Raw genomic sequence first — 72,089 nt, 5'->3', positions numbered from 1 at the left:
CGTCTAGTCAGACGTCTCATCGCGTCCAAGCGGTGTATCTATCGGATTCTGCAAAAAAAGACAATAAGACAGCTTTCAATGAGTATAAACATATAACGACATTTATAAAACAATACAAAAAATAAAAAAGAGTAAACCCTAATACTAACCATGCCACCGCGAGAACTGAGAATGTCCATCAAGGCGTTTAAGCCCTTCCTGCCTGCGTACTCGCGCTCGTACGGTGTGGGATCACGTCCGGTCATCGACCACTGTCAAAACATACAAAGATTTCATTATGTTAGAATTAAAAAACTCATAAACCCTAAACTATCAAACATAAAGAGCAATGTGAAAACACTTACAAAATCGGCCTCAAATGATGCCCATCTACCGCTCCCCAAGTGGTGAGAGCTCCCTGCCTCTACTCGCGCTCTGGCTGCATCCTTTTGTTGCTTCCACTTGTCGGGATTCTCGCGCGCTGCTTTCTTCGCATTCTTCCAATCTTCTTTGGCCAGCCAATCTGGCCTGTTCCACCCATTCTTGATTGCTTTTTGCACTTCGAAACGCTTGTGTTTGCAGTATTCGCGCATTCGAATCTTCATCAGGTCTTCATTGAAGTATGCTGATGACTCTGTTTTTTAAATCACTTGGTACTTCACTCCATTTGTTTAGTATGTAGTGTCTAAACAGCTGAGAGCAAAGACCACGCATGCGCGAGATCACCTTCTTGCCGTCATCATCCATGATGATGCCACCGCTGAAGTCGATGGAGTAAGACAAGCCCTCTGGCCGGTGACGCGTGAACCTGGGTGTCCCGGTAGGGGTCTCTAGCGGCGTGTCGATGGGGGTACGGACGTCAGGTGTCTCCACCGGCGTCTGGGCCCCGAAGCGAGGAGTGTCGAGTGGGGTGGCTCCTGGCGGAGTAGGTAGAGGTGTGTAGCTTCTAGGAAAATTCAGCCGTGCAAAACCTGGCGTAGATGGCGATGTTGTGGCTCGTGTGGGGGCGGGCAAAGAAGGGGAGGGTAAAGAGCCTCGTCGAACACGAGGCGGTGTGGAGGCATCGGTGGTGGAATCCCCACAACAACCGCCACCGCCACCACTAGAGCGTCGGTGTCTAGACGAGTGTGAAGCTCGTCTCGTTGACGCCGAAGCTTCGGAGCGCGCCGAATGCTCCGAGAGAGAGGGAGATGCGGATGGAGTAGGAACGCGCGATGATGCGCCAGAGCGATGACGCTCCACGTACCACTGTCTCTGCTGCGGTGACAAAGAAGAAAGAAACTCCTCATCATCCATACCTGCATTAAACACACGAATATTTAAACTTAATATTGAATGAATAAATTAGACAATGACGCAAAGACCATTAAATACAATGACGTAATGACGCATTTAAATACAATGACGCAATGAATTGAGTGATAGAAGAGGCAAGTCGAAAACTCAGAATTTTCAATGAAAAGATGTGAGCGTGAGTAGAAAAGAGCGTTATACACCATGGAAGGTACTTAGAGAGCCAGAGCTTTTACAACACGGAGAGAAATTGTTCAAATACAATATTTGTGGCTTTAAGAGATCTCTCTCTCATCCTCGCATAACTCAGCATAACTTCCTATATCTATATAGAGCTCTCCGTTTAAACACATATCCTCTGTTTCATTTTGTAGCTCCTCTGCATGCACCCCATATAGAGTAGTAGCATCTTGATGCTCGTCTGGCACCACCGCAGCGGCTTCTGATTGAGCATCTTCTCTGATATCCTCCATTGATGCCGTTGTGATTGGCACATGGTAGCCTTCATAGGTCCTTGCACTACGAGGGGCTACCTCTATGATGTACCACCAGTTTGATGTAGACTTTGTAGGATGAAATATTACCTGCCAGAGCCACATAACTTACATGAGAGCTTTCAAGCACATAACTTGTAAAAGAGGGATGTTAACTATTTACAAACTTACTTGTTCACAATGCTCGGGTAGTACGAAAGTGTCTCTTAGGTCAGTCCATTTCTTAGTAGAATCCACCTCAAGAAAACCAGACTCTCCTCTACGCACAGTAGCGTTGCGACCCACCATGATTATCTTGAACCATTGCACGTCGAACAAGTCGACAAAAAATCCTCTGTAATCGATCCTCAAAATCTCTTGCAGCGTGCCGAAGTAAGTGAGTTCCGCCACCACAGGATCTGCATCAGAGGAACGTCGTCCACTAGACTGTTCAAATTTTGCCATGATTCCACAATCTTGAGTAAAATGCTTTTTGTCGATTCGTTCCACCCTAAAATGTCGACCTTTACACCATGCTGCTGTGTATGACTTATACTACAACGAACAAAGATTATGAGTGGCCATTCAAATGTTTATAAATAAAGTCACTTGCTAGTCGTACATTGTAAACTTACCTTGGTCGCGCAACCCCGAGAGTACTCCCACTCTTCTTCAGTCACCTCGTCACCGCATTGTTGTGATCTTTTCAGTTGGTTGTGCAACCATCTTAAGCTCATGAAGGTTGGTAGGCTCTCCAGAACCGCTGGATAGTGCATCGGTGGTCGTCTTCCCCGTCTCCACTCGATTCGTGCCCTTCGTCGCTCTTGCTTTGCATCCTCATATTGTGAAATCCACTTTTGCATCGATCAGTGGATTGTGAAGCATGCAAAATCGGTTGATTTTAGCCTCTAGATCTTCCGTCATCTTCTTCTCAACACCGAGATTGCACATGACAATCCCAGATATGCGCTCATCATCTATGGTTCGCCATAGCGTGTCCCGGGATTTATCAAATCCGTCTAGCCACTCTCCAATGTACACTAGGGACTCTGATACCAACCAACCTTCTGCCATGCTACCCTCCGGACGTGCCTTTTGACGCACATATCCCTTAAGCGTTTTCATGAAACGTTCTAAGAAGAACATCCATCTGGAATGAACTGTGCCAGCTATTTCCACCTCATCAACTATGTGAACAAGAAGATGCACCTGAATGGTTAGGATTGTAGTAGGAAAATGTTTCTCAAACATGCACACAAGCTCCGCAGCATTTAGTTTGGCGAATGGTATGGAGTCTACGTTGATCTCCTTTTGTGAGATCCATTGGACCAGCTTTGCAAGTTTGTAGATTGTGTTACGGATGTCGAGAGACAAACATCCCTCAATGGCAACCGATAAAATAAACTGTAAAGTATGTGCAGCAATGATATTAAAGTCCACATTTTATGCAATGATATTAAAGTCCACTATGAACGTACCTGACACATTTTATGCCAATCGTGTGACTTCAAACTGGTAAGCTTTCCTTCTTTAGTAAAACACGTTCGGAGCGAGTGCATTACACCAGTGGGGGTCCGCAAAGATCGAATGGTCTCTTTTACTTTGCGTTCTTGGGCTCCTGTGAAAATCCATGGTGCTTTAGGGAGTTTTATCGATCCATCAGACGCTGTTTGCGGCCAATATTGCTCCATACGATCCACATTTCTAAGGTCAACTCTGGCTCCCAAAGTATCTTTCTTGCCGGTCAGATGGTCCCATAGTAGATTACCCACATTCTTGAATATGTGCATTGGATCGAGCAAGTGATTGATCATGAGTCGGGGCCAGTATGGTAACTTGTACCATAGAGATAGTCTCTTCATCCCTGGAGGCAATCCGTCATCGCACATCTCCTTCTGCTCTAACCATGCTTGTGCAGACATCCTTGGTGGCTCTCTTCCCAAAAAGCCGTCGCGTAATACATGATTCTCTGGAAGATACGCTTGATGACCTTCGTAGATTTGCTTCTTCAGTGAGGGTGCCCTACGTGCATTCAGTCTAGGTCCACATGTGACACATGCTCTGTATCCGCTTGTTTGAAGCCCTACATGTATACACATGATAATAGATCAACTATGGGAAAAAACAAGATTTACAGTGTCTGAGTGAGGAGTGTCAATAGATCACCTGAGCATTCTGTTAGCCCGGGATAGTCATGCATGGTCCACATTAGAATGCCTCTGATCAAAGCATTCCGTCGTCCTGTGTGTCGGCTCATATCCACCACCTCTATGCCAATCCAGAATTGTTGTAGCTCTTCCAATAGTGGACGAAGATACACATCCATATTCCCCACTTTATATCGCCCTGGCACAATCAAGCTTAGCCATAGGTGCCCCTTCTTCGTAGTCAACCACGGGGGAATGTTGTAGTTGACGATGACAACGGGCCATACACTGTAAGATGTTATGCCATCCATAGCCAGGCCTAAGCGCAAATGGATTTACGCCATCCATAGCCAGGCCTAAGCGCAAATTTCGAGCTTCCCTGGCAAAATCCGACCATGTTCCATCTATATGTTTCCACGCTACGCAATCTGCAGGAATTCGTAGCACACCATCCGAAGATTTATTCTCCTCATGCCATGATGCTAGGGCGGCCATGGACTTACATTCGAAGAAATGCTTGATACGAGGAAGCCGAGGGAAATGTCGCAAAACCTTTTGTGGAATTTTTGTCCCGTGGAGATCTACTCGATATCTTTCGGAATCACATTTCGGACACTTCTACATGTCTATGTATTCCCCTCTGAAAAGAATGCAGTCATTAGGACAAGCGTGGATAGAATTGTAATCCATCCCCAAGTTTCGCAAAATCTTTCTTGCTTCATGTTGGGAATCTGGCATCACATTGTCAGCTGGTAGTATGTGCTCTTTCAGCAATCTACACAACATAAAAATATGATACAGTCGTGTAAAAATCTATCAGATCATTATACATTTAGAGTTTTATTAAAGTAAACTAATTGTAATAGATCACCTGAAAAGCGTTGTGACGCTAGTGTCACTCCATCCAAACTTTGCCTGCATGTTGAGAAGAACCAGGAGTGCTTTCAATCTAGACATACGTGCTCCATTATACAATGGCGTATCGGCTTCACTTTTCATATCATCATAGATAAGCCTTTCTGAATCCATGATCGTCTCGATCATTTCATCAATCTCGGGCTCAAACATTGCCTCGTTGGGAATGTGCTCTGCATGATCATCCCCCGAGCTGTCAGAGGCTACATCTTGTGGCCTCACATATGCTGCTTGACCAAAGCGCCTGCGAACACGTCTATTGGGTTGCAAGATTGCTGCTTGTTGGCCAGCGTCAGAGTCCAACGAGTTATAATTGGCAACAACTCGATCTATAATAGATGGATCGAACTCGCCAAATTCACGAACGTGCTGCAAAGAAACACGTCTTGTCCGTCGCACAGCATGCTTGCATTGATTACAAGGACATAAGACCCTCGTTGAGAGATAGGTGTTTCGGTTGGACGGTCCCACATCCTCGTCACTACTCATAATGAGGATAAAAAACTTATAACCTGGACAATAAATTTAATATTCTATTGGCATTCTTCGTCTTATCTCTCTCTCTCTCTCTTTCTCTCTCTCTACCTCACATTCTCTAGTCATGTCCAATCCCCGCACACCTCGGTCTAGAGGTGCACGGAGATCAGAACCACCGGGTTATAATCTCGTCTTTATTGGTCAATACCTATATTTGTGGGTACAAGAAATCTACACACCCACATCTACATGATACTGCATGTAGTGGACAAAACCCCTTTGCCTATTCTCTAGCTGTAGCACTTCACTGCATCTTAACATCTTTTCACAGTAGATCTTTTCACTATTTGTCTAACTCTAACCGTAAGTAATTCTTGCGTGGACTCGATCTAACGTAAATAAGCGTAAATCTAAATAAACGTAAATCTAACTAAAAATAAACCTAAATCTAATTTAACGTAAGTCTACATCTAACCCAATCTTTAACGTCTTTTGGGATAGTTTTCTACGACGTTAAAACTCTCTTCTTCTTGTGTGTGTGTGTGTGTGTGTGTGTGGGTAAACCTAAATAAACCTAAGTATAATCTAATATAACATAAATCTAAATCTAACGTAAATTATGTTATATTAAAAACAAAGAACTAAACTAACAGGGATTATAAGAACCTTAAAACTGATTTAACACATAATTTTTCACATAACTTGGCAAGAGTTGGCATTCTCATCACTAAAGATGTGAGAGTTAACTTCCGGCGGTGACGCTGCCTCATCTCCATCCACATCTGACGACAGCAATTGGCCCTTTAGACTGTTCTTGCTCTTATTACTAACTTTGAAGTTGCTGTTGAATGACTAGAGGTTGTCTAGATGGTCATTGTGTCGGGGATGTAGTGACTCTTGCCGCCCTGAAGATCCAACTTCTTCCCTATCTTCTGAAGATATTTCACCAGTACTTTTGGATCGACGGAGCCCACCATGAGTGAAGGCAGCAATACCCTATATTCCATTGAGGGCTTTCTTCACCCGCTTCATGCAGGCATCGCAGTCTATGGAGACCTAAATCTAATCTAATATAACGTAAATCTAAATCTAGCGTAAATAAACGTAAATCTAGTTAAAAATAAACATAAATCTAATTTAATGTAAGTCTACATATAACCTAATCTTTAACGTCTTTTAAGATAGTTTCCTACGACGTTATAACTCTCTTCTTCTTGTGTGTGTGCGTGTGTGTGGATGTGTGTGCCAATAAAAAGAGATAAATGGTATAACCTTTCTATCACCCATGCCAAGTATGATAGATTGATTATGCCATTTCCCTCTTGAATAATAGGTCTTCAGTTCAACTCCTCGTCGGCTAGATCTTTAGGTTTTTTAATTTTAATTAGTTTCCTACGACGTTAAATTAGTTTCTCTCTCTTTCTCTCTCAATGTGTGTGCGTTTTTTTGGATCGTATGCATGTTTTCTCTCTTTTCCTCTCTCAATGTGTGTGTTTTTTGTTTATGCATGTTCTCTCTCTCTTTTCCTCTCTCAATGCGTGCGTTTTTTGTTTATGCATGCTCTCTCTCTTTTTTTCTCTCTCAACGTGTGTGCATTCTTTGTTTATGTATGTGTGTGTGCGTTTTTGTTTTTGTTTGTACTCTCTCTCTCTCTCTCTCTCTCTCTCTCTCTCTCTCTCAAAAACACTATGTGTGTGTGTGAGAGAGAGAGAGAGGGAGAGAGAAAGAGGGGAAGGGAACATGAGAATGAGGAGAGGGAAGGAGCATACCTGGCTCTCCTTCCTCTCCTCGTGTGTGTGTGTGTGTGTGTGTGTGGAGAAGAAAAAGAGAGAGAGAGAGAGAGAGAGTGAGGGAGAGCGTTACCTGCTCCTTGCTTGAGGGCGCCGAAAAACTCAGATCTGAGATCTGAGTTTTTGGGCGCGCTCGGTTATTTTTTTAGCACAGCCGGCATCGCTATGAGCGTCGCAAATTTACAAAGAAATTTGCGACGCTCATAGCGACGCTTATAGTGACGCCGGGAAATTTTTTTTTGAGCGTCGCTGTGTGAGCGTCGCTAATATGAATAGCCTCTTGTAGTGCAAGAGCGTAGCCTTGCGCTCTGATACCACTGCTACAAACGAAAGACGTAGCGTCCCTGCAAAATACCTCAAATAGCATGATAGAAACAACAAAGCACCGCAAAATATGCATACCTGGCAAATCCTGTGATCATATAATCAAATCGTACACGAACAGAGAGAAAAAGAGAGCGAGAGAGCACCTGCAGGCGCGCCTCCTAGAGTGGAGTGCTACGCCAACACGTCGAGAGAGGAGAGAGGAGAGGAGAGAAGAGCAACGCAAACACTAGGTGCAATCTCCCCTTGTGCAAGAGTGACCATTTCCCTCTTGCACGTATTTGTTTTATAGATTTCTTGAATGGTCAAATGTGAGTACAAACTGGCCTGCCGGTCATAAAAGGCCAAAGCTCATAAAAGAGCACTTGAATAATAAAATGTACTTAATATACAGATCCATTCGCATAGGCCAAGCTGGGTCTAGCCTTTTCCACCTGTCAGCTGCAATAAATAATAAAATGTCAATTCTATAACAGGAGATGTGTCCCCCTGTTTTTCCTAACATTAGGGAAGGATATGAGAATTACACACAAAACCTCTCCTCATACCCCTGCAATGGCTGCATCAATCTCCATGGAGCCCACATCTGCTTAACTAGAGCAATAACAAAAGCAACAATCTTGACTTTCTCGTGAACATCTGTGATTATATTCCTCCTTCCATCAATCTCCAAAGCTTTGCACACTCAGCTTTCACCTTCGGCCCCTCGAATGTCATTCCTCTCTTTGACTGCAACGCCACACAAATCAAGTCCTTTCCTAATTACAAACACTTCAATATAGATACAAGTGCCTACAAGTCTTTTGTACAAGAGTGCAAAAAAAGCATCAAATGTTCAAGCTGTAATTGCTATCAATACACAATACGAAACCCTAGCAAGGAGCTTTTGCTTCCCTAGGTAATGAGAAGCGAGGGCTGCAAGCAAGCTATGTTCTTTGTTACTTCAAACCCTTCTCTTCCCTTCTTGACCTTGCAACATGGCCTGATTCCCTTGCATTGGAATTCACTAGGCAGTCTGCAACAATGTGCAAATTGTTCATCTATCAATAGATCGAGTAGATATGATAGCCTCAGCATCTTTCAATGTTTCTGTCAGAATTATTCTGAAGACGAAACTACTTCATGATAAGGTAATCAAGGTTTAAAAACTCCTTCATATCGGCAGTTAAGATCCCTGACGGCGAGGGGGTTGGGCTGATGCTCAAGCGAGGAGGTGATCCTCATGCACCGGTGTAGTGGGTCTTCGTGGCAGGATGCAGTGAAGAATAGAAGCTGGGTGACAAGACTTGGACTCGGTCCACTGCGAGTCCAGGAGCATAAAAATGCCCGGCGAGACTGGCAACTCCTCTTCATAGCCAGCGGTGTAAATCTCCGCCGTTCTACCTGAAGTGCAGCTCCTTCCCTCCACACAACAGAGCTCTCTCTCCTAGCTCTCAGCTCTCACACACACACACACATACCCACGTACACACACACACACACACACACACACACATAGACATTAAGCTCGTAAGGCACAGAAGAGAGCTACCCACAATACTACACACAATTCATCTCCTGCCTAGTTCTCTGTGCTTGCCCTCCAGCTATTTGTAGATGGTGGTCGATAACATGGATGCACTCCATCTTGCAATTTTCAGCTGCATTATAATATAGCTGCCCAGCTATATATTCATGTTAGCGGCAGGCGCAGATATCGGCCCTGCAGGACCAACTCTTGCTTCCCATGAACAAGCATGGTGGTCTCTCTCATTGCCACTCTAGCATGGCTGCCACCGCTAGAGTCTTCCAAAGCAGCAATGTTGGTGATGACGATGGTGTTGATTTGGGTCTGTACAATGATGATATATAGGGCAGCGTCGGGGGTAATGCTTGGGGCCGCCTGTCTGGAGCTTCTTTCTCTTCAATACCGGGGCCAAGAGGGTGGCATGTGATAGGGAGCTTGCTCGAGATGGGGGGCCTAGTTGCTCATGTGCGTCTTGCAGAGCTTGCCTCTGCGTGTTCTTCTCGCTCTCTCATGGCCTTTTAGCTTGGGCAATACCCGAGTCATCCTCTCCAGCGTCCCTGACGTCGCCAAAGAAATTCTCAACAGCTCCACCTTCGCTGACCGCTCCATTAAAGCTTCTGCTCGCCAGCTCCCTTTGGCACCCACTGGTGCAACCTACGCCGCATCGCTGCCACTCACCTCTTCATGAACTTGAGCAGCTACAATTTAGCAAAAGAGCCTCTCCCCCATTGAGCCTGTCTGAACTCGACCTTAAGCTAGAGTCACACGTGGTCAGTGCCCATGCGTGATGTGTCTCGATGTGTCCAGGTCCAAAAAAATGCCCGGCGACTGGCAACTCCTCTTCATAGCCAGCGGTCTAAATCTCCACCGTTCTACTTGAAGTGCAGCTCCTTCCCTCCACACAACAGCTCTCTCTCTCTTAGCTCTCAGCTCCCCCCCACACACACACATACCCACATACACACACACACACACACACAGAAATTAAGCTCGTAAGACACATAAGAGAGCTACCCACAATACTAGTTCTCTGTGCTTATAAGTTCATCTCCTCCCTAGTTCTCTGTGCTTGCCCTCCAGCTATTTGTAGATGGTGGTCAATAACATGGATGCACTCCATCTCGCAATTTTCAGCTGCATTATATAGCTGCCCAACTATATATTCATGTTAGCGGCAGGCGCAGATATCGGCCCTGTAGGACCAACTCTTGCTTCCCATGAACAAGCATGGTGGTCTCTCTCATTGCGCCTCTAGCATCGCTGCCACCGCTAGAGTCTTCCAAAGCAGCAATGTTGGTTATGACGATGGTACGTGTTGATTTGGGTCTGTACAATGATGATATATTGGGCAGCATCGCCTGTCTGGAGCTTCTTCCTCTTCAATACTGGGGCCAAGAGGGTGGCCTACGATAGGGAGCTTGGTCGAGATGGGGGCCCCTGCTCATGTGCGTCTTGTAGAGCTTGCCTCTGCGTGTTCTGCTTGCTCTCTCATGGCCTTTAGCTTGGGTGATACCCAAGTCATCCTCTCCAGCGTCCCAGACGGCTCCGCCTTTGCTGACCTCCCCATTATAAAGCTTTTGCTCGCCAGCTCCTCTTCGATCGCGCCATTGACTTCGCCCCCGTCGGCACCACTGGTGCAACCTACGCCGCATCGCTGCCACTCACCTCTTCATGAACGTGAGCACCTACAATTTAACAAAAGAGCCTCTCTCCCACCGCGCCTGTCTGAACTCGACCTTGGGCTAGAGTCACACGTGGTCAGTGCCCATGCGTGATGTGTCTTGATGTGTCCGAGATGGCCTTCCGAGCCCTGCCTGCACAGAGAGCCCCCTCAGCCACAAGCAGCGGTGAACTTGCGAGCGATGTTCGACTAAGAGCTAGGCCAAGACTAATCAACGAGCTTCTTTCTGCATTCGATGAGTGGAGGTTGGGTACTACCCGCCAGATGAAATTGCTTTCTATGCATCCATGACTTGGCATGCCAGGCTTGCAGATTGGAGGGAAGGCCAATGCCCTATGCGACATGAAAAATAAGGGCGGTCTTCGTGATTGGGCCAATTCAACTAAACTCAGATTTGTGTGACACGGGCCTAAGCATTGGGGCAGGCGGCCACCTTTTTCTCTCTAACCCGCCAATCAGGTGTCACACCCACGGGTGCCCTTGTCACATTGGGTTGCTACCCATGGTTGCATGGCTGAGCTGGCTCTCCACCTCAGCAGCCAACTTTTCCATGAAGTGTGCCAGCCTCCTTTGCCTGCCCAACCTCAGCTCCAACACTAAATCTGCAATCTGATTCGTTGCGCATCACCTTTTCCAGGTCCTAAGACTCCCCCAATGTGACACCATTCCGAACAGTGGCTGGAAGCCAGCCAGCACCCAGTCATGCACGACCATGGTGGTCAGGGGCCATCCACCTCAGTAAGGACGCGCGGCCCAGTCTGACAGGGGCCTTAGTAAGGAAGGATTTGGACCCACCACACTACAATATGTGCAACCATCAAAATGAGTGTCCAAACTAGTGTGCCTTGATTGGTTTCATAGGGGTTTTTAAGTGTACCTTGAAACTAATTCTAAGAGTGGAGTGTTAGTGTACCTTGATTTTCGTATTGTTGCTTGTGCTCAAGGCAATGTGGCCTAGCTTCTTGAAGCTGCATCAAAACCTCGACGACCTCGCCACAAGATTGAAATTAGGAGTAAGTTGATGTTTTAAGCAAAAGTAGTTACGGAATAACAATTTGTAAATGCATTATAGAGATGCATTATGTGCATAGGATGCTTGTGCCCAAAAAAAAAACACCATACGTGAGTATGGTGGGGAGGTGGCACCATCCTCACCCAATTTTTATAAACCGTAGGGAACGTGCCCTTCCCTCGTATACTTGTTTTCTTCTCCAGTGTTGGAGAGGGATGTATACTTCTACTCCAGTGTTGGAGTTACCTTTTTGTTTCAAGTATTGGAGTTGCACAAGAAGAAGTCATTACCTTTAAGTTGTCATGGACTTATGTTGACTCTGGCTTGACTCCAGTGATGGAGATAGGACATTTGGTCAGAAGCACCTCTCAAGCCATATATTTGACCTTGCGCTTCAGACAAATATAGCCGGACAACAATGTTATCTCATTATCAATAGGCAGTGCTATCATCTTCATCACCTCCTCTAACTAGGACCAAACTGAGAGTGGGGAGGTGGCTTACCATCATTGAGGTGAAAGGAGAGTTCGTCTACAACAAAGTAAGTAACGCTTAACAAAGCGGTGCTACCTCTCCCTGGTGTCGTTATCTTCTTCTGAAAATTGCATGATACATCCCAAGAGATCAAACTTAGACAAGGTAACTTTGTAGGTAATTTTCCATAACAACCAATAGTGCGGTGTCATCTAGTGTAGTAGTCATCTATGACACCATGGGCTCCACATCCAAGTCATAGTAGGGAGTCAATGTATGTGTTACTAGAGCAACTGCAATGTTGTCACAAGTTCACACCAGTGAGTATTGGAGGCAATAACATTACTAAATGAGCCTATAATATCGTCCACCCACATCGCATTTTAAAGTGCAACCTTTCAAGTGGGTCTACTGCAAGATTAATTTTGTTGGCTACTGCATGCATTCAGTGTTTGTTCCCTGGCCTAGCTTCCTCCGTGTAGACCATCAATTATGAGATCTTGCCAATTTCTATAAAAGTAGACTTGCCAATTTCAGTGGACTTCTTTTCACCTACCTCTATTCCCAAAGTCCTTACACCTAATTCCCACATGGACCCCTTCCACCTATGTTAGTCTCAACGTGTGTTTATTCCCACAAACCCATAATTCACATGTGATGGATAATCCTCACTCCCTCAACTTGTACATAAATCCCATTAGCTGCCCTCATTTGTAACAAGTTGTTCTTTCTCCATTCAAGTGCAATCTATTGTCATTGCTCTATTTCTATCTTGCACTTTCTTATGTCTTGACATTAGCATATTAATTAACAGTGATATTAATCACATTTAACTCAATATCTAAGTTCTCACATGGTATCAAAGCGATAGAATCTAAGATTAGTTTTTCTAATTAGCGCTAAGAGTATTCCATCTCTCTAGCCCATACTCAAAGCCTCACTCTCCATTCTTTTCAAGAAATTCGGAACCTCGAAAGATGGCCGAGTTAGCTTGTTCATCTTCTGCATACACCTACAAGCACTGCTACATTATCAACAAGCTTAACGGCACAAACTACCAAGTGTGGAAGATTCGGATGGATTCTACCTCACACAGCTGCAACTTTGGGACGTCACGTCAGGAGTCGAAGAGCAACCTGACCACCCCGAAGACGAAGATTCAACATACTTCAATGACACCTGCAATACTTGGTATAATAGAAACAATAGTGTCAAGATGGAGCTCATTCTCCATTGCCAAGATCGACAAGTCCAAATGGTGAAAAAGCTAACTACTGCTAGCGCCATTTGGAAGTTTTTTGAGAACAACTATGAGCACACTGACCTCGTCTACCAAGTTTCCCTGATCAAGAAATTGGTAAACACTACCATGCAAGAGGGTTAGTCATCCTCCAAGTTTTTAGAGATGTGGCAAATAATTCTAGATGAAGTACTTATCTCAGGGCTTGCCATCCCTGAAGAGCTTCAAAGTATGCTCTTATTGGCTTCTTTCCCTACATCATGGAGAGCCTTTATCACTACACAAGCCACCATGGCTAACTTGCAGCTACAAAATCTTGTAGCCAAGATCCATCAGGAGGAAACGCTTCGCAACCACACTAGCAGCTCGCAGAAGTCCACAACACTCTTCACTGTGACAAGAAACTCACGCCCTTACAATGTCAAGAAGCTTCAACATTCGGGCCCTCCTTGACAACACGATAATTCTGGAAGAAAGTCGCAATTTCAAAGCCACCATAGTCACCAAAATTCAAAGCAATGTGCCAACTGTCATCACATTGGAAACCTCAAAGGACTGTCGACAGCCACACAATCAATGTAATCGTCCTATCTCTCTCCCTAATCTATATCCTTCTTACCCTCAAGGGGGGACATGCCATCGCCAGCCATCTCCTTTTATTTATGGTCAAGCTCATTATGCTGACATGTCTACTTATGATAGCCCATCTTATCCTTTGCAATTACACGCCTCCCATTATATGACATATCACCTACATTGTCTATCCAACATCACTTATCTAGAACACCCTCTAGAAGTATACCTCGGTGATAACAGCATCCAGCTCACCACAACCTATGGAGATGCTGTCATTAACCTACCTAATGGCCTACACACCACTATTTCTCACGTATATTATGTCCCTGGTCTCAAGAAAAATCTCATCTCTGTCAGCGAGCTAACCGACAACGGCATCATCATCAAATTCATGCGAGAACGCTGCCACATTTTGGCACTAAACAAAGATGGTCTGTATGTCACACTTTTGGTCCCCAAAACTTGGCGTCTTTATCCATAAGGTGACTCATCGCCTGCACATGCATCTGCATCATCCATAAAAACACAAGAAAACACACTCAAATGGCATAATAGACTAGGACATATTTCTCAACATGTTTTGCACCAACTCACTCATCGCTAACTTGCACTAGGTCTTCCCAAGCACCTCACTCACATAACACTTTGTGAGGGTTGCATTCTTGCTAAAGCACATCATGTCCCATTCCCCACTTCATCATCACGAGCCACTGCACCTCTCGACTTCATCCACTCTGATGTTTGTGGCCCATTGCCCGTCAACTCCCTCACTGGCAATAAGTATATGCTTACTTTTATAGATGATTTCTCAAAATACACGCCTACTTACTACATGGCCGAGAAATTTTCAATCTTCTCTCATTTTTGCACATTGAAGGCTTTAGTTGAGACTAAACATGGCTGCCACATTAAAACTCTCCACATAGATCATGGTGGGGAATACACTTTTCATGCATTCAAAGATTTTTGTCTTTCTGCTGGTATTCGACATGAATTCTCCATCACCGACCACCCATAACAAAACGGTCATGCCGATCGTAAGAATCGCACACTATTTGAAGTTTCTCATGCCATGCTACTTCAAGTTAGCCTCCCAGACACCTATTGGGATGAAACTACCGCCACTGCGTGCTACATTCAAAACCGCATTCCATCCACCCACAATCCTACTACTACACCCTACACCCTCTGGCACGCTCACCCACCTCATCTTGGCCACCTTCGCATCTTTGGAAGCATTGCATACCCACTTGTGACACAACCATTATCAAAACTATGACCACGTGCTCAACGCACAACTTTTCTCGGCTATGGTGATCACTTTGACATCAAGGCATACCACCTCTATATCCCAGACCATCACAAGTTTTTCTTTGCCTGCACCGTCTTCTTTGATGAAGAATTCATCATCTCATGCAAATTTTCTCCACCATTGCACCCTACATTCTCATCACCACTCTACTCTTCTCATCAATCTTTGTTGACGGCCTCACCCACACACACCCGTGCAAATTTCCCACCCTTCTGGGCACAATCTTCAGCCTCCCTTCACCATCCAAAGGCCTTTCCTCATCGCCCATCTACCTCCTTGTGTCCCGCATTCTCATGCACAACCAATCGGGAACACTCTTGCACCACCTCTTGCACCCATCTCCTCACAGTTGACACCATCACCAACACCGTACATCCCGACTGCCGCTACTTCCATCACACTGCAGACACTCAGTGCTCCACCTCATGAGCTCCCATCACCTTTGCTACGGTCTCACCTTCACAATTTCCATCTTTTTTCCGCAACTTCCACAAAGCCTTGCCAGTTACTCCCATCCGAGCAGATAGCGACGAATTCGAGCCCCATAGCTCTACTTCTGCCACCTTGCCATCGCAACACACTTTGGCTATACACTTAGACTAAGCCGCCTCTAGCTCGCATGGCCGCACCCGCTCTCTTCATGAGATCTATGAAGCCACCAATTTCTCTACTGTCCTCAGTGACGAAATGATTCTTGAACATCCACCACAGCCTCTTGAAGATGCCCTTCACCTCTCTGTTCAGGATGCCCTTGCTTCTAGTGAGAGCAAGGAGTGGCATGCCGCCATATTGGATAAACTCCAAGCTCTCAAAGAAGCTAACACTTGGGAGCTTGTGCCACCTCCTAAGACTCATAACATTGTCTCTAGAAAATGGCTATTAAAGAAGAAATACCACCCCAACTGATCAATAGATAGATACAAGGCACACCTTCTCGCGGGCTTCACTCAACAACTAGGTGTGGATTACTTCCACACCTATTTGCCAGTACTGGGTATGACTGCATTTCGGCTTCTTATTGCACTTGTTGTTAAGTTTAATCTTCTTTTACATCATCTTGATATAAAAACTGCCTTCCTACATGGCTTGCTCCAAGACCCTCATCTATATGCTTATGTATGTAAATTGCATTAGCCCATTTATGGCTTAAAACAGTCTGCACAAGAGTGGTACATCCGCATGCACCACTACTTGCTCAAATGTGGTTGGGAACGTCTTATGGCAGACTACAATATCTACACATGGCATACATCTAAAGGCATGGATATATTAGGCCTCTTTGTGGATGACATTCCTCTTCTTGGCACATCAGAGTACATGTTGCTACATGAAATTGATTGCATCTCTCATGAATTCCCAGTAGCCGACAAAGGATTTTTTCATGACTACACTCACACTGATGCACTCTACTGCCCATCCTTTCATTTCCCAAAATTTTGCTGACAATTACGTTATCTTATCTCTTGCACCCATTTCGATATTTTCTACAAAGGCCATATCCTCTCTCGCTCTATGTCAAAGCCTTGTAAAGTGCACAAACAATCTGCAAAGCGCACCCTTTGCAACTTACGCACCACTCAACACTATGCCCTCACTTACTATTACGACCCCTCTAGCCCCATCTCTATTTCAAGATATGTTGATGCCGACTAGGCTGGCGACGACCCTTGATGTTTTTCTACAGGGGGTTATGCATTCACTTTGGCTGGTGGTCCTATCTCTTGGCAAACCAAACGACAATCTTCTATTGCAAGTTCTTCTATTGAAGCGGAATACGTTGTTGCTGCTCTTGCCTCCCATGAGGCTCTTTGGATCTCTGAATTGATCAAAAAATTGAAGCTACCCTTCAATATCTCTACTGATCCAATCTCTCTTTTTTGTGATAATCAGTCTACCATTGCACTTATAGAATCACCTTTCTTCTCATCCAAGCTCAAACACATTAAGATAAGATTTCATCTCTTGAAAGAATTAGTTGTAAATGGCTCTATCAAGCTAGTATATGTTCCAACTGCAAAAAATTGGGCAGACTTTCTCACCAAGTTTATGCCCGCCACTAAAAAAACATCCTCATCTCGTAATTTGAGTTTGATCCCTACCGGATGAACTTCTCATTGAGGGGGGATAGCATGTATCTACGACATGGCTACTTCACAAATCTTTTTAGTTCATCAATCTCAATGCATTACAATGAGAAGTCCACCCTTAAGGGGGATGCAAAAGTAAATTATTACTTTATTAAGTGTGGACTTCTTTCCACCTACCTCCATTCCCAAAGTTCTTACACCTAATTCCCACATGGACCCCTTCCACCTATGGAAGTCTCAACATGTGTCTATTCCCACCAACCTATAATTCACATGTGATGAATAATCCTCACTCCCTCAACTTGTCTATAAATCCCATTAGATGCCCTCATTTGTAACAAGGTGTTCTTTCTCCATTCAAGTGCAATCTATTATCATTGCTCTATTTCTATCTTGCACTCTCTTATGTCTTGACATTAGCATATTAATTAACAATGATATTAATCACCTTTAACTTAATCTCTAAGTTTTCACAATTTCCCAGACCTCCTGCACCATGATCCCATCTCTTATAATAACTGCGACATCATGATGCTCTGACGTTCAATGCGCTCTTGATGATCACCAAAAGAAGGCCTTTATCATGGCTTGTAGCATGGAATAGCTCATTCCTCTTGTATGATACTCTACTTGTAATCAATGCCGAGCTCCACTCTGCCCCTACCCCTAGCCAGACAATTTGTTTGGCCTTGAAGGGCAACACCACATGTTCCTCCAACAAATTTAACATCTCCTTCCCCATCGTCATCGTAGATTGTTGTAATTGCACGCGTTTGGATTTCCTCATCTCTGACTGCCAACCATCCTTTGATCACCCTCATTGTTCTGGATTTACCAGGGAGCTTTGGAAGCCACCATAGATAGTCACCTTAACTCGTCCATAGTGATGGGGATGTGTCCCCCTCTTTTTCCTAATATTAGCGAAGGATGTGAGAATTACACACAAAACCTCTCCTCATACCCCTGCAATGGCTACATCAATCTCCATGGAGCCCACATCTGCTTAATTGGAGCAATAAAAAAAGCAACAATCTTGCCTTTCTCATGAACATCTGTGATTATACTCCTCCTTCCATCAATCTCCAAAGCTTTGCACACTTAGCTTTCACCTTCAGCCCCTCGAATGTCATTCCTCTCTTTGACTGCAATGCCACACAAATCAAGTCCTCTCCTAATTACAAGCACTTCAATATAGATACAACTGCCTGCAAGTCTTTCGTACAAGAGTGCAAAAAAAGCATCAAATGTTCAAGCTGTAATTGCTATCAATACACAATACGAAACCCTAGCAAGGAGCTTTTGCTTCCCTAGGTAATGAGAAGCGAGGGCTGCAAGCAAGCTATGTTCTTTGTTACTTCAAACCCTTCTCTTCCCTTCTTGACCTTGCAACATGGCCTGATTCCCTTGCATTGGAATTCACTAGGCAGTCTGCAACAATGTGCAAATTGTTCATCTATCAATAGATCGAGAAGATATGATAGCCTCAACATCTTTCAATGTTTCTGTCAGAATTATTCTGAAGACGAAACTACTTCATGATAAGGTAATCATATCAGCAGCTAAGATCCCTGGCGGCGAGGGGGTTGGGCCAGCGATAGTTTTTGACGCCCTTCTACCCTTCAAATGGCTATTAACCCTGTGTAGGAAGGGTAGAGTCGTGAAGAACCCTGCATTTGAAGGGATCGAATTGAAGTTGTCCTTCAATTGCGAAGGAAGAAAATTGCTATGGTCTGTCATTAGAAGGGTCGGCCATCCAATTGCCCTTCAAAAATTGATTTCAAATTGAACAAGTTCTTTACTATTTAGACCAAGTTTAGTGATGGCCCATAGGTTAGAGTTTCATGATATTGTGAGCGATTGCCTTCAACTTGCCAGTTGGCAGTGAGCACTGAGCAATGAGACGTGAGTTTGCACTTAATTTGAAATTTGGCCATGTGAACACTGAACTTTGAGGTGTGAACGCATGTACATCGTACAAAGCACAAATACCTAAAAAGGAAATGTTACGAATTTACGGGCCTTTCGTTATCTCCTCACTGCACTCAGTACTCCCTTGCTCACGCTGCGCAGGTTTCGTTTTTGATTTCCTACGGCCCTGCCCTCGTTCGAGGCTTGAGCAGCCAAGCTACTGCAGCCTGCCGCCGTCCAGACTCCCCACCCTGCTGCATCAACCTACTGCGTTTTTGAGTCTCCGACCTGCCTGCGACCTGCATTCTACATTCTGCAACCTGCAGACCGAGCTGTTGCGTCTCCGACCTGCAGTGGCCTCAGCTCACACACCCGTTGCCCACCTTCCTTCATCTCGACTAATCTTGATTCTCGCCCTGCGCGCTTGTCAGAACGTAAGAATTGAAAGAGTTCTTTCTTTTTGGGGACTTGTCTTTAAATTGATTATTGGGGTAGAGTTTAGACTACTGGTCTTTAGAGATTTAGATATAGTTAGTTTGAAGCACTGTCCGAGAAAAATCATTTTCACAAATATACAAAAATAAAAAAGCCCTTCAAGACAAATTTGAACCGGAGATTTTACAATACTTGTCTTGAAATTGATTATTGGGGTAGACCGTAGACTACTGGTCTTTAGAGTTTAAACTTTAGACAGTGGACTATAGTTAGTTTGAAACTTTGAAGGGTGGTGCACAATGCACATTACACATTGCTGTAGCTTGCAAGGATTGACAACATCATCTTTAATTCTTAACTGAAGAAAAAACGGACAAATAATAAATTTTAAACTATTCGGGTTTTTATAATTTGAAGCATTTGCTGGTGATAAATTTAAATCTGGCTCTATTTTTCGTCTTTTTTTAAGGCAAGTTTCGACTCAAAATTAAGTTAAAATGTGCATCCCACGTTTGAAGTGTTTTTATGCGTTAAGTCTTAAACTATTTCAATCTTTTTTTTTCATACTCACAATTTTCAGTGATAGTGTGGTTTTAACTCAATAAAGAATGTATATTAAGTCTCAACCCGGATGTGTGACGTCACAGGTTTCTATCAATGACTTTTAGATTGCTTTCTTTTCAAGTTTTTTTCACTACAAGAGGCTATTCATATTAGCGACGCTCACACAGCGACGCTCAAAAAAACAAATCCCGGCGTCGCTATGAGCGTCACAAATTTCTTTGTAAATTTGCGACACTCATAGCGACGCCGGCTGGGCTAAAAAAATAACAAAGCGCGCCCAAAAACTCAGATCTCAGATCTAAGTTTTTTGGCGCCCTCAAGCAAGGAGCAGGTAACGCTCTCCCTCTCTCTCTCTCTCTTTTTCTTCTCCACACGCACACTCACACACACGAGGAGAGGAAGGAGAGCCAGGTATGCTCCTTCCGTCTCCTCATTCTCATGTTCCCTTCCCCTCTTTCTCTCTCCCTCTCTCTCTCTCTCTCTCTCTCTCACACACACACACACATAGTGTTTTTGAGAGAGAGAGAGAGAGAGAGAGAGAGAGAGAGAGAGTACAAACATAAACAAAAACGCGCACACACACATACATAAACAAAGAATGCACACACACATTGAGAGAGGAAAAGAGAGAGAGAGCATGCATAAACAAAAAACGCACGCATTGAGAGAGGAAAAGAGAGAGAGAACATGCATAAACAAAAAACGCACACATTGAGAGAGGAAAAGAGAGAGAAAACATGCATACGATCCAAAAAAACGCACACACATTGGGAGAGAAAGAGACAGAAACTAATTTAACGTCGTAGGAAACGAATTAAAATTAAAAGACCTAAAGATCTAGCCGACGAGGAGTTGAACTCAAGACCTATTATTCAAGAGGGAAATGGCATAATCAATCTATCATACTTGGCATGGGTGATAGAAAGGTTATACCATTTATCTCTTTTTATTGGCACACACATCCACACACACGTACACACACAAGAAGAAGAGAGTTATAACGTCGTAGGAAACTATCCTAAAAGACGTTAAAGATTAGGTTAGATGTAGACTTATGTTAAATTAGATTTAGGTTTATTTAAGTTAAATTAGATTAGATTTAGGTTTATTTTTAATTAGATTTACGTTTATTTACGCTAGATTTAGATTTACGTTATATTAGATTAGATTTAGGTCTCCATAGACTGCGATGCCTGCATGAAGCGGGTGAAGAAAGCCCTCAATGGAATATAGGGTATTGCTGCCTTCACTCATGGTGGGCTCCATCGATCCAAAAGTACTGGTGAAATATCTTCAGAAGATAGGGAAGAAGGTGGATCTTCAGGGCGGCAAGAGTCACTACATCCCCGACACAATGACCATCTAGACAACCTCTAGTCATTCAACAGCAACCTCAAAGTTAGTAACAAGAGCAAGAACGGTCTAAAGGGCCAATTACTGTCGTCAGATGTGGATGGAGATGAGGCAGCGTCACCGCCGGAAGTTAACTCTCACATCTTTAGTGATGAGAATGCCAACTCTTGCCGAGTTATGTGAAAAATTATGTGTTAAATGAGTTTTAAGGTTCTTATAATCCCTGTTAGTTTAGTTCTTTGTTTTTAATATAACATAATTTACGTTAGATTTAGATTTATGTTATATTAGATTAGACTTAGGTTTATTTAGGTTTACCCACACACACACACAAGAAGAAGAGAGTTTTAACGTCGTACGAAACTATCCCAAAAGACGTTAAAGATTAGGTTAGATGTAGACTTACGTTAAATTAGATTTAGGTTTATTTTTAGTTAGATTTACGTTTATTTAGATTTACGGTTATTTATGTTAGATCGAGTCCACGCAAGAATTACTTACGGTTTAGGGTTTAGAGTTAGACAAACAGTGAAAAGATCTACTGTGAAAAGATGTTAAGATGCTGTGAAGTGCTACAGCTAGAGAAGAGGCAAAGGGGTTTTGTCCACTACATGTAGTATCATGTAGACGTGGGTCTGTAGATTTCTTGTACCCACAAATATAGGTATTGACCAATAAAGACGAGATTATAACCCGGTGGTTCTGATCTCCGTGCACCTCTAGACCGAGGTGTGCGGGGATTGCACATGACTAGAGAATGTGAGGTAAAGAGAGAGAGAGAGAGAGAGAGAGAGAGAGAGAGAGAGAGAGAGAGAGAGAGAGAGAGAGAGAGAGATAACATGAAGAATGCCAATAGAATATTAAATTTGTTGTCCAGGTTATAAGATTTTTATTCTCATTATGAGTAGTGACGAGGATGTGGGACCGTCCAACCGAAACACCTATCTCTCAACGAGGGTCTTGTGTCCTTGTAATCAATGCAAGCATGCTGTGCGACAGACAAGACGTGTTTCTTTGCAGCACGTTCGCGAATTTGGCAAGTTCGATCCATCTATTATAGATCGAGTTGTTGCCAATTATAACTCGTCGGACTCTGACGCTGGCCAACAAGCAGCAATCTTGCAACCCAATAGACGTGTTCACAGGCGCTTTGGTCAAGCAGCATATGTGAGGCCACAAGATGTAGCCTCTGACAGCTCGGGGGATGATCATGCAGAGCACATTCCCAACGAGGCAATGTTTGAGCCCGAGATTGATGAAATGATCGAGACGATCATGGATTCAGAAAGGCTTATCTATGATGATATGAAAAGTGAAGCCGATACGCCATTGTATAATGGAGCACGTATGTCTAGATTGAAAGCACTCCTGGTTCTTCTCAACATGCAGGCAAAGTTTGGATGGAGTGACACTAGCGTCACAGCGCTTTTCAGGTGATCTATTACAATTAGTTTACTTTAATAAAACTCTAAATGTATAATGATCTGATAGATTTTTACACGACTGTATCGTATTTTTATGTTGTGTAGATTGCTTAAAGAGCACATACTACCAGCTGACAATGTGATGCCAGATTCCCGAGATGAAGCAAGAAAGATTTTGCGAAACTTGGGGATGGATTACAATTCTATCCACGCTTGTCCTAATGACCGCATTCTTTTCAGAGGGGAATACATAGACATGGAGAAGTGTCCAAAATGTGATTCCGAAAGATATCGAGTAGATCTCCACGGGACAAAAATTCCACAAAAGGTTTTGCGACATTTTCCTCTGCTTCCTCGCATCAAGCATTTCTTCGAATGTAAGTCCATGGCCGCCCTAGCATCATGGCATGAGGAGAATAAATCTTCAGATGGTGTGCTACGAATTCCTGCAGATTGCGCATCCTGGAAACATATAGATGGAACATGGTCAGATTTTGCCAGGGAAGCTCGAAATTTGCGCTTAGGCCTGGCTATGGATGGCGTAAATCCATTTGGTCAAAGATCAACATCTTACAGTGTATGGCCCGTTGTCATCGTCAACTACAACATTCCCCCGTGGTTGACTACGAAGAAGGGGCACCTATGGCTAAGCTTGATTGTGCCAGGGCGATATAAAGTGGGGAATATGGATGTGTATCTTCGTCCACTATTGGAAGAGCTACAACAATTGTGGATTGGCATAGAGGTGGTGGATATGAGCCGACACACAGGACGACGGAATGCTTTGATCAGAGGCATTCTAATGTGGACCATGCATGACTATCCCGGGCTAACAGAATGCTCAGGTGATCTATTGACACTCCTCACTCAGACACTGTAAATCTTGTTTTTTCCCATAGTTGATCTAATATCATGTGTATACATGCAGGGCTTCAAACAAGCGGATACAGAGCATGTGTCACATGTTGACCTAGACTGAATGCACGTAGGGTGCCCTCACTGAAGAAGCAAATCTACGAAGGTCATCAAGCGTATCTTCCAGAGAATCATGTGTTACGCGACGGCTTTTTGGGAAGAGAGCCACCAAGGATGTCTGCACAAGCATGGTTAGAGCAGAAGGAGATGTGCGATGACGGATTGCCTCTAGGGATGAAGAGACTATCTCTATGGTACGAGTTACCATACTGGCCCCGACTCATGATCAATCACTTGCTCGATCCAATGCACATATTGAAGAATGTGGGTAATCTACTATGGGACCATCTGACCGGCAAGAAAGATACTTTGGGAGCCAGAGTTGACCTTAGAAATGTGGATCGTATGGAGCAATATTGGTCGCAAACAGCGTCTGATGGATCGATAAAACTCCCTAAAGCACCATGGATTTTCACAGGAGCCCAAGAACGCAAAGTAAAAGAGACCATTCGATCTTTGCGGACCCCCACTGGCGTAATGCACTCGCTCCGAACGTGTTTTACTAAAGAAGGAAAGCTTACCGGTTTGAAATGGACTGGTTTTCTTGAGGTGGATTCTACTAAGAAATGGACTGACCTAAGAGACACTTTCGTACTACCCGAGCATTGTGAACAAGTAAGTATGTAAATAGTTAACATCCCCCTTTTACAAGTTATGTGCTTGAAAGCTCTCATGTAAGTTATGTGGCTCTCGCAGGTAATATTTCATCCCACAAAGTCTACATCAAACTGGTGGTACGTCATAGAGGTAGCCCCTTGTAGTGCAAGGACGTATGAAGGCTACCATGTGCCAATCACAACGGCATCAATGGAGGAGATCAGAGAAGATGCTCAATCAAAAGCCGCTGCGGTGGTGCCAGAGGAGCATCAAGATGCTACTACTCTATATGGGGTGCATGCAGAGGAGCTACAAAATGAAACAGAGGATATGTGTTTAAACGGAGAGCTCTATATAGATATAGGAAGTTATGCTGAGTTATGCGAGGATGAGAGAGAGATCTCTTAAAGCCACAAATATTGTATTTAAACAATTTTGCTCCGTGTTGTAAAAGCTCTGGCTCTCTAAGTACCTTCCATGGTGTATAACGCTCTTTTCTACTCGCGCTCACATCTTTTGATTGAAAATTCTGAGTTTTCGACTTGCCTCTTCTATCACTCAATTCATTGCGTCATTGTATTTATATGAGTCATTACGTCATTGTATTTAATGGTCTTTGCGTTGTCAGGAGTTTTTTGGAGCAAGGGATTGCACATATGTACATATACATGCATGGTGCATCAAATAAAGAATTGCCCATTTTTCAGAGCCAGGTGGTTATGTGGGGCCCACATGTGTACAGGTAGGACAGTGTGTACATAGTGCATCGATTTTCACTATTATCAGTACCACTATGTTTTTTCTACAATAATGAGGAGTTTATAGTGCGTAAAACTTCTCGACGAAGCTATCCGCGGGCCGACGACGTGAGGTCAGCAGGTGCGTCAGATGGCATCTAGTGGCATCAGGAGGGCGAACGAGGTCAATATTTGCACGCGGATGAGGACGGACACAACGTGGGTGTTTTCTTGTGGGAGTTATGCAGAAAGTTCATCATTAGGACCACTTTTTGGGGCCACTTCACGTGGTGGCGAGATGCATTATTGGAAAAAAGCTGAGTGCCAGGTGTGCAAATGATGCAAAAAGGTGACAACTATGCACTGCGAGGTCAGCTTTTGGCCTGTTCGGGGTCCGTTTGAGGTCATCTACAAAGCCAAGGGTGCCCAAGTAATAAAGCTAAGTGTGGGAACTGAAAAAAGAGAGAGAAGACCAGAAAAAACGTGGAGAAGAGAGGAGGAACAGCCGCAGGTGTGTTTTTGCTCATTTTGGAGCCTGTTTTGGCCATAAACTGCTCATCCGAGGTCGGATTTGAGCACTTTGACATTGTAGACTGGGGTTTTGGGCCGTTCTGGACGCGATGGCGCTATCCATTTTGCCAAATTCCTCACTCTTTTTCTGCTGTTTTTCTGTGTAATCTTCTCTGGTGAGTGAAGCTTCTTCTCCAATTTGTGATTGTATCTGGTATCTTTTACCCATATTGTGTGAGCTGTTTGCCCCATTGGTGTTGGCCCAAGCTCATTTGTATCTAAACATCAGAAGTTCTCCTCTTTTGAGCTGAGTTTTTGTGTATGTGTGTGTCTCTGTGTGGAGTGGGCAAGTGGATAGTCTCTCTCCTCTCACTCCAGAGGTGTGTTCCCTATCTCGGCCAGGTGTGTTGTGTAAGCCGAGTGGTGCCCCATAGTGTGTGTGTGTGTGTGTGTATCTTCCCAAGAGTGTGTGTCGGGTCGTTATAGAGGCGTTGTGTGTGTTTTCATCCCGCTCACATTCTTTTGGTGCCCCCACGGAGGATCTTCTTCGAGTACCTTCTGCTTCGAGCTTCGAGCTTCGGGATTACAGGTTGCAGGTTGCAGATTACAGGTTACAGGTTACAGGTTACAGGTACATGTACAGGTGATTCACACAGGTACAGGTAGCTGGAGTACAGTGATATACTAGCAGTGATGTCACTTGCAGTTGTTGTGGGTATGCATCACTTGGCGCCTATTTGAGCGAATTGTCTGCTGGATTGTACGTTACTTGTGGAAACTGCAATAGTACGCCTTTGTGGAGCCATATATGGTTTTATTTGGCAGTCCCAGCCATTTCTGAGACTTGGTCTGGAAGATAGTCATTTCTGAGACTTGACTATACGCGATTTGCATTAGCTTTCGTGTGAGGGTCGATAGCGTGAGGTTTTTATTGAGCTGGGGGATTCTCAAATGTGGAGATCCTTTCGGTGATACAGGTAGCTGGAGCACCCTTTTTGTGACCTCGCCATAGGCTATGTACTAGTGAGTCCTACTTGATGCTCGGGTTCTATTGTTGACAGTTTATGCATACATAGACAGTCTATATTTTGGGTTCCTACTGCTCTACTTCTGGGGAAACTCTGTTGAAATTTTCCCAAGTTATGATGGCTGGTTTTTTGGTATTTTGAGCCATTTATGCTGTTATGCTGCTGAAATTTTGGCAAAATCAGAGGTTGAGTCAGGTGTGCCTTCTTGGGAGCTGCATGGTTGGCTTTAATGGATGATCAAAATGGACCTCAATTCACTCCTTTTCATTTAACTCAGAGAATCCAGATAAATGTTCATGTGTCCAGGAAGATTTTTTTCCAGCAGCGCATAGTTTTTATGTTCGGGCCAAGAAGATTAAGGGAGATACTGGATTGTCCTTTGCCTGTTGTAATTCCGATGATCAACTATGAAAACTCATTTGATGTGCATGTGTTTGTCCTTATCTAAAGACAAGCTCCATTGAAGTTTCTGGGGATTGAATAGTGAAAAGTTTTGGGTTCTTGCACCTGTGTTCAAAGAGGTTCTTAAAGCATCATAATTTGGGTAGCCATGGCTTTCTCTTATCCGGAGTTCCATGGAAGAAGTGATGAAGATGTGGAAGAATTTTTGGAAAAGATGGAGGTTGCTTGCATTAGCAACCAGATTCATGACCCTGCGCAGATGTTACGCCTTCTCCAAATTTGTTTGAAGAGTGATGCACGAGTTTGGTCTAAAGCATTTGAAGAGGAGTTGCGTGTGGCTGATCCACCTGTAAGGTTGAGTTGGGACAATCTAAGGCATGGATTGGAAGTGGAGTTTGTGAAGATAGAAGATCCTGACAAAGTGTGGCAAGAAGTACAAGGTTTGGTGCAGAAGGAAGGTGAGCTAGTAGATGCGTACATACGTAAGTTTTCATTGGCATGGGAGCGAATGTGCAAGGCTTTAGCACCACAGGTACCCCCGTCTGACATGATGAAGAAGGACAGGTTCTTGGCTGGTCTTTGGGAGAATATACATTGGAGGGTGGAGCTAAAGAAGCCTAGGACATATGAGGATGCACTAGAGGTAGCAAGGAACAAAGAGTGGAAGCTGAGGAAAATGAGCCAGTTAGGGGTGTAGTCTTTGCCAATGAGGTCAGAATTTCAGCCTATAGAGTCTTTACAAGGGCGCATGTCAGGGGTTCATCATGAACCAGTGGTTCCTGTTACTACTCAGGTTATGCCAGCAGTGGTCACTACAGCAGTGCAAGATGATGGGCTAAGGCAAGACATGAGGCAAATGGTAGATTTGATGAAGAATCTCAGCCTAAACATGCTAGGTCAAGTGGGAAATAATCGAGGTCGAGAGAGGTTTGCAAATCAGCAAGGAGGTGAAGAAAGGCCTAGGAATGGTGTTGGACAAAGCAATGGTAGGTTTTGGAGGCAGACACCCACATGTTATAATTGTGGAGAGTTGGGTCACATCAGCCCGCAATGTGATAAGCCACCAAGGATGGGGGGAGACATGTATCCATTGCCAAGACAGGTGTTAACTAGGTCAAATGATTATGGCATCGAAATTAAGGGAGACGAAGGAACTAGTGGACTGACCCAGGAGGAAAAGGGAAATACAAAAGTGCTAAGTGTAGTCACCTTGGAGAAGGCATCAAAGCTAGAGGATACATTAGTGATGCGTATTGGGAAGAGGACCATAGAGGATAAGGAAGGAAGAAGTGCCCCAGGTCCTAGTAAGAAGAAAGGAAAGAGCCATGAAGGCGAGGATGTCAAGGCCAAGAGGAAAAGGAGAGCTCGTCGAAAGTTTCATGTTTCAGATTTTCCACTAGGGGATGGGCAATTAAGCTATGACTTAAAGAAGGATCTGACGAGCAGGAAGGCAGATGTTACTTTTGGGCAGCTTATAGAGATGGTGCCTAAGCTAAAGCGACAGTGGAAGAGGATGGTTAACCCAATGGAGAAAGAGCCAGAGAGAGGTTCAGTAAAGGTGTTGGCAATGGATGAGCTACCAGACATTTGTCCAATAGTAGATGTGTGGCATAAAAGGAAAAATTTGGGACAAGGTTATGTGGATGGCGGAGCCCAAATATGCATCATAACACACTCATGCGTTGAGAAGATGGGTCTCACAGTGGCTGGGGTGTCAGGTTTTCGGATCAGATTGGCAAACCATCAAAAAGTAAAATGCGTAGGTGTTGTAAAGAGCTTAGAAGTGGAGGCATATGATGCAAAGGCAGTGGTTGATTTTCATGTGATGCCAGCAGGGTTGGGAGCATATCCTATTATACTGGGAAGACCATGGTTACGTGCAGTGGGAGCTGCTCAAGATTGGCGACATGGTACGATTAGCCTCTATGGAAAGACAGGTACCAAGAAGCTTTATAATATGGACACAAGGAAACGATGTTAACCCTCACGGCACACGGACACCCTATGATCTATAAACGTTGTATTATTTAGAGTCAGGTACCGGGCTTGTCGGACCAATAGGGAAAGGTAGAGTGATCGCCGATGAGAGGCGCACTTTAACTTGGACATTCAAGGGATTAGTTGGCTAAGCATGGGCGCCCAAGTGTGAATGGGGTGAGCTCCTATAAAAGCCAACTAAACCTAATTTTTACTCATTCTCTCATTTGTGCAATAGAAGAGTGCTCTTGCTCCATCTCCATCTCCATCTTCTTCTTCTTCACCTCCTTGTGTGTGTGTGTGTGTGAGAGAGAGAGAGAGAGGGATAGTGTGTGTGCGATCGAGTATTACGAAGGCACGACGGCGGCGAAGCGGTTGAGCGCGGCACGACTGCAGCTTCTTCTTCATCGCGGCGAGGAATCCACCACGAAGGCGAGCGTAGAGCGGTGAGTGACACACCCTTTGTTCTCTTGAGCTTGCTAGCTTAGTCTTGTTGTGTGCTTGGAGCTGTTTGTGGCTCGCACACGGTGTATTGGCAAGTCCCTTGCTTCGTCAGTGCGGCAAGGAGCGCACATTTTTGGTGCCGCTATCGGGGATATGCCCTACACTAAGCTCGGTTAGCACTTTACGCTTTCTTGTGGTGCAATTTCTATCATAGGAAAGGCAGGGAAGGAGTGTGTGGAGATTTTTGTTTTTTGCGTTTTCTGCATTTTCTGTCAAGTTTCAATTTCTGCTATTGTCTGTGCTTTTTCAATTTCTGCATTTTCAATTTCGGCGTTTTCAATTTCTGCAATTTTCTGCATTTCTGCGTTTTTTCAATTTTCTGCAAATCTGCGTTTTTTCAATTTTTTGCATTTTCAATTTCTGCATCAAAAAAAAAAAATTCTGAAAAAAAAGTGATTTAAAAATTTTCAGAAAAAAAAAAGAAAAAAAAAAGGAAAATAAAAACGCGAGCGAGCGGTTAAATTTTTCGAAAATAAAAAAACGTGACTCTTAAAACGGACGGGTTCGTTTGTATAAAAGATAGATCGGGATCGGGATCATTTGCCCAAGCCTAAGCCCAGGCCCAGGCCCAGGCCCAGGCCCATGCCTCAGTCCTCAGTCCTATGATATATACTAGACGTACTCACTCTTATATATATACCCTACTCCCTCAAGAGAGAATGAGAGCATGTGGGACAAGTCCTCCACTCTCCTCCTTTCTCTTCCCACTTGCACCCTTAGACTTTCTAGTTTGGGCCTAGTTCCCTACTGGAAATTGATAGTTTTAGGGATTCCGAGGGCATAGAGTGACCAAACGGAGGGCTGTAAAGCACGGCACGACCCTTTGACCGATACGCTCATTTCGAGCTATCATACGGCCCATTCCACGACACGCTCTAAAAAGTCTAGCAAAAAAACAAACAAAAAACACGCTAAAAACTAGTCACAAGGCCTCCTAGAGCAGCTTTTTGACACCTTAGGGTATCAAAAGCACATGCACTTACGCTCTGGGCGGGTGCTAGAACACGAGCATATTGAGGGTGCCTCTGTTCATACGGACACCCATTACCCATCCACGATAAGCTCTAGACCCTCAGCGGGGACACAAGGTAGCACCACCCAAGAGCCTAAAATAGCCGCTAGTGATTCCTCCTCCGACTCAGAAATCATGGAAGCATACCCTACCCAAAACACTGAGAGAGAAGGCCATGCACCTCCCGAAGCTCCACAGCCTAGTACTAGTATGTTTAGCCGTTTCATGGAAACATTAGGTAGAGCTACTCGCTCGGAACCTGATGCAAATGAAGCACACGAAGGGGGTGGGGAAGTGGACTCTCCTTTCACATCGCACGTGGACCCCACACCCCCAAAGAGTGTCCATGTGGATATCCTACCAACTTCTTATCAAGAAGGCCCTGTTGAGCTGCCTCCTTCAGAAGTTCCCTCTAGAGTACCGTTGGTGACAAGTAAAACCACGGGGAGCAACATTGCTTCTACCTCACAAGAAACCGTTAACACGTCGACTCTAGAAGGATTGTTCATTAATGATCATTGGACATACGCCTACCATGTAGGATGGATAGAGATTGTACAATCCACCTCTAGTGCCACGAGCATCGAAGATCAACAAAAAATGATCTGTAATGTTATCCAGGGCGTTATTCAATCAGAAAGGCAAAACCGAGGGGTAAATATACTCTCAACTGGCCCCATGAGATTTCTGGATACGAGCAAGGCTCAACAGCCTACTCTATCACAAATGGAGACTCCTCTAATGAGCCCCATGGACCCATCTTACGTCATTTCACCTGGGGTCTCTATGCAATCTGAGCCTCTGAGTGAAAACTTTAGCTTCCCTAACTTGGCTCAACCCTCTATTAAGGAAAACACAGTGCTCACTCTAGGGATAAGCCTGACAGAGAATGTACCGATGACATCTACGGTTAGCGCAGTGCCACTACCTAGTGTCGTAGTACCTAATATGGGGCCTCGACCGTATGTGCCTCTAGCCCCTTATGCACACATGGCCCCCACACCTCCAATTGTACCACTTGCTTATGCTCCTCGAGTGCCGCTCCCTAGCTCTTATCCGAGTGGACCTATGCCCGGTTATGTTCCATATCCTGCATCATCCACACATATTCCAAGACCGGTACCCGTCCCTCTCCCACATATGATTCCAAGAGTACCTCCACCGGCCCTGCCTCCTCACATAGGTGACTTGGCAGCGTTTGCTCAAACCATAGGTCGATCTATCGCGGAAAATATGCGTCACGCATCTGATAGAGAGCCTAGAAGTAAGGCAGTACAAATTGCCAAACTCACGCAAAAATTCAATGGGGACGAAGATGCTAGGAAACACATTGAAGTGTTTGAACAAGTATGTGATTCCTTAGGGGAACGCAACGAACTACATAAGTGCAATGCCTTAAGCTTGACATTAAGTGGAAAGGTTGGAGATTGGTATAGGACCCTAAGGGTGGACGAGAAAACAATCTACCCTACCCTGCGAAGGTTGTTTCTAAAGGAGTACATACGAGAAGGTGTGCTTTGGGGTGTAGCATCTCAGCTACAGAAGGCCGAACGTAAGAAAGGAGAGTCAGTACGGGACTTCATTAGTCGTCTAAAGCACTTAAACTCTCACTGCCCTGTAAATGAGCACTTCAACAATAACCAACTGCTTGATCGATTCATTCGAGGGTTGAGGAATGAAGGAATCTATAATGGACTAGTGATTAGAGGTATCACAACCTGGGAAGATGTCACTGCCAATGCAATCCAATTAGAGGACAACTTGATGATAGCAGGCATGAGGGTGTCTACTGACACGAGATCCACTAGCTCACAAGCCATTGAGTATGAACCCATGACTGCAAAGCCCATTGCCAATGAGCCAAAGGTATTTGAGACATTCTTGACAGACCTCACCAAGGCAATTCAAGAGTCTCTTAAGGATAATCGACCCCCTCAAAATAGTCACATGTATCCAAGAAGGGAGCAACAATGGTGTTCTATTTTCTTAGGTCCACATAGCACTAGTGAGTGCCCTACGTTTAGAGTAAAATTTAATGGAACTTGCAACGCATGTGGTAGGTATGGTCACCAAGCTAAGGATTGTTTAATGATCAAACGTATGATGGCAAATAGACCACCTGTAGCATGGACGGATGCACCTCGAGCTCCTGTATTGATGCCTGATCCACCTGTTGAGCAACTACTGCAACACATGGTCCCTAGATCTCAAAATGTTGTACAAGCTACACCGCTACCACCTCCTGTGCTAGGACCGCAATCCCCGCATCCAAGAGTCGCCCCTATGAACCAAGTGGGTTGTGAGCCATCAAATGCTTATGTAGATGGCTGTGAGGAGGAAATAGACACTAGTATTGCCTACGGTCAAGATACATTGGAAGAGTGTCCTATATACTACATGGAAGATTGTTGGGGGCAAGTCAAGCCGGTTTATCAAGCTGCTGCTCTCGCATCCAGAGGTCAAAATATCAACACCCAGGCTAGGAGGCCACCTCTTCAATGCTACGAGTGTGGTGGACCTTATCGGGCAGCGGAGTGCCCTATTAGGCTGCAAAAGAATGTTGCACAGATGCAAATGAATCAAGGGAGCACGTCTCCAATGCCAATACTCACATGTAATCGTTGTGGCATAGATCACTTGATTGCCCAATGCCCCTATAACACAAATGCGCCTAAAATCACACCCTTGAATTTGGTCGAAATTGCTAGTGTGACATCGCCAATACCACCCATCGCACCCGCTTATGCGATTACACGGTCCATGCTTCAAGGGCCAGGCCATATCCTCGAAGAGAGAGATACCGCGTCAGTTATCCAAGCAAAGAAAAAGAAGACACGAAGGAAGAAGTCGCAGAATACGGAAAATTCAAAGCCAAGTTCCAAAACAAACATAGGAACAGGAGATGACCCCGTGTATATGAATGACCTCGAGGATGATTCAGATTCAATGGAGACTCAAAGGAAACTAGAACTAGAACCCATGCATGTCAAAATTCATGACACAGTGTTTCCCACGCAAGTTCATCCACCCCACATGAACCATAGACCATTAGCCATATCTAGTATCATCCAAGAAGGGAGTGAGGACGGGACATCAGAAAGTGAGCGTACACCTTTCTTGTTGAAAAGGATGTTTAACGAAGGAATACCTGATCCCATTGAGGAATATGAGATTCCATCCTCACCAGTTCCTAGTCAAGGACCTACACCCTGCAAAACGCCAATGAATGTTGCCAAACTAATGGACTTCATGTCTTCTGAGGTTCGAACCACGATCATAGCAAAGCTGTATGGAGATCCTGAGTTATTCCTTGCACTTCGAGCATTCCTTAACGGAGAGCTACGAACGGGATTACCGCAGTTTGCTCAACCAAATAGGCCTGACTCGATTATGATTGATGAGGAAAATCATGTGCAATCACTTGACTTAGATGGACACGAGTCTGTGATTGAGGTACCCATTAACGAATTAGGGCAGTATTTTGAAGGCGACAAGTCTAATGCGACCCTACCCATCACTACCAAGGGATTAACTATAAAGGGAATTATTGATGGTGGTGCGGGAGTTAGCATCGTTACAAAAGATTGTTGGGAATCCATGGGAAAACCCCGCCTCAGTGTTACTAACATTGTGGTAAAGATGGCAAATGGTACCATAGCCAAACCTATGGGGATGCTCAAGGATCTTAAGATCAAAGTTCTAGGACACAAGGTACGACATACGTTCATTGTAATGGATTTCTCTAAACACCTTATGTCATATGAAATGATTTTAGGACGACCATTCATGAGGGAAGCACAAATGGTTCATGATTGGTCTAAAAATCATGTCTATTTGCAATTCCAAGACTCTGTCCTTAGAGTGGATTTGGTGACTGGTATTACCTATCACCTGACCCAAGTAAGCCCAATCCCGTAGCTCCAAAACGAATCAATGATCGTGAAAAGAAAAAAATCACAGAATGCTACACACCCGCTCCCGAGCTAGTTTGGGTACCAAAGAAAGAACGATTTGTTCCACCTAGCTCAGGAAGGGGGGAGTCCCATGAAGCTTCTAGCTCCTCATGTAATACATCCATAGAGGTAAAAGCTTCTACACAGCCTCCATCTATAGTAGTGGACCTCCATGAAGCTACAAAAGAATCCACACCTCCCAGTGTTCAAGAATCACCTAATGAACCACTTCAAGTTCGATCCTGGGAGAGTACCTTACCACCCTTGCAGCTTGACAAGGCACCTAGGGTAATAGAAAACTAATGGCAAAAATCCTCACCTATTACCAACTGGAACAATTGGTTTCAAAGGGTGACAAGCTCATTTCAAATGGTATGATCTACCCAAGGAAGGGGGGAGTGTTTGTGGACATCCATCATTCATTTGTTTCCCTCTCAACCTTTTTCCCTGACCTCTCAATCACCAATCTTAGGGAATGTACATATAAAGCTTTATACTCACAAAAAACAAAAAATAAAGAGCAAGAGCAATTAGCAAACGAGTATGCACATTAAAAGTCAAAATATTGACTCAGACCTACACATGTCACATCTGGTACAGTGAAACAGAAACCTATGTCATGACTGTTTTAGAGTTGAGTGATTAGTAAAGTTCTCTTTTCCCACTGATGTGCCTCCTAGAGGTATTGTTTGAGTTTCATAGTGTGTACAGGGGCGTGTTGCTGTGGTTAGGATTTGGACCTTCATGGAACCTTTCTCTCGTTCACACTTCAAATCAAGCGCAACCATCGACACAAACAGGTGTTTCTTGTCCATTAACATTGCCCTTATCTTTTTGCATCCATGTTTGTCTGCTTTGATTGTGATTGGTAGCATAATATTCAGCGCATTGGCTTAGTATCGAACATTTAATTCAATGTAATGTTTTGTCATAATCACTTGTTTAGGTGTAAAAATCAAGCAGTCCGACTAAGCTAGTTTGACCAAGCTAGGTATTAGAAATCTTCTCTTAATATCGTGGGGAATGCCTTCCTAATAAGCAATGGTTACTTAGGTTCTTAATCCGATTTAGGCAGCATTGTATGAAATGTACTAGGGCTTTCTAGTGGGCTTAACCCTATTGACCTTTATCTTAAGTATTATAAAGGGACTTTACTAATGTGATGAGCCTGGGAGGGTAACAGTGTTCTATGACCCCCCAAAGTTACAAAATTAAAATGATGAAAATGAACAAACACAAAAACAAAGTGCCACAATGTAAAATCTTACGTTGGAAGAGGAATCTCAGCTTGATTTGGTACTTCACTCACATGTATCACCTATGGTACTAGAGCCCTAGAGGTTCCCAGCGTGGGCGCTTTTCCTTGAAAAGCAAAAAACCCAAGGCATACAAAATAAGCACACACATCATAATTGAATCAATGTGAAAAGACTTTGGGGGGTCAAAGAAAAAGTAATCAGTCAGGCGATGATTTCATGAGAAATTCCTTTTATGGTAGCTTAACTACAAGGTTTTCTAGATATAGCCTCTAGTCAGCCCTTGAACATGAATACTTGGCTCTCGCGATTAAACAACTTAATTGACCACTGAAAATTAAGAAGCTTACCCATGGTATTAATATTCGATCTCGAGTGCCTTTTGACCGTCAAATTAGTGACCCCAGACTTGTTTAATTTTCTACCTTTACATCTATTTATGCATTTGATTACATTGCAATTTAATGCTCATTGCTAACAAATTGTTTGAAATTCTTTTACCAATCAATTTGTCTACCTAAATGCATATGCTTTTTAAGAGAATGCACTTACTGTGCCAATGTTGTTTGATTTTGTAGTGACTGAAGAAGGCTAAGGACATTCATCTCAAATGCTCTTCCACCTCGACGAACCAGCTTCAACTCAATAGCTTCCGAGGACGGAATCTACATCAGGAAGGGGGGCATGTTAACCCTCACGGCACACGGACACCCTATGATCTATAAACGTTGTATTATTTAGAGTCAGGTACCGGGCTTGTCGGACCAATAGGGAAAGGTAGAGTGATCGCCGATGAGAGGCGCACTTTAACTTGGACATTCAAGGGATTAGTTGGCTAAGCATGGGCGCCCAAGTGTGAATGGGGTGAGCTCCTATAAAAGCCAACTAAACCTAATTTTTACTCATTCTCTCATTTGTGCAATAGAAGAGTGCTCTTGCTCCATCTCCATCTCCATCTTCTTCTTCTTCACCTCCTTGTGTGTGTGTGTGTGTGTGTGTGTGAGAGAGAGAGAGAGAGAGAGGGAGAGTGTGTGTGCGATCGAGCATTACGAAGGCACGACGGCGGCGAAGCGGTTGAGCGCGGCACGACTGCAGCTTCTTCTTCATCGCGGTGAGGAATCCACCACGAAGGCGAGCGTAGAGCGGTGAGTGACACACCCTTTGTTCTCTTGAGCTTGCTAGTTTATGCTTGTTGTGTGCTTGGAGCCGTTTGTGGCTCGCACACGGTGTATTGGCAAGTCCCTTGCTTCGACAGTGCGGCAAGGAGCGCACAAACGATTAGAGGAGCTTTATGAAGATGAGGATGAGTCTAGTGATGAAGACTCTTCCACGGTGACAGATGAGGACAGTGATAGCACTACCAGCAGTGATGAGGATGTTGATGTTGCATTTCTTTTGATGGACAAAGAAATCCAGGAGATTGGTTTAGTTGCATTTGCGAATGAGGTTGAAGATGAAAGTGAAGGGCCTTATGAAGTGATTGAAGGGCTGATGCAAACCAAGGTTGAGTTGTCAAAGAAGCAGGAATTAATGACGCAAATGATTAGTGGAGACCTCTTAGCTATGGAGAAGGATATATTTTTGCATATGCTGGCTAGTTTTCCTGATTTGTTCATTACTTCATATGAAGAGATCAGAGGGTTCAAGGGTGAAGAGATGCATATAGAGCTGAAAGAGGGTTCTCCATTGAATCTGAATCATCCTCGAGGTCATTCATATACACGGGGTCATCTCCTGTTCCTATGTTTGTTTTGGAACTTGGCTTTGAATTTTCCGTATTCTGCGACTTCTTCCTTCGTGTCTTCTTTTTCTTTGCTTGGATAACTGACGCGGTATCTCTCTCTTCGAGGATATGGCCTTTCCATTGAAGCATGGACCGTGTAATCGCATAAGCGGGTGCGACGGGTGGTATTGGCGATGTCACACTAGCAATTTCGACCAAATTCAAGGGTGTGATTGAGTTCTCTTTTCTAGTGGAAGATAGTACAAGGGCTACCCTAGCTGATTTGTTGACCTACAAGGAGAATCCCCTTATTGTTAAGGAAGAGGTGGTGATAAAGGTAGTTGAAGAAGTGCCACAGATCAGCAATGCACATGTGTTGTTCTTTGATGGTTCATACAGAAAGAGCCATGATGCAGCTTCAGGGGGTATAGCACTTTATGATCCAGAGGGGAAGCTAGTATGCAAGAGAGGGTTCAAATTGGATGCTCATAGCAACAATGAGGCTGAACATGCTACTTTAGAAGCTGGATTACACATTTGTTTGAAGCATGGGATTCGAAGGTTGAGCATAAAAGGTGATGCCTTGTTAGCGGTGAAGCAAGTGCTGGGTGTTTGGAAGAGCAAGAACACCTCATTGAAGGAAATGTGCTTTAGAATTAAAGGCCTGTTAAAAAAGTTTGAAGCATGGAGCATCAAACACATTGAACGTGCTCTAAATGGAGAGGCACATGAAGCAGCTCAAGGAATGATTGGGAAGCTATTCGTGTTGAGGACCAATTTACCTCTTTATCATGGCCGGGAAAGTTTGGCTCAAGAAGAGGAGTTTTTGCTAACAGGAATCATTCCAAAGGAGATTCAGAAGTCTAAGAAGTATGGCTTTGTGCGTAGAGCATACAGGTACAAATTGATTGGTGATGTCTTATACATGAAAGGGGCTGATCTCGTGTTGAGACGTGTACCTTGGCGGGAGGAGCTTTACAGAGTGTTGGAAGAGAATCATGAAGGCGTATGTGGTGGCCATTTTGCTCTAAAGATCACCTTGCATAAGATCTTGCAAGAAGGGTATGTATGGCCTAGTCTGCACAAGGATGTTCACCATTGGTGTAGGTCTTGCAATAGATGTCAAGCATTTGGGAAGAGAGTGTTGAAGCCAGAGCTACGAAAAACCATTATGGCGTTTGATGTGTTTGAAAAGTGGGGGATTGATGCAATAGGCCCGTTACCTATCACAAGCAGGGGCAAAAGCTATATCTTGACGGCAGTGGACTATCTCTCTAGATGGGCAGAGGCTATAGCAATAAAACAGATCACTGCAAAGGATGTGGCATAATTTGTGTATGATGAAATATGTTGCAAGTTTGGGGTGCCATTAGAGCTACTTTCAGATAAGGGGCCAGGATTTAGAGCTAAACTACTAGACTTCTTATGCACAAAGATGAAGATTAGGCACTAGCATACCACTCCTTATTACCCACAGTGTAATGGCTTAAATGAAAGATTCAATGGTGAGTTGGTACAAATTCTTTCTAAAGTGACAGAGCACCAAGGAAAGAATTGGGATTTGGAATTGCCTAGTGCATTATAGGCTTATCGTACTTCGGTGAAGACAGGTACAGGGTTTACTCCATTTCATTTGGTGTATGGAAAGGAAGCACTATTGCCTGTGGAGGTAGAGTTGCCTGCGGTCAAGATGTTAGAGAAGTTGCTTGGGCCGCCTAGTGATGCATTGGAAAAGAGGCTCTTGCAGTTACAAGAGGTTCAGTTGGATAGGATGAGTGCATTGGAACATTATGGGCAGATGCAAGATAGGGCTTTGGCAAAGATAAATGAAAAGGTCAAAAGTAAGGGTATCAAGAAGCATGACTTGGTTTTGCGCTACAACAGCAAACTGGACAACACCTTCCAAAAGAAGTTTCAAATTAAGTGGGAAGGCCCTTTCAAGGTAGTGGAGTGTTTCCCGAATGGTACATATCAGTTGGCTAACCTGGATGGGATTTTACATACGTCAAGGGTAAATGGATTGCGTCTTAAGTTGTATCATGCCAGGTTGATGATGGTGGAGCAAGATGAGTTTTCTGAAGAGCGAGTGATGTCTGTGAAGGATGAGGAGACCTGTGATGCGGCGAGTCTCATATCGCTCTTTGCTGCTGCTGATCATGAATGATCTAGCAGGCTAGGGGATGGGCAAATTATGTCAGGAGTTTTTTGGAGCAAGGGATTGCGCATATGTACATATACATGCATGGTGCATCAAATAAAGAATTGCCCATTTTTCAGAGCCAGGTGGTTATGTGGGGCCCACATGTGTACAGGTAGGACAGTGTGTACATAGTGCATTGATTTTCACTATTATCAGTACCACTATGTTTTTTCTAGAATAATGAGGAGTTTATAGCACGTAAAACTTCTCGAGGAAGCTATCCGCGGGCCGACGACGTGAGGTCAGCAGGTGCGTCAGATGGCATCTAGTGGCGTCAGGAGGGCGAACGAGGTCAATATTTGCACGTGGATGAGGACGGACACAACGTGGGTGTTTTCTTGTGAGAGTTATGCAGAAAGTTCATCATTAGGACCACTTTTTGGGGCCACTTCACGTGGTGACGAGATGCATTATTGGAAAAAAGCTGAGTGCCAGGTGTGCAAATGATGCAAAAAGGTGACAACTATGCACTGCGAGGTCAGCTTTTGGCCCGTTCGGGGTCCGTTTGAGGTCATCTAAAAGGCCAAGGGTGCCCAAGTAATAAAGCTAAGTGTGGGAACTGAAAAAAGAGAGAGAAGACCAGAAAAAACGTGGAGAAGAGAGGAGGAACAGCCGCAGGTGTGTTTTTGCTCATTTTGGAGCCTGTTTTGGCCGTAAACTGCTCATCCGAGGTCGGATTTGAGCACTTTGACATTGTAGACTGGGGTTTTGGGCCGTTCTGGACGCGATGGCGCTATCCATTTTGCCAAATTCCTCACTCTTTTTCTGCTGTTTTTCTGTGTAATCTTCTCTGGTGAGTGAAGCTTCTTCTCCAATTTGTGATTGTATCTGGTATCTTTTACCCATATTGTGTGAGCTGTTTGCCCCATTGGTGTTGGCCCAAGCTCATTTGTATCTAAACATCAGAAGTTCTCCTCTTTTGAGCTGAGTTTTTGTGTATGTGTGTGTCTCTGTGTGGAGTGGGCAAGTGGATAGTCTCTCTCCTCTCACTCCAGAGGTGTGTTCCCTATCTCGGCCAGGTGTGTTGTGTAAGCCGAGTGGTGCCCCATAGTGTGTGTGTGTGTGTGTGTATCTTCCCAAGAGTGTGTGTCGGGTCGTTATAGAGGCGTTGTGTGTGTTTTCATCCCGCTCACAGCGTCATTGTCTACTCTATTCATTCAATATTAAGTTTAAATATTCGTGTGTTTAATGCAGGTATGGATGATGAGGAGTTTCTTTCTTCTTTGTCACAGCAACAGAGACAGTGGTACGTGGAGCGTCATCGCTCTGGCGCATCATCGCGCGTTCCTACTCCATCCGCATCTCCCTCTCTTTCGGAGCATTCGGCGCGCTCCGAAGCTTCGGCGTCGATGAGATGAGCTTCACACTCGTCTAGACACCGGCGCTCTAGTGGTGGCGGTGGCGGTTGTTGTGGGGATTCCGCCACCGATGCCTCCACACCGCCTCGTGTTCGACGAGGCTCTTTACCCTCCCCTTCTTTGCCCGCCCCCACACCAGCCACATCATCGCCATCTACGCCAGGTTTTGCACGGCTAACTGTTCCTAGCACCTACACACCTCTACCTACTCCGCCAGGACCCACCCCACTCGACACTCCTCGCTTCGGGGCCCAGACGCCGGGGGAGACACCTGACGTCCGTACCCCCATCGACACGCCACTAGAGACCCCTGCCGGGACACCCAGGTTCACGCGTCACCGGCCAGAGGGCTTGTCTTACTCCGTCGACTTCAGCGGCGGCATCATCATGGATGATGATGGCAAGAAGGTGATCTCGCGCATGCGTGGTCTTTGCTCTCAGCTGTTTAGACACTACATACTAAACAAATGGAGTGAAGTACCAAGTGATTTAAAAAACAGAGTCATCAGCATACTTCATGATGAGTTTCCCGTTCCAACACGGGATCAGCGCTTCAATGAAGACCTGATGAAGATTCGAATGCGCGAATACTGCAAACACAAGCGTTCCGAAGTGCAAAAAGCAATCAAGAATGGGTGGAACAGGCCAGGTTGGCTGGCCAAAGAAGATTGAAAGAATGCGAAGACAGCAGCGCCCGAGAATCCCGACAAGTGGAAGCAACAAAAGGATGCAGCCAGAGCGGGAGTAGAGGTAGGGAGCTCGCACCACTTGGGGAGCGGTGGATGGACATCATTTGAGGCCGATTTTGTAAGTGTTTTCGCATTGCTCTTTATGTTCGATAGTTTAGGGTTTATGAGTTTTTTAATTTTAACATAATGAAATCTTTGTATGTTTTGACAGTGGTCGATGACAGGACGTGATCCCACACCGTACGAGCGCGAGTACGCAGGCAGGAAGGGCTTAAACGCCCTGATGGACATTCTCAGTTCTCGCGGCGGCATGGTTAGTATTAGGGTTTACTCTTTTCTATTTTTTGTATTGTTTTATAAATGTCGTTATATGTTTATACTTATTGAAAGCTGTCTTATTGTCTTTTTTTGCAGAATCCTACAGATACGCCGCTTGGACGCGATGAGACGTCTGACTAGACGACGTCAGTTTAGCCATAGCTAGATAGCATTAGTTTAGGGTTTCTCATAGCTTACGTATCATGAGACGGATTTTATACGTCTTTTTGAACCATGTATATTATTAAATTTGTCAGCGCAGTTCCTTTTGCCAATCAATTCTTTATGCATATGATGTTGTACAATTGTCATTATTACATTTGCCAATCAATTGATTTTGCCTATGATGTGTACAATTGTCAATTTTGCAAACAATGCGTCTTGTGGGTGACTATTTTGGGTCTATTATCTACCCTTGCATTTTTTTTAAAAAGTGAATCAAGTACAATATGGTTGATGGGTGGCAGGGCATTCAATGCCCTGTCACCAAAAAAAATGAATGCCCTGCCACCAAAAAAAAATTCTCTCGGGCGTCGCTATAACCGTCGCTATTTATGGCTGTGTAGCGTCTCTATGAGCGTTGCTATAGTCTTCTGTGTAACCGTCGCTATAACCGTCGCTATGACCGTCGCTATATAGAGACGCTCATAGTGACGCTTATAGCGACGCTCTCGTAGCGACGCTCGTAGCAACGATTTTAGCGACGCCGGGGGTTATAAAAACCCAGTGTATTTCCGTCGCTAACAGCGTCACAAGAGCACACAACCTCTTGTAGTGTTTGAAGTAGCAAAAGTGGTCAGTCTGTGTGCAGACCAAAATGAAAGAAACTCTAAAGCGTTTCTTTTTGTAAAGATTTACTTAAGCTTTTAGCAATAATTAATTTATCATAAACATATATGTAGGTATTGGGACAATCCAAAATTGAAAAAGACTTATGTAGAAGAAATTAGAATAGTCTCAATTTGCCACATGGTCATATGGTTTGACCGGGTGTGTTATCTTGAGCTATCCATTCTTACCAAATGATACTTTGTGCCTCTTTTTCCTATTGTTAATTTCTTTTCTATGCAGTTACAAATTCTATAGTCTCAATTTTCCACATGGTCATATGGCTTGACCGGGTGTGTTATATTGAGCTTTAGTTTCTTATGAAAACATAGATTATGTCTCTTCTTACAATAACAAGGGTAGCAGACACCTTGGGAATGTGTGTTACACATACACAATGTCTTTATTTTGTATATAATTACAAATATAGTCTTAATTTGTCACATGGTCATATGACTTGATCAGGTGTGCCATCTTGAGCTATCAAATTTTGCCTTTAGTTCTTCTATGCAGTCACAAATTCTATAGTCTCAATTTTCCACATGGTCATATGGCTTGACCGGGTGTGTTATCTTGAGCTTTAATTTCTTTCAAAAACATAGATTATGTCTCTTCTTACGATAACAAGGGTAGCAGACACCTTGGGAGTGTGTATTACACATACACAATGTCTTTATTTTGTATATAATTACAAATATAGTCTCAATTTGTCACATGGTCATATGGCTTGATTAGGTGTGCCATCTTGAGCTATCGAATTTTGCCTTTAGTTCTTCTACCATTCAAAGTGATTTATGGTATACCATTGTCTCACATTAGATCCAGGTAGAAGCATTAACGTGATTGTTTAAGGTACACTCGAAAATATCTACACATATGTAGGTTGACTTCTCTTCTTTCTTTCTTTATAGGACATCTATATATAGTCACTATGGCAAAAGGTAAGAAGAAGGCATTTATTCAATCTCTAAGGTCAACTCTCTGCAAGACAATAAGTGACTCCTCGGAGAAGCAGGTGCAAAGTATTGTGCAGAATGAGACGCTCATATAAAAAATGCTTGAAAAAGCAATTGCAAGAGTGGTCTCCAAGGAAACTTTTGTTATAAGTAAAGACAAATATCACTAGTCTGCTTATAGCATCATTGGTAATATGGAAAAGTGCGCTTGTGATTTATATGAAGCTCTTCCAGAAGGTGTTCAATTGATAAAGCTCAAGGCTTGGGATTTGGCTTGGCGTGCTGAAAGAGAGAAGAGTAAGCGTGCCAAAGATATAGATACACAATATGTGCTATCTAAAAAGATACGAAGGGAGCAAGTCAACCATGCTCAAGAGAAGATGGAGTCAAAGATAGATTGCCATGGGCATCCGGCTGGGAACCCTTTGCAAAGATCTGTGAGGAACTCAGAGTGTACCATGACTCTTGGAATACCACATGATGCCATCAACTATTAACAGAACTTGGGTGTCGGCTCCTTTGGTACATGCTTCCAAGTAAGAATTGATAGCATTTCGTACCTTCCAAGTGAAAATACTTATGGATATTGATGAGAGTACAGATGTAAGCACTCAACAATACATGATTCTTTATGCTACTTATATGCGGGAAAATGGCAATGGCTGTATATGCACGTCATTTGTGGATTTGTTGCATGTCAAAAATGTTGAAGCTGAAAACTTGTATTCTACCCTGATAGCATTTCTGGACAAAATGAAGCTGCCATAGCATAAAATGATAGGCATTGCAACTGATGGTGCCAATGTTATGATAGGTGCTAATAATGGTGTGGTTTCGAGATTGAAGAAGGTTGTGCCGCATCTTTTGAGTTTTCATTGTGTTGCACATAGGGAGTCTTTAGCTGCAAGTGATGCATTCAAACTATACAAGGAATTCAAAATTGTAGACAAAGTGGCCAGAAAGTTATATGAATGGGCTTCTAGATCCGCAAAGCGACATCTATCATTGGTAGAAGTTGTAAAGGACTTCAATCTTGGTCGCAATGGAAAACTGAAGTTGTTAAAAATGCATGATGTTTGATGGCTCTCAAAAGGGCAAGTTATGATAAGGGTAGTGCGCTTAATTCTGGCTTTATTGACTGTCTTGAAGGCAGAAGAAGCAGACTTGTATGGATACCTCACAAACTACAAAATACAGTTCCTTTTACAGTTCTTTGCAGATGTCCTTGGAGAGCTCAATGTCTTGAGTTGTAAACTTCAAGAGGATCACATTGATATTTCTGCTATCGGTAACCATTTGAAGGCTTCTATAGAGTCTTTGCAAATGGATTTTCTAGGGAATGTATTTGGGTGTGAGGCCATGTACACTCAATTTTTTTTGACAAAGGCGATAAATCAACATGGCATCATTGATTACATTGACTCCTCAGGAAATTCACATTCTCATCAACTACATCTTGGCCCTATGTGTGACGAGGATGTTCTTGATCCACATGAAACTTTGCACGGGGTGGTAAATAATCTGGCTTACATGGCAATTAAGTACATCAAAGGCCTGGTGGATTCATTGTCAAATCGTTTTAAGGTTGATTTTGATCTCTTTGAAGCGGCAAAGTACTTTAGCCCGAAGGATTATGATCAAGACTTGTAGAAACTAGATTTCTTTACGATAAGGTGTCTAGATGTATTGTGAAAACACTTTGGAAAAGGATCCAACTCTTTCATTAATGAAGAAGAATGCAAAGGAGAATGCAGATCTTTTATCACACTACTTCAAAGGTAAGAGTATGCGTTCAGCTTGGCAAGATTGTTGCAACCATGAAGAATGGGAGGTTTCTTTTCCATGGACCATGCAAATTATGGAGAGCTCTGCTTTTACTTCCACTTTCATCAGTTGCCTATGAAAGAGGCTTCTCAAAAATGAATAAGATAAAAAACAAGTCTCGTAATAGATTGTCTCTTGCATCATTGGGCTTAGTAATGTTTGTTGGACTCAATACTCCGAAGGCTTCATGTCCTCATTGTATTGGTATCGAAGGACTTTTAATCTTATTTCAAGGCAGTTTTTATTCTCCAATTTTGTACTTTAATGATAAAAATGAATTCATATTCATTCTGTCATTGGTTTCATTTGCTCTATTTCTATGTAATTTCAAAAATTTACCAAGTTGTAGTCCGTGGACCGTGGTTTGAGAATATGTTGTTTAAATAATGAAATTTGTCAAAGTTATACTAAAAGGATGGTTAAAATGCATGGAAGAGTGTGGATAAGTGAAATATTAATGTATGGGAGTATACAATAAGTGAAATATTAGTTTTTATGAAGAAGGGTGCAAAATTTTCCTTTTGTTCATTAGAAGGGCAATTGTAAAATTTGCCCTTCATTGTAGAAGGGCATAAGGTGCACATGCCTGTCATTAGACATTCGGGGTAGCCCTTCAAATCCTATCATTGGGTTGGACTGATGCTCAAGCGACTCAGGTGATCCGCATGCACCGGTGTAGTGGGTCTCCGTGGCAGGATGCAATGAAGAATAAAAGGTGGGTGACAAGACTTGGACTCGGTCCACTGCGAGTCAAGGAGCATAAAAATGCCTAGCGAGACTAGAAACTCCTCTTCATAGCCAGCGTTGTAAATCTCCGCCGTTCTACTTGAAGTGCAACTCCTTCCCTCCACACAACAGAGCTCTCTCTCCTAGCTATCAACTCCCACACACACACACACATACCCACGTACACACACACACACACATAGACATTAAGCTCGTAAGGCACAGAAGAGAGCTACCCACAATACTACACACAATTCATCTCCTGCCTAGTTCTCTGTGCTTGCCCTCCAGAGATGGTGGTCGATAACATGGATGCACTCCATCTTGCAATTTTCAGCTGTATTATATAGCTGCCCAGCTATATATTCATGTTAGCGGCAGACGCAGATATCGGCCCTGCAGGACCAACTCTTGCTTCCCATGAGCAAGCATGGTGGTCTCTCTCATTGCCACTCTAGCATCGCTGCCACCGCTAGAGTCTTCCAAAGCAGCAATGTTGGTGATGACGATGGTGTTGATTAGGATCTGTACAATGATGATATATTGGGCAGCGTCGGGGGGTAATGCTTGGGGCTGCCTGTATGGAGCTTCTTTCTCTTCAATGTTGAGCTTATATGTGAAGCTACTCAATATATGGCTTCTCTATATACGGCACCCAGGTCCCCTCTATATATACATCATCTCATGTGTGTATTCTACACACTTTGGGGTTCTATTCCTGTGCTCTCTCTTTCTCTCTCAACATTCAATACCGGGGCCAAGAGGGTGGCATGTGATAGGGAGCTTGCTCGAGATGGGGGGCCTAGTTGCTCATGTGCGTCTTGCAGAGCTTGCCTCTGCGTGTTCTTCTCGCTCTCTCATGGCCTTTAGCTTGGGCAATACCCGAGTCATCCTCTCCAGCGTCGACCCTGACGTCGCCAAAGAAATTCTCAATAGCTCCACCTTCGCTGACCGCCCCATTAAAGCTTCTGCTCGCCAGCTCCCTTTGGCACCCACTGGTGCAACCTATGCCGCATCGCTGCCACTCACCTCTTCATGAACTTGAGCAGCTACAATTTAGCAAAAGAGCCTCTCCCCCATCGAGCATGTCTGAACTCCACCTTAAGCTAGAGTCACACGTGGTCAGTGCCCATGCGTGATGTGTCTCGATGTGTCGGAGATGGCCTTCGGAGCCCTGCCCACACAGAGAGCCCCCTCAACCACCACAAGTAGCGGTGGAATTGTGAGCGATGTCCGACTAAGATCTCTGCCAAGACTAATCAACAAGCTGGTTTCTGCATTTGATGAGTGGAGGTTGGGTACTACCTGCTAGATGAAATTGCTTTATATGCATCCATGACTTGGCATGCCAGGCTTGTAGATTGGAGGGAAGGCCACGGCCCTATGTGACATGAAAAATAACGGCAGTGCTCGTGATTGGGCCAATTCAACTACACTCACATCCCAACAGATGTGTGTGACATGAGCCTTAGTAAGGAAGGATTTGGACCCACCACACTACAATGTGTGCAACCATCAAAATGAGTGTCCAAAATACTTCAGCGACACTTGTGAGTCGTGACTCATATCATATATGGACAATGTGATGCCCCTGAGTTGAGGGGAGGCGCCCATGGACTTGCCGAGGGACAAAGAGGGGAAGTTGAAGATTGGGGGAGAGGGAGTAGGGACAATACGCGGGGGGGGGGGGGGGGGGTGGGGGGGTGGGCGAGAGAGAGAGAGAGAGAGAGAGAGAGAGAGAGAGAGAGAGAGAGAGAGAGAGAGAGAGAGAGAGAGAGAGAGAAAGGGGGAGGGCAGCCCACTATACTCACGACATCGAGGGACACAACAACTTTTATATTAGCTTGCCGAAAAGAATGGACTGGGACTTGGGTAAGGAGTAAGCATGTACCCCCTTATAAAGACGTCCGGGTTGACAGAGTTTGGCACCCTCGTCAAGCGGTTCGTTAAGTGATGTTATTGTGTAAATGCAAGTGCTAGTACAAAGGGTCATGCCACTTTTTGGCTTTTTTTGTTTCTACGAATTTGTTTGGATTTTTGGATATTCGGCTTTGTTTGGGATTTTTTGGGAGTTTTGTTCCTAACTAGGGTATGATACATGGGAGTAGCCTAAGTGGGAGGTTGATCTCGTTCCATGTTGTAGAAGCACAAGACAAGTGTGCGGGCAATCTCCTGTTTTTTCTCTTTGATTCCCACGTACAATCGACCATTGGACAGCCTTTCCATTTGACATAGAATTGAGTTTCTTTGTGGGAGAAGCATTTCTTCAGTATAGTCTCCGGCTCCAATTGAATGCTTGCTTCTCCGGATGGCGGTGGAGCATGTCCGTGTTGGTTGTCATAGTGATAGCGCTTGAGTAAGATGACATGAAAAGCGTTATGGATATGGGATGTCGAAGGTAAGTCGAGCTTGTGGGTGATGTCGTTGTAAGACTTCACGATCTTGTAAGGACCATAGTACCTGTGATTAAACTTTGGCGTTAAGCTGGGTGGAAGGTCTCAAACTTTGGCGTTAATGTTTTGAGAGCTTACTCGGACCAGGTCTCCTTCAGTGAAGAGTTCTTCTTGGCGACAATGTGGGTTTGCATACTTTACCATGTGCAGCTTGCTTTACTTTAGACTGTGGCAATTCGCAGCTTCTCATTCCACTTGTGTAAGAATTCTTCACAATCCATGTTATCAGCTTGAATGTTGTCGGCACCGAGGGCCAGCGGAGTGATGACTTCTATTCCCGTTGTCAGTTCAAAGGGTGTGCAGCCGGTAGCGCTGTGGATTGCCCTGTTGTAATGAAATTCCACCACATCCAAGTAATCAGCCCAATCCTTTTGATCTGCATTGACATAGCTCCGGATGAGATCTTCAATGCCTTGGTTGATTCTTTCGGTTTGGCCATCGGTTTTCGGGAGATAACTTGATGAGAATGTGAGTTGCGTGCCCAAAAGCTTGAAGAGTTCCCTCCACATGTTACTTAGGAAGCGGCGATCTTGATCCAAAACAATTGCGAGTGGCAACCCATGATTTTTGTGCACAAGATATCCATAGATGAAATGTTCATTTTGCAATGTCCTACAGTCATTTGATAGATAACCCTTCAAAGAATGTGGCTATGCCAAAAATTTCAAATTCTAGTGGTTAGATTTTGATGGATCTTTAATATAAATTAATTGTATAAAGTCCTAATATTATGTTATTCCCGAGCCCAGATCGATTGGAGGCGTAGTCTTCGGCATCGACAACACAGGTGGATATTTTCTTCACGATTTTACCAGTTTTCGATCGTGGCATTTTTCGGTGTCAACTCTACAGGTGGGTTTTTTTTCGCATTTTCGCATTTTGTGGTTCCGATTGGATGACCATATCCTGGATCAGGTGGACATGGGCCATGACACGATAGGTGGAGTTTTTCGCTCCCATTTTCATTTTTTTGTGATTCCGCTCGGAAGTACATCTTTCTCGGCCGAGGTAGAGACATCAGCATTGACATTAGAGGTGGAGTTTTGACATTTCACACTCGAGGCATGCCTATTTAGCCGCTCACCCACGAGCGCACTGCACGTTCTTTGCGCTTTTTAGAGTCTGTCTTTCCACTTTGATTTTGGATTGTTGACATACATGATGACGTGTTCGCAACTCATGATAATCAAGAACATGTTCAGGTTCATGCAATAAAGTAGGAGGTTCAATGAAATCTATCCAAAATCTGTTGGTCAATGACATTGTCGTCCCCATGTAACCGCTTACGTAAACGGTTTACATGAAACACCGGATGAATATGAGAATGTGAAGGTAGCAATAATTTGGTAGGCACGATCACCTACTCGCTTGAGTATTTTGAAAGGCCCACAATATCGGGGATATAACTTAGGTGTTGGCCCAATTTTCAGACTCTGAGAATGTTCTCACACGCGTAAAAATACTTCCTCCCCTTCTTTGAAGGTAAATTACTGACGTTTCTCATCAGCGTGCTTCTTATACCGATCCTGTGCTTGTCGGAAATTCTAACGAGCAAGTTTCAGCATATCCATGTGGTCTTGGAGAAAATCCTTAACCTGTTGGAGTTTTTTGGTTGCAATCTCAAGTTACAACCCTGGAGGTAAGCCTTCTATAACTCTCCCCACCTCTCAAATTGTAAAGCTCAAGAAAGACTTGGAAGCTAGGGCTATCATTGGGAGACTAGCAGGTCTATACCCCCTACAAAGACTTTCAAAGGCTGGTTTTGGAGGTGCTATCCTAGAAACCATCCAATCCCTTCCAAAGAATCACTACACGTTTGTCTTCCAAAATGCTGAGATGGCATTTGACATCATCATCCTGGGTCTTTGGCTTTCGAGAAGCTCCCCCCTACTTATTTCACGTTGGAGTTTAACCCTAAAGTCTCTATGTAGAAGCATTGCCATGTTTGGATAGAGCTTCCAAACCTCCCCCTTCACTATCACCAACACCTCAAGATCATAGCTTCTCAACTAGGCAAAGTGTTGGGTGGCCGACCTCAGAGCATGCTTCCCATGTGGAGTCGAAGGCCACTTTGTAAGAAATTTCCTAATTAGGAATACGACCCCTCCTTATGAAAACCCCTTCCCCCCCAACAACGCAAATTTTCAACCTGGATCCTCTGTCCTTGTGTCTCCCCCCAACACTAGTAACTTGCCTCGTGGAACCTGGGGCTTCCAAGTCCAAAATAAGTCCCCCTCCTTGCGAAAGGTCTAATAGATCCACAGTGCTGGCTTCCGTTATAGATTTTGCAGACTCCTCTGATTTCAAAGGAGAAAACTGTGTGTTGCCCGCCCCAAAGGACCCCTCGTCTACTCTTGCGCAACAAGTCAATGCCCTCGACCAAGCCCAAAAGCTAGACCTCAATAAAGACAATCCCACGATTAAAGTAACTTCCTCCACCCTGGTCATTGTCTCAAGTCCCACCCCCATCAATATTCTCAAAGAACACAAAAGAAGCCACGCAAATGTCTCCCAGACCCCTCCCCGGTGCTGATAAGCTAGGAAAATTGACAATTGGCTACATGAGAAAAAAATGATGTGATAGCTCTTCAATAGATCAAGGTACTTGGTGAAGAATCAACTTGGACACTTGTTGAGGTCTTAAAAAACCTTTGATGGATTATCTCTTCTCACCCAAAGGGATCTGGAGGTACAACTTTAGGTGTTCCCAAACATTGGCCCACCCACTCTCTAGGTGTGGGAAAATACTAGAGTGCTATTTTTCCCCCTGCTCCCAACAACTTCAGGATAGTTTCTATTTATGCAAGAGGATCAACATCTCATAGAGCAGACCTTGTTTAGGAACCCTATGCCTTCAATGGGCCTTGCATATTAGTGGGCAACTTCAATAATGGTAGAGACCTTAGAGGATAGATTCCTCAACAAAGACATCTACATCTCCGAGAAAGAAAGAGAAACTTGGCTTAACCTAAAGGACCACCTCCAGTTGTGGGATGTTCGCACCCTAGGAGATTTCACATGGCAGAACTACATTAAAGGAGAACTTTCTAGGAAGGGGTAGCTAGATATATGCTATTTGATCCTCCCTCTATCCAACACCTTTGATAAAATCAAGGCTAAGTGCTTATACACTAGCTGCATGTCGAAGCACTACCCACTAAGTATTACTATGGATGGCAAAGCGAGAAAGTATAGGAACCACTGGTTTCACACAACCTTGAGCTCTGACATAAACCCATGTTATCCTAGTCCCATTGTCTATGAATGTTACATAGTACAATGAACCACCGAGGGATGGTATACTTGCAGGACCCCAAACATCAGAATTAACCAATTCAAGCTTTCTATTTTTTCTTTCATTTCCCGATTTTTGAAATTTTACCCTCTTTTGTTTACCATAAATACAATATTCATGGAACTCTAAGTCCACTTAAGTTTCAAACCTGATAGAAGATTCTTTGATTGAAGGATTTGCATTCCTTTGGAACTCATTTGTTCAAGTCGGTAGTGCCACACTGCATTGTCGAATTCTATAGATGCTGCAAAAGTTGAAGATTGCATGTTGAGAGTAGACAAGTAAAGTATACCAGCCTTTTCTCCTTTGGAAACCACCAAAGATCCCTATGAGATCTTCCATTGTTTGTTTCCAAATGCAATGTTAGAAAATAGGGCATAGCTAAGTAGATATTAGAGTAGTTTACTTAATGGAGAGAAATAATTTTCACACATGAGAGATTATAGAGTGGAGAGAGAGAGAGAGAGAGAGAGAGATAATGATATACGTGGCTCACCCAATGTGGGCTATGTCCACGAGAAAGCAGCCACTCAATGGCTTTAGTACTTCAGACTAGAAGTAGGTTACAAAGGGATTATCCCCTTAATGGAGCTCCCACCTTGCTTCACTCTCACCACCTCACATCAACTTCACAATGCACCAAAATACATTTTGTGTGTAGAAGAGGTCTCCTTTTACAGGCCAAAAGGGAAACCCTCTCTCATGAGACCGGCTGTTTTCTAATCACTTTCTGGCTGCCGTCCGACCATAATATTTTGACGAGAAGGGAATTTTCTTGGTGAACCCAGCCTCGAGAAAAGCTCGATACTAGACGTGAGCTTTTGGTTTTTGGTGAGTGATTTTTCCTACACACCATGGATTCTCCTCATAATGGGGGCTTTGTAAATGTGCATTTGTAAGACTAAAAGCTAGAAGGGGTAAATGAGGCTCCATACTTAACAGGGAACGAGAATGTTGGACCATCTTGAGTGATGTGCATTTTGAATCTTTGGAGGTTTTTGAAGATTAGGATTGCCCATTCAGCCTGAGAATCAAAAAGAGACCGCCAATTTATGTACCAGTTGAGAGATGTTGATGATGCCAAGAATGCCTTTATCCTTAGGCATGCAACATATATCCCACTTGACCTTGGATTTTTTGTGCGAAAGTGTCTCTAGAACATAAAAAGTTCCTGGCAAGCCTAACTATGTCCTTCAAATGACCTTCAGGAGGTCTCCAGTAGGTTAGAAAGAATACAGTGTAAGCAGTAAGGAAGTGGTTAATAATCATCACTCTCTCCATGAGGGAGCCTTGAAATCCTTTTCGTCTTTCTAAATTGGCTTGGAACAGATCTACTAACCACTTACATCTCTCTTTTAAGGATAACTAGAACACCACTGGGATTCCCAAAAGCTTGAAGGGTTCATGCTCCTTGATAAGTTTGCAGTTAGTAGCTAGCATCCAGTAAGGAAGAGGTGTGGCCCCTTGATTTACACCAGTCTTTGAATGGTTGATCTTCAATCCTAAGGCGAGACAGAATGTGTGGAGACATTGCCAAAACTCCCACATGGATTCCTCTTCATTAGCTAACAGAGAATTTGTGTCATCCAGCAAATTGGGATAGACACTATTGGACTTGAGAGTTAGGAAGTTGGTTATCGTTTATTTTTCCTTCCTGGATATTGGCCTTGACAAGACAGTTCATCCCATCGGCTGCAATGGAAAACAAGAGGGGAGTGAGGAGGCAGCCTTGTCTAACTGAGCGATTGAGTGTAAACCATTATGAGATGTATTTTCTATATTTCAAAGGTGGAAAGCCTTTGTGGAGAATGAAGCAGGTATCAAGCTTAAATACCTCAGATCCAACAATAGAGGAAAATATTGCAGCTAAGCTTTTGAAAGATTTTGTGCTAGCAATGGCATTCGAAGGCAAAGGAAAATCCCAAGGACATCTCAACAAAATGGCATTTTGAGAAAGGATGAACAGAACAATCATGGAGCGAGCACGAAGCATGCGGCTACATGCATGCCTACCGCTTGAGTGTTGGGTGGAAGTAGTAAGTATGACTATGTAACTTAATCAACCGGTCACCATAACAACATTGGATGGGGGAGTTCCAGAAGAGGCATGGGCAGGTAAACTGGTGAATTATGCATTTCTCAATGTTTTTGGGTACAAGGTTTTTATGCACATAAAGAGAAGCCTAAGATCAAAGTTAGATTTCAAAGGTGAAAATTAGATGCAAAGTCCAAAAAGTGTTTCTTCATTGGCTATAGAGAAGCTGACTCTCGGTATCACCTATGGAATCCTGAGGATGGTAAAATATTTAGAAGCAGGGATGTGATTTTCAATGAACAAAATATGTACAAAGATTACATGGAAAGAAAACGAAAAAAAGATACAAGTGATGAGTACATGGAACTTGAGGATGGTGAAGACTCAAGAAGTGAAAATGGTGACAACGTGCAACAACATCAACCAAGTGAGGAGCCTCAACCTATGCCCTAAAGATCTACAAGAGAAATTAGACCTCTAAAAAGGTTCGTTCCTTCCTTGAACCATCACTTGGTCTCAGATTCTAGAGAGCCGGAATCATAAAAAGAGTCTATGCAACACAAATTTAAAGAAGAACGGATGAAGAGCATGCAAGTGAAGATGGACTCATTACATTGCAGCCAAACATGGGAGTTGGTTGACATACCAATTACTCCCAGGAATTCAACATCACTACATGGAAGCAAGATACAAGAAAGAAGACTGATAAGGGAGCCACCTCGATAATACAACCCAAAATATCTTGCATGGTCTCCATAAAGAGCAGACCTCCTGTCACAAGGTGTATCCTATCCAGATAGGAATTGAGTTGCAAAAGCATAACGAAAGAACATACCATCAGGCTAAACCACGAAGGGGGCGGGTCTGAGCACTCCATGATCGGCTATTTAGGAGTCATCCACCAAAAATATGAAGTCTGAATACTGCCACACCAAGCACCAGATAAGTGAAGCTTGGTTATCATCAATAGTTGAAGACTGCAGGATGATAAGGGGAGCCATGCCCCATCCATGTCCCCCACTTTCTTCCATTGGGCTTCCAATGCTTGCCACCCACAATAGAAACACATGAGCAGGGGGCGAGAAACAAATTGCAAATAGAACTAGCCTCCTTTGCCTCCCCATGGAGAGATGGGATAGAGGACCACTCCCATAGCAAAAAAAAAAAGGACCTAGTGACAGTGTTGAAGTTGCAAGGGAAGGGTAGCCACGTGGCCCCCTCCTGGGGCAAACCTCCTATTGACGGACAAGCATCAAGGACATGCATTGTGCTTCCATTGGCGTATATACACATGTGTATATGTACCTTTCTTGTATCTATGGGATCTATGAGAGTTCTAGCTTGTATTTGTGAGCCTAATCCTTTTATGCACATTTGGGAGCCGATCACTTCTTAAAAAAACCTAGGTATAAATGTCAAATGATACAATATGAAGATCATTCTTTGGAGAGCTAGGGTGGGGAGTAGAGAAGATATGTGGCTATGGAGATGGATCTCTCCTCTCACATTGTGGCAAGCACTGGGCTGATGATGCAAAGTTGGGGATCGAGCGCCTAAGTTAGAGGATCACCCATGTGATGGTTTGAGTTCTAACTTCCATTATGATTTGGTGTTGGTTGTAGGAATGGTGACATGGTTTGTTATGGGTATCTTGTAGATTGATTTTGCATTTTCACCTAATTACACAATAATTCATGTTGGGGTATAAAGCCCAATGTGGTCGCCCAGGTAAGTGGGCGGGCCGCCAGGTATGCACACATATTCTTTTGTAAAAACCTAATAAGAACTCACTATGCTCTACACATTACAGTAGAGCGAGTTCACCATATCGTCCTGCTCTTCTTCTCGCACTCTCTCTCGCGTCGCACTCCCGCTCGTACTCCTTCAACTGGTATCAGAGCTCAGATCGAGGCTCGGGGCAGCACTGCAGGAGGCTAGAGTCACCAGCTCAGATTGGAGTGAAATTCGATAGGCGAAGACACGGCCCCAAATCCTGTGGGCGAGCCCGAAGGGCTCGGTGTTCTTAGAATTTCATTCTAAGGTCATCTCAGCCACCATTCGGCTTCGACAAAGGTCTACGCAGGCCATTTTCGACTACGTGGTCTCGATGGGTGCAGATCCGACTTTGCAAATTTGGGGTTTTTGGCTTACGACTGCAGGTGCTGAGGATATTGACACTCCCAGAGTGTTGATTTGTGGCTGTCTACACATCGAAGGACGGCTCACAGTTCTTGGAGGCGTGTCACATACGACACGGGCGCATCTACACACAGACTGTAGGCGACATCCACTAGTTCATCAGGTAGCTTGTGTTTGCTACTTGATATTCCAGATTTCATCCTGACATTGCAGGTACTTCCACATGGGATGTATTGTCAGAGATGATGTATGTCTGTTGAGGGTTTGCTGGCTGTGAGTCACGCAACAAACAACCGCCGCAGCGGTTACAGCATATAGTTAAAAATTTGTGGATGTATGACTTTGTGGGAAGTCTATGTACTGTCAGATTTACTGCAGCCTTTGTTGAGGGTCGAGTGAGGTTTTATTAAGTTGGGGGGATTCTCGAATGTTGAGATCCTTTCGGTGATACAGGTCTTGGAGCGATCCCTCAAGCACCCTTAGATAGGCAGCTAGGATGTATTGACTGTGAGTTAGACAGCTGGGATTGCATCTTTGCTTTACTGCCGTTGAGGCATTGTCATAGTCTATGCTTACAGGACAGTGACAGGACAGTGAGAGACAGTACAGGTGCAGGACAGGTTTACCCGCAGCTTACAGTGTCAGAGAGACAGTGTTTTTTGAGCTGTTTTATGGTCTGTCTTTAGTACACCAAAGCCATTTTACAAAGGAGACTCTGCCAAAATTTCTGCAGAATCTAAAGCTTTCTTGGTTCATTTGACAGGTTGATATTGGTTTAGAGGTCAGTTTACAGGGGAAACTCTACCGAATTTTTCCCAAAAAGGAAACTACTGTGAAGCGTAGCTATGGATGGATCACAGGACACTGCTCTTTACAATATCAAGAAGCTGGATGGAACCAATTTCCCATTGTGGAAGAAGCAAATTTGGCACGTGTTGGTACAAAAGAAGCAGATAAAACCTATAAAGCTCAAGGGGATAAAACCAGAAGATATGGACGAAGATGAATGGAGCGAAATGGATGAATTAGCACTTTCTACCATTATGCTGACTTTGGCAGAAAGCGTTTACTTCAATGTAGCAGACGAGATGTCGGCTTATCAAGCATGGTTAAAGCTGAGTGATCTTTATGAGAAGCAGAGTGCAGCTTCACAGGTATACTGGCTTAAGAAGCTTGTTGACTTGAAGATGAAATGAATTCAACACAATCTATAGTCAGTTGTCAGCTCAAGGTGTCAAGTTTGATGAACCTGTTAGAGCTATGTTCCTGTTGATCACATTGCCGGAAAGTTGGGAAACTTTTCGCACAACTTTGAGTAATTCTGCACCTCCAAATGGTTTGAACATAGCAGGTGTAGAAGGAAGTCTGCTTACTGAAGAAACCAATAGAAAGACAATGGACAAAGGCAAAGGAATAGCCTTAGTTGCCAGGGGAAGGACCAAAGAAAAGTACAAAGGTGGAAAGAGGAATCAGTCTCGTAGCAAGTCCCGCAGTGCTAAAGGAAAGAGTGACATAGAATGCTACCATTGTGGCAAGAAGGGTCACATGAAAAGAGACTGCAGAGAATGGAAAGCAGAAAAAGGCAAAGAGAAAGCTGAAGACCATCGTGAGAAGAACAAGTCCTCAGTGAAGATTCAAGAAATAAATGTGACAAACACTGTTGCAGAGGATGACAGTCTAGTGTTAGGAGATATCTACTTCTTGAAGAATACAATTGACTCAGCTCTTCTTACAGCATCTGATGGAAATGCACTGAGTGACTAGATTATAGACTCAGGGGCATCACTTCATGTGTCTCCAAACAAGGAGTGGTTTACTTCTTATGTGACCACTAAAGATCATGTTCGGCTAGGCAATGGGCAGACATGTGAGATCTTAGGTGTTGGAAATGTTCAATTGAAGTTTCAGAATGGCTCCTCTTTCACGCTGAAGAATCTGAGACATGTTCCAGCAATTACAAAGAGCTTGATCAACACAGGTTTACTTGATGATGCTGGCTACATCACCACTTTTGGATAGAACATGTGGAAGATATCCAAGGGTTCTATGACAGTAGCCCATAGAGTAAAGTCTGGAGGACTTTACATGATTTATGTATCAAATGTCTCTAAAAATGTAATCAATGTAACCGAGCAGCCGAACGTTTCTTTGTGGCATAGCCGGTTAGGACATATGTCCAAGAAGGGAATGAAAATCTTGTCTCGTTTTGGTTATTTTCCTGTCTTTTCATTTAATGATTTTGAATTCTGTGAACATTGTCTGTATGGTAAGCAAACACACCAGCCACATAAGCATAGAAGCAGTAGAAGAGATACATAGTTGGCACTTGTTCATAGTGATTTGTGTGGACCTATGCCTAACCTATCTCTAGGGGGAGCTTCTTACTTTATGACATTTATAGATGATTACTCGAGGAAAGTATGGGTTTACTTTCTCAAGCACAAGGATGAAGCGTTTAGTGTTTTCAAAATGTTTGTGACACTTGTGGAGAATCAGACTGGCAAGAAGCTTAAATGCTTACGCACTGACAATGGTGGAGAGTATGTTTTCAAAGGCCTTTCAGGACTTTTGTGAGTCAAAAGGTATAAAACATGAACTTACTGCTCCTTACAATACTCCTCAAAATGGTGTTGCTGAGAGGATGAATAGGACCATACAAGAGAAGGTCAGAAGTATGTTGTCTAATGCACAACTGCCAAATGGGTTTTGGGCTGAAGCTGTATCAACAGCTTTTCATCTTGTAAATAGATCTCCTAGCAAGGTTTTGCAGAAGGATTCAATGCCAGAGATAGTATGGTCAGGCAAAATGCCCTCATACAAGCATCTCAGAGTCTTTGGCTGTGAGGCATATACTCACGTTCCAAAGGAATTTAGGAACAAACTTGAGCCAAAGAGTAGAAAGTGCATCTTTCTAGGCTATGGTAATTCTGGTGAGATGGGGTATAGACTTTGGGATCCCGAATCCAGAAAGGTTGTCCGCAGCAATGATGTTCACTTTAATGAATCCAAATATCATTCTAAACCAGAGAGGGTTGAGGAGATTAGAAGAGTTGTCTTCCAAGAAGATGGACCTGCACGTGCAAGACAAAATGTCAGGGCTCAAGAGGAGCAAGGACAGGATAGAGTGGAACCACAGGTTGTGGTTGAGCCTGAGCCACCTATTGTGCATAGATCTAGACGTGTCACGCGACCTCCTGATAGGTTTGTTCCATCTATGAATTATGTCATGTTGACTGATTGCAATGAGGCTTCATGTTACAAGGAAGCAATGCAAATGAAGGACTCCGGGAATTGGCAATTGGCCATGCAGTCAGAGATGACAGCTCTGCATAAAAACCAGACATGAAAGCTAGTTAAATTACCATGGGGCAAAAAGGCTCTACCTTGTAAATGGGTTTACAGGTATAAGATCACCGCTCATGATAGTCAGCCAAAGTACAAAGCAAGGCTTGTTGCCAAGGGCTTTAAGCAAGAACAAGGCATTGACTTTGATGAAGTCTTCTCTCCAGTGATCAAGATGACTACATTGAGATGCTTTCTTGCATTGGTTGCCATATTAGATTTGGTGTTGCACCAAATGGATGTCAAGACAACGTTCTTGCATGGTGATTTAGATGTGGAAATTTACATGCAGCAGCCAGAAGGGTTTGTTGAGAAAGGCAAGGATGATTGGGTATGCCAGTTGTTAAAGAGTCTTTATGGCTTAAAACAATCACCGAGGGCATGGTACCATAAATTCCACAAGTTTATGATTTCTCAAGGCTACAAACGTAGTGAGCTCGATCACTGTCTATATACAAAGAAGGCTAAGGATGGTAGTTGGTTGATCCCTATTTTGTATGTGGATGACATGTTGATTGCTGGCAAGCACTTGGAAGAAATTTCAGCTTTGAAGTCAAAGATGGCAAAATCGTTTGACATGAAAGACATGGGTGAGGCAAGTCATATACTTGGTATGCGCATTGAGAGAGACAGATCAAAGAAGTTGATTTGGTTATCTCAAACAGAGTATATTGACAAGGTTTTGCAACGTTTCAATATGGAGAAGGGAAAGGCATTGAGTGTTCCATTGTCACCATATTTGAAACTTAGCAAACAAGATTGTCCTGTGTGTGAGGAAGAACATGGTGAAATGGATAAGATTCCATATGCGTCTGCAGTGGGTAGTTTGATGTATGCAATGATTGCTACTCGCCTAGACATTGCATTTGCAGTGGGAGTAGTAAGTCGATACATGTCAAACCCAGGCAAGAAACATTGGGAGGCAGTGAAAGGAATATTGAGATACCTGAAAGCTACAAAGAGTATGCGTATATGATATGGGAGTCAGGAGCTAAGTGTAAAGGGTTTTACAGACTCAGATTATGTAGGTGACTTAGACAATTGAAGGTCTACGTCAGGGTATCTCTGTACATTGGCTGGTGGCAGTATCATGGCGTTCTAGATTACAAGATTGTGTTACTCAGTCTACTACAGAGGCTGAATATGTTGCAGGATCAGAGGCATGCAAAGAATCAATTTGGCCTTATCGACTAGTAACAGATTTGGGAATCAAAGAAGAGATGCCTGTGTTATATTGTGATAGTCAAAGTGCTATACAATTGGCTCGCAATCCAGTTTATCACTCAAAGACAAAGCATGTGGATGTGAAGTATCATTTCATCAGGGAAATGCTCGAGGATAAGCAACTTCAGCTTGTCAAAGTTCACACCACAGAAAATCCTGATGATCTACTTACAAAAGGACTTCCCTCAGAGAGCTTTGTGCATTTTCGCAAGCAGTTAGGTGTAGGGTAGTACATCACTTCTCTACATCTCTTGTATATTAGCTTGTATAGTAGCTTCTCTCACACTTAAAGTACCACATTGGACTTTAAGTGGGAGGTTGTTGGGGTATAAAGCCCAATGTGGTCGCCCAGGTAAGTGTGCGGGCCGCCAGGTATGTACACATATTCTTTTGTAAAAACCTAATAAGAACTCACTATGCTCTACACATTACAGTAGAGCGAGTTCACCATATCGTCGTGCTCTTCTTCTCGCACTCTCTCTCGCGTCGCACTTCCGCTCGTACTCCTTCAATTCCCAACAATTAAAGTGTTTTACATGTGTGTGTGCCTAATTAGAGGCTTGTTAATCACTCTTGTGAAACAAAATTGCAAAAATTCCCTGAAGAATGGAGTGAGTTTTAGTGTGTAATTCAGAGATTTTTCACTATTTATCCCCTCTAATTATTCACTAGTTGCATGTACGTTTAATGCTACACATTGATAGATATTTATTTGGATATGTGTCATTGATCTTATGCATTTAATTTTGTAGAAATGGTAGCTACACATAAGATCTGGTGTTGGTGTGTGTAGGTCAAAGCGGTTTTGGAATTGTCCGCTGTTGTGCCGTGGAATGTACATAGTGCGAAATAAAAAAATTCACCTTACTTTTGACACTTCTCAATGCATGGAAATAAAAGCAATAATGTACATATCGTTAAATATGCTAAAGAGGCTACTGCGGTCGCTATCATGTACATACCTATCCAGGGAGTCATGGCCCTGGATGTGGCTCATTTGCGTGATTTTTTACTTGATAAGATGCCTAATTTGGTTTGACAATGTACATAGTCCAAGTGTTCCAGGGTGGCACACTCATCTCGCCTACAAAGACTGATGCGGGCCAAAACTGCCAAAAATAACAACTAACAGGCGTCGTTGCAGAATCGTATGGAAAGTGACCCAAAATGGTATATTGATGAAAAATGATGCTTATCTATGCTTTTTATGCTTATGTGAGTGATCCCACAAATTTAGGAATTTTCCTAACTCCGTTTGGGATATTTCGCATAAAAAATGACATTTTTTGAGTCAAAAATGAGCTAAAAATGGCCTAGTTTTTTTCCAAAGTGGCAAAATGGCTCAAAAACTGACACATCAGCTCATAATTCCGTGGGGAAGAGAGAGAGGGGGGATTTTTATAGGAAAAACCTGCAATTTATCACAATTGTTCAATAGCTTCACTGGTTGCCCATTCTATGTGTGTTGCAGTCCCGCCTGTTCGCAATCTTGTATCTGAGCTTGTGAGGGAGTGAACTAGGGTTTCCCCTTATCAAAATGGTGTTTGGGATTCACTTTAGAATCTCATAAATATCTGCAAAATCAGAAAATGGTCGTCGTGAAGATGGAAGCTCGAGCATTCCTTTCAACTGTTTGATGTTACGACTATGTAATTGGGGGCGAGGCTACATGATACCATGAAAGAGGTTTGGGTTTTGATTGAGAATTGTGCTTGTATGAGCATCAAGGTTTCATGGATGAAACTTTAGTGTTTTTCAATGGTCTTTTAAAGTGAAATTGAATGTGATTTGGTGGTCATATCATCATAATCTCGACTACGAAAACAAGCAGACTCCAAGCACGATAGGAAAGAGGGTTTGTGACTTTGCTATCACAAACACTCTTAGATTTTCTATCACCCTTAGAAACAGGGATGGTGATTCTCCACAAACGTTTTTTCACAAAGTGTTTGTGACTTTCATCATGAACTCTCACAGCTAGAGGTTTTGCACCTTCCCAGCTAGACCGCACTATTTTCGACATTTCTGGTGAACCCGACGCGAAGTTGTTGGGGTGGGAGTTTGTGAATTGATCTAGAAACTTTGTTAGCCATGGATGAAAATCAAGAGACACATGGGATGCACTTTGATCCTGTAGTCATGCAGATGTTTCAAGCATTTGCCATGTACATGCAACAACAACAAGCAACGGAAAGAAGCCAGATTTCAACCACAAAATCACTACAATACATTGTGAAGCGAATTGAACATTTTAATGGCAAGGATATCACAAAGTATCTACCTAATTATATGAAGGAAATGGAGTTGTGAACCATGTGTGTGAGGAAGACATGGTTCAAAGTTTTGAGCTAGTTTGTGTCCCAGAGATCAAAGAACGTATTAGGGCAATTCAAAATGCTCATGGTCCAAGAAATTGGGAGGAATTCAAGCTTGCTCTAAAAGAAGACTACTTTATGGATAACTCTGAGAGGGTGACCAAAATAACTTTCTTAGATTGGGGTGCAAAGCCTAAAGAAGAGATTTCTGCTATAGAGCTTCTCAGAGAGTTTGAGCGACGCTATGCTCAACTATCACAAACTGAACAAGCTTCCTTGGATAGGGAGAAGGTAAAAATTTTCCTACAAGCAGCGGGAAAAGAAATTGAAGAAAAGTTAGTGCTTCTCTTGGAAGACAAAGATACAGATCAAGGTTTGAAGACAAGGTGGAATGATGTACAAGATGCAGTCTCCCTGTTGGCAAAAAGACAACGCAAAAGAGACAAGATGGTGGTGAACAACGGTGCTCCAGTTCCTTCTATTATTGAGAGGCAGCCAAAACCTGCTATTGTAGCTTTTAAGGATGATGGGTCTATGCTTGAAGAACTTGTGAAGGGCATACGCGAGTTGAAATTAAAGCTAGTAAGGCTTGAAGAAAAGGGGCAAACATCTAGACAGTCATCAAGTCAAAGAACTCAGAACAGAGAGGGATTTGTAAATAGGTGCCTCTGGTGTGATAGCCCATACCATCCAAGAAGGGACTGTGAAAGCTTCAAAGATGCCTTGGGTAAAGATCTTGTCTTCTTCAAAGAAGGGAAGATACATCTTAGTGAAACAGGGAAGCCCTTGACGACCAACTTTGGTAAAGGAGGGATGAAAAAGCTAGTTGAGGACATGGAAACTAGTCATGCTATCTCAATGGTTAAAGCAACAACATTTGGCTTAAAGGCTAGTCAAGTCATGCTCAAAGGGTTAAAATCTATTGAAGACGTTAATGAGGATGGTGAAGATGTCTGGCCATCTGCGATGGAGTTAGCTATGAAGGGAAAGTTGACTAAAGAAATCTTACATGAAGCAGGAGATTTTATCCGTCTCGAGACTGGGTGGAATGAACCTGTAGATGCCTTGTCACTGCATGCCTACATTGCAAAGTGTCAAGGAAATAAGGCACTTGTTGAAGAAAAACGCAGGAGAGAAAATGGGAATGAAGGCCCCTCAAAGAGGGCTACTAGAGGTGGAGGGATAAAGGATCCGAGTCTCTCTCAAGATCGCGTGGCAAGGGAGCCTCCATCACAAGAAGTACCAATGAGAGATGTTGCACCAAAGGAGAAGCAAGATAGAGAAAAGAACAAGGGAAAAAGCCCATCACACGAGCTACAATCAGATATTGAAGCTGCCACAGATTTAAAGAAAGTTTTAGAGGAAAGGATCTTAAATAGCAAGGTGGAGTTTACATTGGGAGAAGTCCTTGGCATTGCAAAAAGAGAGTTCCAAGAGGGAATCATTGATATCATAAGAAGGAAGCGACAAGCTTTAATGGAGTCTATCCAATAAGAGGCTGAAGAGAGTGCCTCAAAGACACATGTGATACAAGTACAACAAACAGATGAAGATGAGAATTTTGTAAGCTGCTACCAATCTTCGGACGGAAGAAATAGGCATGTTAAATTTGAAGATGAAGATGAAGACAAAGCCACTCATAAGAGCCAATATTCTAGAAAACATTGGGCAAGAGCTACAACGGAAACCTTGGTTAAGGTGGGAGATCTTGAGGAGCCTTATGTGGCCTTGATAGACCATGGTTTGGAGATTAACCTCATGTCCAAGAGTCTCTATATGAAGGGAAAGTGGCCAATTGATACTGACCATGGGTGGATGATTAAGTCTGCAAACAACTCATCTGGGGATCTCTATGGTGCTTGTCCAAATGTTAATGTAACCATAGGGGATGTGAAAGGTGAGCAAATTTTTTTTGTTCAAGAGATGTCAAGCTATCCTCTAATCCTTGGACAACCATACATCACCACAGTGCGAATGGAGACAAAAGTGTTGGATGATGGATCTGCCTATGCGAGGGTCAAAAGCAAAGATGGAAAACAAGCTATTCAATTCTTGGTAGTTTGCGTCGACCATGAGCGAAATCATGACAGCTTAAGGAACCATTCTCTACCAAAACCAAGCAAGGACTTTTGAGATCAAAGGGGGATTGGGGGTTTTGGTTGTGACCATTGTAAAGCAGGAGTGCAGTGGTACAGAAAGAAAAAGGTTCTCGCTTGATCCGAAGGGAGACGAAGCTTTTTCTACATGTGCCCTAATAGCAAAGGATGGATCAGTATCTTTCACAATGCTTGGCGATTTAAAGAAAGGACAAAAACAATATGTAAATAGTGTACAAAGAAAATACAAAAACCATAATTTGCTAGATGAAGACGAGTACATTTCAGGTGTTTTTGAGGAGGTTTCTTTTGTAGATACTATGGGTGATCTCAATGCTATAACAAGTTCCAATTTTCAGCAAGGAAATGACCCGGTAAAAGTAGCTTCTATGGACATGTATAGAATCATTGAGTCTTTCAAAGATGAGGAGTTCTTCAATGTGCAAAAACATCTAGAAGTGCGAGTGGAGACGAAGTACAAAACTATAGCAAAGAAGGTGAAACCACTGGCATTGCCTTTGCCTACAGATTGCACGGAAGCGATGGATCAAGCTTCTTTGCAACCTAGTCTCCGAGATCCAAAAAGAATTGGACACAAGTTTACGCAAGAGTCGTTGAAGATGCTTAAAGTTGGAGGCAATGACTCCTTGACAGATATTGAAAGAAAATGCTTTGAACAGACACTCTCCAAACATGGAAAAGCTTTTGCATTTGAGCCGCATGAGATAGGGTGTGTGGATCCATCTATAGTCGAACCAATGGTAATACTTACTATATCTCATGTGCCTTCGAATCTACGACCAATTCCAGCGCCAAAAGCACTCTTGCAAAAGCTTATAGATTTACTCAATGAAAAGATAAAGATGGGGATTTTGGAACCTTCATGTGCCCCCTACTCAAGCAGATGGTTCACAATACCTAAGAAAAATGGAGCTCTACGCTTCATTCAAGACGTGAATCCTGTCAACAAAGTCACAATCAGGAATATAGGTACAAGGCCAATTGGAGATGAGTTTGCAGAAGCATTTGCAGGAAGGGCAATATATTCTAGGGGGGATTTGTACTCAAGGTATGATCAGTTCCAACTAGCAATGGAAAGCAGGGACTTGACTACCATGAGAACACCCTTGGGTTTGGTAAGGACGTGCACCTTACCACAGGGAGCAACCAACTAGGTTGCGCACATGATGAACGGTATGAACAAAGTCCTTTATGACTTCATACCTCAAATTACAATGCCTTTTCTTGATGACGTTCCAATCAAAGGATGCAACTCAACTAAAAAAGATGAGGCTCTGGATTCGAGGGGGTGCCGTAAATATGTAGCAAACCAGAATAATGATTGTGATAGAATTTTAACAAGGCTGGAATAAGTGAACCTTACATTATCTGAGCAAAAGTCAGTGTTTGGGGTTGAAGAAATATTGAAAGTGGGACATCTTTGTAATCCTCATGGCCGCCAACCTTGTCCAACTAAAGTGGATGCAATACAAAGGATGAAGGATGTATGCATAAATATGCGGAGGTGAGAAGGTTTCTAGGTGCATGTGTCTTCTATCCGTATGGATTCCACATTATGCACATGTTGCAGATCTGCTTTATCAATTGCTAAGGAAGAATCAAAGGTTTCAATGGAATGATGTACATGTAAAAGCTATGAGGAAGTTGAAGCAATTGTTGCTGCCTTCACCAACTTTTAGGAAGATTGACTATGAGTGTGGAAGCACGGTGATTGTGACAGTGGAAACTAGTCCAACGGGAATTGGATGGGCAGTAGGACAAGACGATGAAGAGAAACACAGGTATGTGGTGACGTTTGGGTCCAAGGTTATAAGCTCTCGCCAAAGAGCATATCCACAGGTAAAAAGGGAGTTATGGGGGGTGGTTACAGCATTGAAGTGTGACAAAGAGTACTTCATTGGAGCATCTGTAGTTGTGGAGACTGGTTGATTACCACTTCTAGGGATGATTGCAAGCCGCTCTACTCCTTATATTGCTATGCTTAGGTGGATTGCTTATATAAAGTCCTTGAACCTAGAATTGAATCACATTGCAGGAAAAGATAATGCAATGGCAGATATGATTTCAAGGGCAAGGTATGAAGATGAGGATGATATGATTGATGAGGAAGAAGACGTGGGCACAAAATTGTACACAATTTCTCATGTAAAGTGTGATGATATATGCATTGTATCTTCACTTGAATCCTTTTTAGAGGAGTTCTATGAGGATGAATGGTTGGTCATAGGTCGCTACCTGAGTACTTTACAAAAGCAAGATGATTGGAGTGAGTCAGAATTCAAAAGGATGAAAAATAAATCATATGGAATCTTCTTGAGGGATGTTTACTTATGGAAACATCCTAAAAGAAGATATGGGACTCCATTACGAGTGGTATGTGATAAGCCTACTCAGCTCAAAGTTATCAAAGAGCTTCATGAAAGACTATATGATGGACATCGAGGTGTATGGGCTACGTTTTTCAAAGTGAAAGAGAGATATTGGTGAAAAGGCATGTATAAGGATGTAGAAAATTTTATGGAGTCTTGTGTCACATGCCAAATGTATTCCAATGTACACCACCGTGATGGATTGCATCCTACATACCCATTAGCCATGCACTATAAATGGGTTGTTGATATAGTCACAATGCCTTTAGGACTTTGGCAGATGAGATACTTGGTACTTTCACGAGAAGACATGACAAACCAAGTGGAAGGGCGTGCATTGAGGAAAAAAACTATAGAAGCTGTTTGTAAAGTTTTTCTTGAAGATGTAATTTGCCGCTATGGCTGTGTGGGAAAGATAGTTGTTGATAGAGGAGAGTTAGAAACAGATGAAGCAAGGGATTTCTTTAAAAGAATTGGTATCAAGCTAGCCCTGAGTTGTGCTTATAATCCAGCGGGAAATGGGAAAAGTGAAAGAGGACATCCTCCTATTGTCAAATCTTTGGCTAAGGCATGCAAAGGTAGAATGCGTGAGTGGCCAAGGTTGCTACCATATGCTTCGTGGTTTGATCGTACAACTCATAGCTCAGTGGCTGGTTACATCCCTACTGAACTGATGTATGGTCAGAAGCCAGTCATGCCAATTGAGGATGTAGTTCCTACTTGGAACATGATAGCTTTGGAAGATGGTGTAAGTAGGGAAAATCTACTTGCTTTGAGCATAAGACAATTGGAAAGAAGACAGGAAGACATGGACATTGCTAAAGCTCGATTGAAGGATGCAAGACTAAAGAATAAAGATAGGTTTGATAAACGACATAGGCTTTGACCAAAGCCTATTGAAGAAGGTGATTGGGTCCTAATGTATGAGAGTAGCCTTGACAACCAACACACCACACAAAGAAAACTTGCAAAAAGGTGTTTTGGTCCCTATGTTGTCAAACATGTGCATGGAAATGCTACATATACTTTGAGGGAGCTCGATGGAACAGAGCTTAAAATCCCCATAGCGAAAAAAAAATTCAAGAACTTTATAATGATCCTTTAATTCACAACAAGATGATGATGAAGAACCTAATGACATTGCTACAGATGAGGATGAAGAAGCAAAGGATGATTTTCCAAACTTTGCAGAAGATGAAAATGACATCAAAATATTTGTGGATCTTAATGAAGATTAAACCTATATAGGAAAAATGTTGGCACATGCCGGAGGATGTGCAGGTTCATAGGGGGTGGATGTCGTGCCGTGGCATGTACATAGTGTGAAATGAAAACATTCACCTCACTTTTGACACTTCTCGATGCATGGAGAAAAGCAATAATGTACATATCGTTAAATATACTAAAGCGGCTACTGCGGTCGCTATCATGTACATACCTATCCGGGGAGTCATGGCCCTGAATGTGGTTCATTTGCGTGATTTTTTTCTTGATAAGATGCCTAATTTGGACTATGTTTCGTGGTGGCACACTCGTCTCGCCTAAAAAGACTGATGTGGGCAAAAACTGCCAAAAAATAGCAGCTAATAGGAGTCGTTGTAGAATTGTATGGAAAGTGACCCAAAATGGTATATTGATGAAAAATGTGCTTATCTATGATTTTTATGCTTATGCAAGTGATCCCACAAATTTAGGGATTTTCGTGACTCCCTTTGGAAATTTTCGCATAAAAAATGAGCTGAAAATGGCCTAGTTTTGGTCCAAAGTGGCAAAATGGCTCAGAAATTGATACATCAGCTCATAATAATGTGGCAAAGAGAGAGAAGGGGGATTTTTACAAGAGAAACCTATCACTACTGTTCAATAGCTTCCATGGTTGCCGATTCTATGTGTGCTGCAGTCCCACCTCTTTGCAATCTTGTATCTGAGCTTGTGGGGGAGTGAACTAGGGTTTCCCCTTATCAAAATGGTGTTTGGGCTTCACTTTAGAAGCTCATAAATCTTTGCAAAATAAAAAAATGTTCATCGTGAAGGTGGAAGCTTGAGCATTCCTTTCAATTGTTTGATGTTACGACTATGTAAGTGGGGGCGAGGCTACATGATACCATCAAAGAGGTTTGGGTTTTGATTGAGAATTGTGCTTGTATGAGCATCAAGGTTTCATGGCTGAAAATTTAGTGTTTTTCAATGATCTTTTAAAGTGAAATTGAATGTGATTTGGTGATCCTCTCATCATAATCTAGACTACAAAAACAAGCAGACTCCAAGCACGATAGGAAAGAGGGTTTGTGACTTTGCTGTCACGAACGCTCTTAGATTTTCTGTCACCCTTAGAAAGAGGGTTGGTGATTCTCCACAAATGCTTTTTCACAAAGTGTTTGTGTCTCTCATCACGAAATCATATAGCTAGAGGTTTTGCACCTTCCCAGCTAGACCGCACACTTTCCGACACCGCACGCGCATTCTTTCCCGGTGGAGTCGTCGCTTGGAGTGGGGATTTGATGTGATTCTTAATGTAAATGTGAGTGCATTTGTCCACTCAAATGCTGATTTATTTTCAGGTTTTCATTGAAGTTTAATTGCATCAAATTTGGGGCAATTTTAGGTGAAATTTGTGCGCCTATGCGTAGGCAAATTACGCACATTCAAGTGCAAATAACGGCTTTATTCGTGTCAATTTGAAATGTGAAAAGCAACGAGTTGATTGATTTTGTTATACTGATCATGGATCATTTTTTTAATTGCCAAAATTGCGCCAGAATGCTATCCAACTTTTGGTAGTGTGTGCACTAATCACAAATTTTGTGCTTAATTGTGCTATTAGGTCTCCCCAATCTCAAAAAAATAAAAATTCTTTCAAAAATATTAAGTGCATAAGTGAAGGGTGAGTTTAGGAAATGAAAAGACACCTGGAGGGAGAAAGTCAAATGACATATGAAGATTAAAAGTCAAAAGAGCTTTTGTGTCCTTATAAAGAGGTGTTTCTCTTCTCCTTTATTTTTCCTTTAGTGTTTTCTTCTCTTCTTTTCAGCATTTTCTTCTCTCTCTCTCTCTCTCTCTCTCTCTCTCTCTCTCTCTCTCTCTCTCTTTCTTGCAATGTTGCACTCATTTTTTTGAGCTAATACTGTTACAAATTTATGTACTTCATCATTGCCCGTGGTTATTTGCTAAAGATTAACGCAGTGTTCTTTTTTCTTAAAGGAATCTTTGAATTAAGAATACCTTTTATTTTTTTTAAAGCCATTAGGAATACCTTTTAATTTTTGGTAGAATTATGGGTGTGCACACATAATTGAACTAGTAATTGGTAGAAAATTATTGTGTAATTGGTTGTATTGCAAAGTCCAAGTTGTGGTAATAATCAAGTGTATGTGCAGAGATTTGTCTAATTGCATTGTTAATGTTTCTATTTTTTGAATCAAAATTCGACAAAAAGAGGGAAAACCCGATCATAGTTTTACTGATTTGATTGCCAAATGCATTTTGGTAATGTTTTGGCTATTTTTTATAAAATTTTAGTATTTTTTGCTAATTTCTTATATAAATTTACTAATTTTTATTCCAAAAATATGAAAATGAGAAATTTTGATATAAATTGACAATCAAGAGCATCCTTTGCTACTCAATGAATTTCCCCCAAGTTTTGACTAATTTTATCATTTTTTGAGTAATTTTTGAATCTTGGACATTTTTTAATTTATTTTTTGCATTGTTTGAATTTTATTAAAAAAACTACAAATACACACACACCCCACAACATATTATCTCTTCCTCTCTCTTTTTCCTTTTTTTGGTGTAATTTTTATACTGTTTTCTTTTGATTTTTGATTTTCTTTTCTTTTAAAAAAAATTATCAAGACCCCCCACCCCCTCCCAAAAAAAAAAAAATCAAACCAAAAAATAAAAAAATATATACATAAATACACCCAAAAAAAGAATAAACAAAAACAAAAAAACATTTTAAAAAAAGAAAGAAATAAAAAATAAGAACACACATACACATAAGAGCACACACACCTCACACTCACACATACCCGTTAACACACATTTACTCACACACACACTTTCAGATAAGCAAGCACGCACACACACACGCGTCCTACACACACACACACACAACAAAAAAAAGACAAAAGTTAAAAATAAAGATAGAAAAATTCCCTCTCTCTAGTCATCTTCGTCGGGCTGCTCCGCTCTCCTCTGAGTCCTTTGTTGTTTCCTCAGCGCGCAGAAAGGCATCTTGTGTCTACCTCCGT

This window comes from Adiantum capillus-veneris, chromosome 5 (assembly GCF_014529385.1).
Source record: "Adiantum capillus-veneris isolate H3 chromosome 5, ASM1452938v2, whole genome shotgun sequence".
In the NCBI taxonomy this organism is placed as follows: Eukaryota; Viridiplantae; Streptophyta; class Polypodiopsida; order Polypodiales; family Pteridaceae; genus Adiantum; species Adiantum capillus-veneris.
Note: the sequence above shows the minus strand (reverse complement) of the source record.